The following is a 72089-nucleotide window of genomic DNA, read 5'->3' as shown; positions in this document are numbered from 1 at the left end:
GGAGCTGGAGAAGGAGGATCTGTGGGTACACTGAGCTCCAATACTGCTACAGGCTTAGTATCGCAATCAGCTTGTGGTCCAGGACCGAGTTTTGGAGGTGGGCCAGGATAAGAATCCGAATTTCCCTCAGGCTCCTTGTCTGGATTCTGGGCCACAGCTGGAGTCAGAGGACAGGACACCACATCTAAGTCTGCTGTTGCTGTCGGAATAGGACTGACATCACTTGGTGGTCTGGAAACTTGTTCTGGAGGGGACCCAGGATAACAATCGAGCTTCCCAGTAGTCTCTTCATCTGGTGTCTGGGCCAGAACTGGAGATGGAGGACCTGACACTACATGGAGCCCTGGTGCTGGTACAGAAGTAGGAACGACAACACTTGGTGTCCGAGGATCCGGTTCTGGAGGTGGTTCAGGAACAGAACCTGACTTTCCAGTGGGCTCTTCATCTAGCATCTGGACCGGAGCTGGCGATGAAGGACCTGTAGATACGCTGAGCTCTGGTATTGTTGCAGGTGCAGTACCACCATCAGCCTGTGGTCCACGACCAAATTCTGGAGGTGGCTCAGGAGAAGAAGCCAACTTCCCAGCAGGCTCTTCATCTGGAGCCAGAGCCAGACTCGGATCTAGAAAACCTTGTTCTACTTTGAACCTCTGTGTTGGTGCACAGTCAGGTGATCCTTGAGCCAATTTTCTAGATGGCCCAGGATAAGCACCCGACTTTCCAACAAGCTCTTCACCTAGTGGCTGGGCCAGAGTTGGAGACGGCAGACCTGTGGCTACACTGAGCCCCGGTGTTGGTGCAGGAGCAGGACCAACATCATTCAGTGGTCCGGGAGCCAGTTTTGGAGGTGGCCCAGGGTCAGGATCCAGCCCTCCATCATGATCTCCATTCACTGCCAGGGCTAGAACTGGTGATGGAAGAGATGGTGCTCTATGGCGCTCTGGTGTGGGTGCAGGAGCAGGAGCGACATCTGCAGGGGGTCCAGGAGCTGCTTCTGGAGGTGACCCAGGAAGACGATTCAGCCCTCCAGCAAGCTCTCCATCTGGTGTGGGAGGTGGTGGTGGAAGATCTGGTGTTCTATGCAGCTCCTGTGATCCTTCAGGAGTAGGATCTATCTCAGAAGATAGTTCTCGATTCTCTCCTAGAGGTGACCCAGGAAAACAACCCAGCTCTCCAGCACGTTCTCTGTCTGCTGACAGATCTGGTGATGGAGGACCTGATGTTCTGTCGAGCTCCAGTGTTGGTGTTGGAGGAGGAGGTCGCCCTAGAGTAGCTTCTGGACGTGGCCCTAGGTCCTGAGCTGCTTTTAGACCCAGTGCTGGCCCTGACGGGAGAGGTACAAGAGGAGAAACATTCAACAACATGGCTGCCTTTCCTCCTGCCGTTCCAATGACAGAAAACATCCCACAGCCTTGAAGAGAAGACCAGGGTCCAGATTTCCACCCCAGGAAGACTTCCCAGACTGAGGTCCACCAGAGGAGGGTCTGAGGCTAATCTAAGCACAAGCCCAACCCTACCTCTGTGGGTCCTCCCTGTGGGACCAGCCCCATGTCCCCTCACAAGCTCACATGCAGGCACACTCAGTTTTCCTCACCCTCTGGTTCTGCCTCACTGGACTCCAGAGGATCCAGCTGGGCACAGAGAAGATGGGCGTGGCGCTCCAGGACTGAGCCTGGCATGTTCACCTGCACGTACTCCACCAGGAGCTTCAGGCAGGAGAAGTGTGGGGGCTGGTCAAAGTCTTCGGGGTATTCATCCATCCAGGTTTTAAGGATGAAAGAGATGGCGCTGGGGATGGATGGTGAAGAACAGGTCAGAGGCCTCGCCTTTCCCACTACACTGCCGTCCCATGACACCCATGTAAGGGGCTGGCTTCCTCTGTCTGTCCCGGTCCTTCCAAACCCCAGCCCCAGCCTGCACCGTGCCCTCTGGCTATCCTGGCAGTGTCAGGCCTGGTCACTGAGCAGGGGAATAGTGTAGAGCCTTGGTCACAGAGACATCCCTATGAATGGTGTGACCAACTCTCTCTCCTCTGGAAGCCTGAATTATGTCCCTGTCCGTTCCCTGGCTCCCTCCCCAGTGGACAGTAAATCCCTGAGGGCAGGAAGGGGTGTGTCTGCATGTTCATCTCACAGCCTGGCACACACACAGGAATCTCTGAGCCTGAGGACACAGAGTCTGTCCCCTGTCCCAGCCTGTCTAGGTCCTGAGGCCCCTCCACGTGGAGAATGGGTACCAGCCTGCTGCCTGGGCCTCTGCATGCACATGAGGGTCTCCTCGACCACGTTTACTGCTCTCCCAGGGACAGACACCCCACATGCAACTGAGCCCCCATGACAAGGTTACAGCATTGGGGGGCCGTTTTTTCCCCCCTCCGTCTGATCGGGCTCAAAATTGTGAGGGAACAACCACAGCTGGAAGGGGATTATGGCAGGGGCGGGGAGAGGGTCTTCTCAAGGGGCACAGTGAGCCCCTTGCCTCATCTCTGCTTCCCAGTGTGCCCGGAGTGCACCCCCAGCTCTGTGGGACTGCTTTGCTCCTACAGGCGGTGCCCCTGAACTCATTTCTCCATACGGATCAAGGTGTGTGGGTCCCAGGGCATGGCCAGCCCCAGTCCTGACACAAGCCCTCTAAAATCCCCAGGCTTCCTTGGAGACACAAAACCCTCTTTCTCCACCCAGTGTCCACTCACTCTTTCTGCTGGTCCTGGGGTCCGCCGGCCCCGGCTGAATGGGGGCAGTTGTATTCATACCTAGAGAAGGCACGAGGGCATCACATCTAATGCACGGTGGACACTACCTGCTTCTCATGTCTTCCCATGTCTTCCCCTGTCTGACTCCTGACTGTGAGGGAGGCCCAGAAGGGCACGGCTCCCTGTCTGCTTTGTTCACTCAATGATGCTGAGTGTCTAGAACAGTGTCTGAAACAGTAGGGCCTTCATAGATAATTGTTGAGTGAATGAACTTTAGGAGCACCTTCCCCAATATCTGAGTATCCTGGGCCCCTCTGTCAGCCACCAGGGATTCTTGTTCAGGCTACACCAAAAACAAAGCACCACTAGATGGAATCTCAACTCCGCCTTTTCAAATGGGGAACAGGTTTGCTGAAGGGCCTGCATTCAGTGACGGATGAGGCAGACAGCTTCTTCTTGAAAGAGAAAAACAATAAATGTGAACATCCCAGCCCCTCCAGCAGCCTTAACCCTAGAGCTGGGCTCCAGGGGTTGGTCTCTAGTGGCACACTGTTTAAAGAGCTTGGCTGCTAACCAAAAGCACAACAGTTTGAATCCAGCTGCTCCTTGGAAACCCTATGGGGCAGATCTACTCTGTCTTCCAAGGTCGGTAAGAGTCAGAATTGACTCCATGGCAATAAGTTTGGCTTTGTTGGGTCTCTGGGTACATAGTTGCCATGGCTTGTCCCAGGTGATACTGACAGTAAGGTCAAGCAGGCTGATCCTCTACCAGCCCACTTTTCAGAAGAGCACTCTGAGGCACAGAGATGTGAGTGACTTTCCCCAGACTCATAGCTGGTAGGGGTTGACTTCCCACGGGTCTGTGGAGGGAGGGGTGCTCACCTTTGGAACAACAAATCCAGGACCTGCTGGGTGGTGGCGAAGGTTCTGTAATGTCCCAGAAAGAAGTTGATATAGGACAAGTCACCATCCTCAAAGGCGGGTACCAGGTGCTCCCCCAGCTTCTCCAGTGAGCCAGCCTTGACGATTCTCACCACGCGGGTCTCATCCAGGTCCTGGTCCGGCCCACAGGTACACTGGGGTGAGACAAAGATGCGACATAATGTCAGAGGCACCCCGTGAACCACCAGTAGGGTTGGAGTCCCAGACCTCTGTGGTCTGTGGCAGGAGGTGGGACACGAGTGTCCCCAACAGGAAACGGGAGATAAGGATTATTACACATATTAGAAAGCTCAAGTTATTTTCTTCATAACATTACCTCCCTCTAGTAAGAGTGGAGCCATGGTGGCACATTAGCTGTAGAGATCGTGGCTGCTAAGCAAAAGATTAGCAGTTTGACTCCACCAGCCACTCCTTGGAAACCCCATGGGGCAGGTCTAGTATCTCCTATAGGGTCCCTATGAGTCAGCATGGTCTCGATGACAAGTTTGGTTTGGTTGGGTTGGATATCAAGATTAGTATCCTGTGAGTCCTCACAAATCACCCTGTTGTAGAGGTAAGAAAACACAGCTTAGCCATGTCCAGTGTCTGTTCAAAGTCACGGATAGGAGCCCAGAACCTTCTGACGCTAAGGCTCCGAGATGTTCCCCATGTGCAGCATGAGGCCTGATCTACTCCTGACTCGGAGGGGAAGGTCTGGTGCGAGCTCACTCCGTCCCCAGCTGGAGACAGTGCCCAGAGCAGACACATCCATGAGACCCCCACTGAATGCAAAGAAAGACAGGGATTTTCCTTTCTGTACATAAAAGGGGGTTTTGAGGAGCTAAAGCTATGGTGGTCCTAGATCCAGCCAAAGGTGATTGCCTGGATATCTCTGGGGTGGGATTAAGGCCCCCATAGGAACATGGATCTGAACAGATGCCTTGGAGGGGGGGCAAATGCAAATGACCAGGAGAAGGCTAAGAGGTGGCTCAGCTTCTCAGGGCCAACAGCCCCTCAAAGTCACCGTGGGGTTCCAGTCTCCAATGTGACAGCAGATTGGCAAAAATGGAACAGGATGGATGCAGGGACACAGGCAGGGTCATAGACTGCTGGGCCACCTGACTGTCACAGTGGTTTTGGGAAGTCTGGCTCTAGGGATCTCGAGTGGAATGGGCATATCCTTGGCCCCAGCATACCACCCCGGGAGTCTGTCCTGGGCGGCTCAGTGTATGAGGACACACGTGAGGTTCCTGTAGCCCCGCTGTGGGTCAGTGTGTGAGGCCACACTTGAGGTTCCCACAGCCCTGTTGTGGGTCAGTGCGTGAGGACACTCCTGAGGTTCCCACTGCTCTTCTGTGGGTCAGTGTGTGAGGACACACATGAGGTTCCCGCAGCCCAGCGGTGGGTCAGTGTGTGAGGACACATGTGAGGTTCTTGCAGTCCTGCGGTGGGTCAGTGTATGAGGACACACGTAAGATTCCTGCAGCCCTGCTGAAAGGACAGCAGGAGGTATCAGTCAAGGACCAACAGCCATGAGAGGCTCAGTCACTGTGGGAATCGCCCTCCCTTCTAGAACGGTCTTCAGCCGAGTCAGCACACAGCTCCTAAGCTGGAAGGGTCGTGGTGATGTGTTCCCTGAGATTGCAGGTTGCAGAAAAATGTACATCACAGCCTGAGCCCTGTGCTTTTGGGTAAAAGTAGCCTGGCCACCTTGAGGATGTGTGAGGTTGGGAGAAGGTGTGGAAGGACAGTCCAGGCAACTACTGCCCGGCCCTGGGGCTGAGAGTGAAACACGGAAACAGGAACAACATGCAAAAAGATGCCTGGCCTGATGATGTGCAGTGAAAAGAGTAGAAAAGCCTCGTTTCTGACATTCCTGCAAATAGGGAAAGAGTGGCTGTACCTGGCCAAACTGGGCAGGGCAGTTGCGGGAGGAGGTATAAAAGGAGAATTTTGGCGGATTTCTTTGGGAGGGAGCCCTGGCCCTTGAGAAAGACAGCCCTGGGAGGGAGCTAGGGATCTCGAAGTAGTGGCTGGTCCCTGTGTTCTCTCTGGCCAGCTCAGGGCCCTGGGTGGGGACGCTGCCCCTGCACACACTCACCCAGAGCCTGCGCCAGCCCTTCCTGGGCCCTTTCTTGAGGTAGACGGGGTAGACCAGGCCGTCCTCCTTCTCCTCCTGGATCTCCTCTGGGGGCTTCTGCAGAGAAAGTGCCCGGCAGCGGCCCAGGAGGCATTAAGGGCTGTCCCAAGCCTCCTCCTTCTCTCTCTGCTCCTTCAGACCCTTCTACCCCTGGACCTCCGAGGAACCCGTAGTTCCTCGTCCACACCACATATAGGAAGGTCCAGCTAGAGGCTACACCATGCAGCCCCAGCCACGTCCACTGACCAGGGCCACCCTGTGCTCTGCAGCTCCTCTCCACCTCCCACCTTCCAGGGAGGAGCAGAGCTTGCAGGGGCAGGAGGGGGCTCAGGGCAGGGGTACAGATAGGGACCTCTGAGTAGTACACCAGGATCTAGGAAGAGCTGAGCCAGCACAAGGTCAGCAATGGGCAGTCAATGCCTACAGGTAGGACTGTGGGGTGACTGCCCCACACAGGGTGAGCTGGAGCTCAGAGAAGGCCCAAGTGAGTGTGCTGACTCAGACTGTGGCCCCCTGACCATCCCTTCCTAAAGCCCTGGTAGGAACTATGACCCCTGGGAGAGACATAGATCCCAACGTCCTATGTGATCAGGCTGTTGGGGACAGGGACATGAAGCAGGTCTCCACCTAAGCCGCCCTCAGCCCCCCGTCTCCAAGGCACCCAACCTGATGGACTATTCCCACCCACCACCCTATTCCCAGTCAGTGCGGGGCTCCGCAGTGGGATCACAGTGGTGGCCTGGACTGGATTGGCACCCTGGGCCACCCTGTGTTACCTTTGGCTTCTTTCTGGTAAATGGCCAGAGCCTTCGGGGATGGGGGATGAGACCATGTCTCAGCCTCCGTGAAAGGGTCGAACTCCTGGATTTCTCAAGGTTCGATACAAGGCAACATGAGTGACAACAAGAAAACATGTTTCTCATTTGAGTGTCTCCACTCAAGTGAGCTAGGGAGAGGCTGTCTCTAGAATGTGGGTCCCTGGTTACCAGGGTTCCAAGTTCTATGTAGTCCATCGCCAAGGAAGTGAGGTCATATCCTGGGTCCCCTGACCTGGGCCCAACCTCAGATAAGATCTCCCCAAAATTCCTTCTGGGTTGCTCAGTGCTCACCTCTCCCCATGCCATCTCCATAACTGTTCACAGAGACACCAACACAGCCCCCCACACAACCTAGGGTAGGCCTGGGTGCAGCCAGGGCCCCAGCTGTGAGCAGACACAGCTCGTCCCTCTTAACAAGTTTGTGACCCTGCACAAATCTTTCTGCTTCTCAAAGCCTCCTCAGTCTCCCCATCCCACAATGGGGATCATTCTAACATCTTCTTCCTAGGGAAGTCAGCAGGTGGATGTGAGATACCACCTATAAACCCGTGAGCTGGTGTCACGTGTAGCTAATGCACAAACTCAGAGACGGGAGAATTCCAAGCAGGGGTGGGAAGCGGCATGGTGTACGCCTCAAGACAGAGCTGGGTTCTGGTGGTGTGAGCCTGGGAAAGTCACTTCACCCCTTGGCCTGGTTTCCCTGTCTGCCCCAGCAGGGGTTGCAATTAAGCAAACATCAGATATTGCTACCCTGTGCATAAAAGCCTCCAATAACCTCCCTTATTTAGAATCTGACCCAGGACCTCATCATGGACTAGGGGGTGGGGAGCCTGCATAATGACCACCAACAATCCCTTTTCCAGGTCTCAACATCTTGTGCGACCCTCCTCCCTAGTGTGGGCTGGACTCAGGGACTCACGTCTCAACAATATAGTTGTGGTTGTAAGGTGCCTTGGAGTCAATTTCAACTCATATTGACCCCATTAGGGGCAACGCCTCCCGGATCTCTCTTCTGCTTGCTGTCTGCCATCTATCTCTTCTCTCTCTTTCTCGCTCTCGGTCATAGCCCACTCTTTCCCCTGGAAAGCAGCTGTGATGTATGGACTGCCCTATGATGCCCATGGGAAAATGACCCAAAGTGCCCTCATCAACAGAGAGGAACTGGGACCCCAGTCCTGCAGTTCACAAGAAAGACTCCTGTGCACAACACAGAGTGAGCACGGAGTGGATCCTCCCCAGTCCAGCCTCAGCTGAGACCACAGCCCCAGCCTCCTGAGAGAATGTGGGGCAGAGTGGCCAGCTAAGCCGCACTGCATTCCTGGTCCACAGAACCCATTAGATCATCAGATGGTTTTTGTGAGCTGCTATGTTTTGTGGTGATGTTGTCACAGAGGAGGAGACAGCTCCTCCAGCCCACCAGATCCTGGGACCTGGACCTGCCCTCTTTCTTCTTTCCTCTCCTCCCCAGCTCCCTCCAGCCACTATGGCAGCTTTCCAACCCCCTCTCTGGGCAAACTCACATCTGCCTCCCAGTCTCTGCACCAGCCGTGCCTTCTCCTTGGCACACTTTCCCCTGACTCCGGCAGGGCAGCCCCTCCTAACATTTTGCTCACACATAAATGTCACCTCAGTGAGGCCTCTGGACCCCCACCCAGTGGCCCAGCCCTCTCTCACTGGCTGTACCCTGCTTTATTTCCTCTATGGAATATGCTCTTTTCTCTCCATGTATCTGTCTTCATGCTCTTGTCCCTCTCCCCTCCACTGTGCGCTAGCACTGCAGCCCCAGGCAAGAAACCTCACATCCCCCACCTGTGTTCAGGTGTCCTGGAGGCAGTAGCTCTCCTGGGCCCCAGGAGGCACCACTGGCAGGCCCTGGTGGCCGACATCAGCACTGTATCCCCAAGCTGGTAACCTCATCACAGAACACCTTTGTTCAAGTGTCCTGGAGGCAGCAGCTCTCCTGTGTCCCAGGGGTGCAGGATCAGGACCTTCAGGTCCACAGGGAGTGTGGGGTAGCTCAGGAGACTCCCTACCCCCTCTTGGCCTCCACAGGCCCTGGGGTATCCAGCTCACTCAGGAGGCACCTTCCCCACATTCATGGCAAAGACCCCACTTCCTCAGGAGGACCCTGAGGTTCCACCAAGGACTGGACCTGGCCACATGGTCCATGGCTCTGCCTTGCCTTGCCCTGCCCTGCCCTGCCCTGCCCTGCCCTTCCCTTCCCTTCCCTGCCCTCCCCTGCCCTGCCCTGCCCCACTCCAGATTCCCAGTCCCTACACCCCAGTGCTCTTGCTGGGGGAATACTCAATTCCAGAAAGTAGAAAGCATTTTCTTAGGACCTCAGAGCACAGTGGGTCCAGCAGACACTTCTCTGAGCCTTGGAATCCTGGGGCTCACCCACTCTAAGCACCTGAATGTGCAGAGAAGGAAACTGAGACCTTCCGTCCTGTATCCCCCACCACTCAGGAAGGGGCTCATCCTAGGTAAGGTCCAGGGACCCAGAGAGTGACCGCAGGACCAGGCCTTGTCCACTCTGTGTTGCCGTGGGGATGGGTGGCCCTGGCAGACCCCGGGGAACCGTGGCATCCCTCCCCTTCATCCGGCGACTTCCAAGCCTATCTTGTAGGCCGTGGGCATGTTGCTAGGAGACTGGTGGCCCCTGTCCCAAGACACACCTGTCTCCACCCTCTCTCTTCTTTCCAGGGGGTCACCTCCTCGATGTCCTCTTCTCTTCTGACCCCACCTGCATGGCCCCACCTGTAAAGTCAGTGTGTGCCGCTGTGTGCCTGTATACTCTCACGCCTATGTGCACAATGGGAGGGCGTACCCAGGGTTCCCCACATTTGGCAGGTCTCCTTCTCAAAGCCAACCCCATGAGAGGGGCTGAGTCCTGACTAGGGGGACGGAACCTTCCTTATCCTGTGGACTCTGCCCACTTGTGTGTCCTGGGCCGTCCCTGCCTTTCTCTTGGACTCAGTTTCCCAATTGTGCACTGAGGGATTGGACGGAGAAGTGCTTCAGTGATCACTCAGGGAGGACGCCGGCCAGGACTCCAAGCTTGGGTGGACGTGGGTGGCAGCTTGGGTTGAGCACAGCACACAGCCTCCTTAGTGTGAGGGATGCATGTGGACACTGCCGAGGGCAGCCGGGCCGATGTGCAAGGCCCAGGGCTAATAGGGCCTGTGTGGCCTGTGGCAGCATGTATATGTGACCCTCCTCCCCTTCCTGCAGGTACGAGATGCTCTGTTCATTGGTGGGGGGGGTGCCACACAGTCCCACCCTCACCTCTACCCCCTTTCTGTCCCTCCCTCCCCCCGCCACATGGGAGCCTAGTGTCCTGGGATCATTGTACCCAGGAGTGTCACAGGACACTGGGCCAGGTGGATGTGGAGAGCGTGCGGACCTGTGAGACACCGAGTATCCCCACTGCCCAGGTCTGCTGTCTGGAGCAGCATCAGGAGCCCCGCCCCTGATATTCCCCACCTCCTGCCTGGGCCTCACCTCTCAGTCCCCCTGAGCCCCTCCCTGGACCAGAAATAGGCACAGAAGTGCTCCTGGGGCCATGCTGTCATTGTCAAAGGCCGACTGGAGCAGCTCAATCTCAGGATTACCTCTAGTCCTGGGCCACAGGGAGGACAGGGTGCTGAGAGCTTGGGTGGGGTGCTGGGAGGGTCAGGGTCCAGGAGCTGGGTCTGGGCTCCTATGGGAGGACCCCCACCACTCCCATATAGGGTCTGCCTGCTCTCAGAGCTGGGGGCAAACAGCCCCTCCTCCAGGAAGTTCTCCTGGATTCCACTCTCATCCCCACCTCCAGTGAGGCAGGTCTCCCCTTCTCCGTGCATCAACCCTCCCCAGGATTCTAAGAGGAAAGAAAGGTCCGTCCCTGGGATGGGGTCCTTTTCCCACCACACTCCCTCAAACAGCAGCAAAGCTGGGCACCTTCCTTCTCTTCTATAAGTTGATCATTCTCCCTGGAGGACCGGCCCCATGTCCCTCAGAGAAGGTCCCCTGGGCCATAACAGCCCCCACCCCTCTCATGCTGCAATACCACGGGGTCCCACGAGGGGGCAGCGCACATACACACCTGGACTTAAACAGAGGTGGCTGGCTGGGTGTCAGGACAAAGGGACCTGCTTCTTCACACGCTGCCGACATCTCTGAATTTAATAACCTCCTATGGGATCGGGCACAAAATGACTGTCCTACAAATCATAGGCAGCCTCCCAGGACCAGCTCCAGCTCCTCTTTCTACAGTGGCTTTCTCTGCTAAAGTCCTGTGTCACTGGTCCTTGGAGAAGAGTAACTTCACCTCTCATCCTGAGACAACTTCGTTTGTTTCTTTCTTTGTTTTGAATTACAAGGGTAGGAAATCTGGACCCGAGAATCTCTAAGGTTGCTTCCAGCTGTAAAATCCTGTATCTGTGGGATGAGGCACCTTTCAGAATGTCCTACCCTGATTTCTGCGGAACTAGCATAGAGGCTATAAGGAGCCCTGGTGGTGTAGTGGTTCAAGTGCTCGGCTGCTAACCAAAAGGTCAGAGGTTCAAACCCCCAGCCGCTCCGGGGCAGAAAGATGTGGAGGTCTGCTTCTTGGAAACCCTCTGGGGCACTTCTACTCTGTCCTATACGGTCACGTTGAGTCAGAATTGACACAGCAGCAATGGGCTATGGGTAGCATCGGCAACGGCCTCACTTCCAAAGGAAATGTTGCGCTGGTGGTCTCTCACTGCTTTTGGACGAGAACTCCCTCACCCTACGCTGTTCCCTGGTCCTTGGGGGGCACAATCTGCACTGACTTCTAACCAAAAGGTTGGCAGTTTGAACCCAACCAGTAACACCTCAGAAGAAACGGCTGGCAATCTCCTTCCGTCCAGATGGCAACCAAGAAAACCCCGTGGAGCACAGTTCTAATGTCCCCAAGTGTGAAGGAACGACCAGTATGGGGCTGTTGTTGTTTGCTGTTCGCTGCTGCTGACTCAGCCCCCGGCTCATGATGACCCCATGCACACTGGAACGAAACGCTGCCTGATCCTGGGCCACTCCCATGGACAGTTTCAGATTGGATTCTTTGATCCATAGGTTTTCATTGGCCGATTTTCAGAAGTAGGTCGCCAGGCCTTTCTTCCTAGTCTGGCTTAGTCTGGAAGCTCTGCTGAAAGCTGTTCAGCATCACAGCAACGTGAGTCGTGGCTCCATGTGAGGTGGATTGGCTGAAAATTGAACCCGAGTCTCCTCATGGAAGATGAGAAGTCTACTACTGAACAACCTCAACCCCCAAGATGGGGTAGTTATAAATGTAAGAAAATGCAAATATAGAGCCTTAACTAAAAACAAAAAAATGCCCAAAGCTTCCCAGAGCCAAATGGTGCCTACTTTTTGCTTGAAATTCAGGAATCTCTGAGAAAGCAACCAAGATTGCTTGTCACCATATGACCCAGAAATTCCACTCCTGGTTATAGACCCAGAGAACATGAAATCAGGGACTCAAACAGATATTTGTACATGAATGTTCACTGCAGTATTATTCACAAGAGTCCAGCGGTGGCAACAACCCACCGTTGGAAACCAACAAATGAATGGATAGACAAAATATAGTCTATCCAATCAATGGAATATTACTTATCTATAAAGAGAAAGGAATTCCTGATACATGCCACAATATGATGAACCTTGATACATGCTAAGCGAAATAAGTCAGATTCAAAAGGACAAATACTATATCATCCCACTTATATGACATGTCTGAACGAGGCAAATGCATTGTTGTTGTCACCAGACGCCTTCGAGTTGATTCCAACTCATTCTGACCCCATGTGACACAGTAGACCTGCCCCAGGTTTTTTAGGGTGTAATCTTTATGGGAGCATATCACCAGGTTGTTTCTGCAGCAGAACAGCTGGTGGGTTTGAAATGACAACCCCTGGGTGAACAGCCGAGCACTGAACCACTGTGCCACCAGAGCTCCCTAGGCAAATGCATAGAGATCAGAATGTATGACTGGTGGCCAGGGGCTGAGGGGAGGGAGAAATGAGGAGTAGTGCCTGAAGGGGCACTGGGTTCCATTTGCAGTGATAAAAAATTTCTAGAGATGGAGAGTGGTCATGGTCAGAAAGCATAGTGAATGTCATTAATGTCTCTGGATTGTACTAAAAATGTTAAATAAAGATAAGAATTCAAGAGGCAGGGTGAAGTGGCAAGTTAGTCACAATGTTCCACCGAACCCTCTTGCAACAGAGACCCAGAAAAACAAGCGAATCGATTATATATATGCCAGTCTACAAACCCTGAGCATCAAACGCAGATTAAGGAATCAGTATGAGCGAGGAGGGACAGTGAGACAGTGCAGAAGCAGTGACGAGCTGCCAAGTCCGCGCAGGGCCTCAGCTCCAATTCTTTGGCACCAAACTTGGGTGTGATGGTGGTGGGGCTGATTTTCATTTCCTGAGACAGGGCAGCATCAGTGAAAGAAGGCAAGCAAAGTGGCACGCCCCTAACTCTTGGCGTGTCTACAACCGGACTGGTCGCAGCGTTTAGGAAGTGGCTGCTTCAGTGAAAGAAGGCAAACAAAGTGCCGGTACCCTGACACCCTGGTGTGACAGCCACGGGACAGGCCGTGGAGTTCAGGACTAAGCCAATTCAGCAAAAGAAGGCAAGCAAGGGACAAACCCTAACACCCTGGGGCAATCTCTGTGGGGACCCAACCAGAGCCCACAGGCTACACATGCCTCTGGTATCTTAGATAAAACAGTACTCTCGACACAACATAAGTGATTTTGTCTCATTTACTACTTGGATCTAGTAGCTCCATCTTTACAAAGTACTCTCTCTTGTCTACCTGATCCCTCCCCTATCTGCTCCAGCCAGCTTCATTAACAGTTGATTTCTCTGGACCGGAAATAGAACCTGCTGCACTCTCTCTGAGCCATTCTCCTGTCCTGGGAGAAGAAAGAAATGAACAAATGGGGGAAAAATACTTTCCCAACTCCCCTAATCTGGAAGTTCAGAGCAGGAGTGGCTCCAGTCCAGGCATGAGCGATCCACTGACTTTGGCTTTCACCCCTACATGGAAGCAGGTGGCTATTATAATGCAAAGGCAAATGTGTTTGAGGTCTGACTGTAATTGTTTCATTTGTGTGGTCCAGAGGCAGGTTTTGAAGGTTTGATACCACTCTGCCTATTAAACAGGGCCCTCACCTGCCCACAGTAGGGACCTGAGGGCTCGAGGCTCCATCCACACCACATAGTCACACACGAAAGTGGTCTGAGATTAGTGGTGCCCATCAGTCTTCACAGGTATCAGCATTGGGTGCCTAAGGTACAGCTTCAGAGCCCACCCACCAGATTGCTCTAGACAACAGAGACACTTCTTCCTCACTGACACTGGGAGAAGGCTGTCAGCACGCTGCCTTCCACAGAGTGTGACTCCTGGCCGCTACCAGAATCCAGTGCATACAACCATCACCACTGCTCCTCTAAGATAGTAGGTGAGAGCCTATAACACACCCTCGGTGACTGACTATCAGAACACCTAAGCTGATTCCATTCAAGAATAGTGAATGGACTCCTAGGCTCATACACCTGGTAACAGCTCTAACCATCTGGTAAGAGGACATTAATGCTTCAAAGGCTCCAATAATCAAGTCAGCTCACTCTAGTAGCCTAAAATTCGAAACAAAACAAAGCAAGAAGCTAGGACTCAGTGAGAAAACATAAAATAAATTATTACAACAACTTATAGATGGCTAGGAGACAGCAGTTGATATCAAATCACATAGAGAAGCAGACCATGACTGCTTCAATGAACTCCCAAAACAGAGAAGCAAGGACTCTTCTGGATGAAGAAGCATTCCTGGAATTGCCAGGTGTAGAATACAAAAGACTAATACACAGAGCCCTTCACGACATCAGGAACGAGATCAGGCCATACACAGAAAAAGCCAAGGAACACACAGATAAAGCAGTTGATGAAATGAAAGATTATTCAAGAACATAATGAAGAATTTAGTAAGCTGCAAGAATCCAAAGAAAGACAGCATTCAGAAAAGCAGAAGATTAACAATAAAATTACAGAATAAGACAACTGAATAAAAAGTCAGAGGAACAGAATAAAGGAACTGAAATACACAATCAGGGAGATGGAGGATAAGACACTTGGCATCAATATATTTGAAGAAAAATCAGATAAAAGAATTTTAAAAAATGAAGAAAACTTAAGAATCATGTGGGACTCAACCAAAAACAATAACATGTGAGTGATTGGAATGCCAGAACAGGGAGGGATAACAGAAAATACAGAGAGAATTGTTGAAGCTTTGTTGCCAGAAAACTTCCCTGACATTGTGAAAGATGAAAGGATATCTATCTAAGATGCTCATTGAACCGCCTACAAGGTAGATCCCAAAAGAAAGTCACCAAGACATATTCTCATCAAACTTGCCAAAAAGTAAGAGAAAGACGACATTTTAAGAGCAACCAGGGATAAACAAAAAGTCACCTACAAAGCAGAATCAATAAGAATCACTTTGGATTCTAGTCGGAAGGAACCATGCAGGCAGGAAGACAACGGGATGGCATGTATAGAGCATTAAAGGAAAAAACTGCCAGCCAAGAACCAGATATACAACCAAACTGTCTCTCAAATATGAAGGGTAAATTAAGACATTTAGAGATAATCAGAAGCTTAGAGAATTTCCCAAAACCAAAACAAACCTACAAGAAATACTAAAGGGAATTCTCTGGTTAGGAAATCAATAATATCAGATGTCAACACAAAGCTAGAACACAGAACAGAGAAACCAGATATCAACTCAGAATGGGAAATGACAAAAATAAAAGAAAATTAAAAAAAATGCTCCAAACAGGAAGTCAATGATGTCATTATGTAAAAGATGACTATAATCAATGAAGATGGAAGGAATAAAGGAGGCATAGATCCTCCATATGGAGAGGAAATCAGGGCGAAATAGGGAGATACAAGCTAGGTTTAAACTTAGAAAAATAGGGGTAAATATTAAGGTAACAACAAAAAAAGACAAACAATCCCTCACTTCAAAATGAAAAACAACATAAAGACTCAGCAAAAACAAATTCAACTACAATGAAAAAGAGGAAGACACAATTTACAAAGAAAAACTCCTCCACACAAATATTAAGTGGAAAAATAAAACTGTCAACAACACACACAAAAAGGCATTCAAATGACAGCACTAAACTCATACCTAACTAGAATTGTGCTGTATATAAACGGACTCAATGCACCAGTAAAGAGACAGAGAGTTGCAGAATGGGTAAAAAAATGTGATCCGGGTATATGCTGCCTACAAGAGACACACTTTAGACCTAGAGACAAGAACAAACGGAAACTCAAAGGATGGGAAATATATATATATATCAAGCAAACAACAATCAAAAAAGAGCAGGAGTGGCAATTTTAATTTCTGACAAAATTGACTTTAAAGTTAAATCCACCATAAAGGATAAGGAAGGACACTACATAACGATTAAAGGAGCAATATACCAGGAGGTTATAACCATGTTAAATATTTATGCACACAATGACAGGGCTGCAAGATACATAAAACAAACTCTAACAACACTGAAAAGTGAGATAGACAGCTCCACAATTATAGTAGGAGACTTCAACACACCACTTTCGGTGAAGGACAGGGCATCCAGAAAGAAGCTCAATAAAGACACGGAAGATCTAAATGCCACAATCAATCAGCTTAACCTCAGAGACATATACAGAACACTTTACCCAACAAGCAAGTATCCTTTCTTTTCTAGTGCACATGGAACATTCTCTAGAATAGACCACATATTAGGTCATAAAGCAAGCCTTAACAGAAACCAAAACATCGTGATATTACAAAGCATCTTCTCTGACCATAAGGCCATAAAAGAAGAAATCAATAACAGGAAAAGAAATCAAACACTCGAAAACTGAACAATACACTACTCAAAAAACACTGGGTTATAGAAGACATTAAGGATGGAACAAACAAATTCATAGAATCCAATGACCATGAAAACACTTCCTATCGGAACCTTTAGGTCAGAGTGAAAGCAGTGCTTGGGGGTCAATTTATATCAATAAACACACACATACAATAAGAAGAAAGGGCCCAAATCAAAGAACTATCCCTACAACTTAAACAAATACAAAGAGAGCAACAAAAGAAACCTTCAGGCACAAGAAGAAAGCAAAGAATAAATATTAGAGTAGAATTAAATGAAATAGAGAAAACAAAAACAGTTGAAAGATAACAGACCGAAAGCTCATTCTGTGGTGAAAAAATTAACAGAATCGATGAACCATTGGCCAGAAAAAAGAAAAACAGGAGAGGAAGCAAATAACCCAAAGAAGAAAGGAGATGTGCAATATCACAACAGATCCAAATGAAATGAAAAGGATCATATCAGACTACTATGAAAAATTGTATTCTAACAAATTTGAAAAGTGAGAAGAAATGGATGAATTCCTAGAAACACACTACCTACCTAAAGTAACACAGACAGAGCCAGAACAACGAAACAGACCCATAACAAAAGAAGAGATTGAAAAGGTAGTCAAAAAACTCCCAACAAAAAAAGTCCTGGCCCTGACAGCTTCACTGCAGAGTTCTACCAAACTTTCAGAGAAGAGTTAACACCACTACTACTAAAGGTATTTCAGAGCGTAGAGAAGGACGGAATACTCCCAAACTCATTCTATGAAGCCACCATATTCCTGACACCGAAACCAGGTAAAGACATCACGACAAAAGAAAATTACAGACCTATATACCTCATGAACTTAGATGCAAAAATCCTTCACAAAATTCTAGCCAATAGAATTCAAAAAGTATCAAAAAAATAATTCACCATAACCAAGTGGTTTTCATACCAGGTATGCAGGGATGGTTCCATGTTAGAAAAACACTTAATGTAATCCATCAGGCAAGTAAAAGACAAGAATCACATGATTTTATCAATTGATACAGAAAAGGCATTTGATGAAGTTCTACACCCATTCATGATAAAAACTCTCAGCAAAATAGGAATAGAAGAAAAATTCCTCAACATAATAATGGGCATTTATACAAAGCCAACAGCCAACACCCAACACCATCCTAAATGGAGACAGTCTGAAAGCATTCCACTTCAGAACAGGAAGCAGACAAAGATTCCCTGTATTACCACTCTTATTGAGCATTGTGCTGGAGGCCCTAGCCAGAGCAATTATGTTAGATAAAGAAACAAGGGGCATCCAGATTGGTAAGGAAGAAGTAAAAGTATCTCTATTTTCAGATGACACGATCTATACACAGAAAACGCTGAAGAATCCTCGAGGAAGCTACTGAAATTAATAGAAGAATTCTTCAGAGTATAAGGATACAAGATAAACATACAAAAATCAGCCAGATTTCTCTATGCCAACAAAAAGGACATCGAGGAGGAAATCACCAAATCAATGCCATTTATAATAACCCTCAAAAAGATAAAATACCTAGAAATAAACCTTAGCAGAGACATAAAAGACCCATACAAAGAAAACTACGAGACTACTGCAAGAAACCAAAAAAGAGACCTACATAAGTGGGAAAATATACCTCGCTCATGGATAGGAAGACTTTACATTGTAAACACGTCTATTCTACCAATAGCCATGTATGGATACAATGCGATTCTGGTCCAAATTCTAACGACATTTTTTAATGAGATGGAGAAACAAATCACCAACTTCATATGGATGGCAATGAGGCCCCAGAGAAGTAAAGCATTACTGAAAAAGAAGAACAAAGTGCGATGCCTCACTCTACCTGATTTTAGATCCTATTATACCACCACAGTAGTCAAAACAGCCTGGTACTGGTACAACAACAGATATATAGACTGATGGAACAGATGCGAGAATCCAGGCATAAATCCATCCACATATGAGCAGCTGATATTTGACAAAGGCCCAAAATCACTACAATGGGGGAAAAGACAGTCTTTTTAACAAATGGTGCTGCCATAACTGGATATCCATCTGCAAAAAAATGAAAGAAGACCCATATCTCACACCATTCACAAAAACCAACTGAAAATGCATCTGAGACCTAAATATAAAATCTAAAACGATAACGATCATGAAAGAAAAAATAGGGACAACGCTAGGAGCCCTAATACATGTCATAAACAGTATACGAAACATTACTAACAATGCGGAAGGGAAAGTAGATAACTGGAAGACCCTAAAAATCAAACACCTATGCTCATCCAAGGACATCATCAAAGGGGTAAAAAGATTACATGCAGACTGGGAAAAGTTTTTAGCTATGACATTCCCGATCCGCACCTCATCTCTAAAATCTACATGATAGTGCAAAAACTCAACTACAAAAAGACAAATAATCCAGTTTTAAAATGGGTAGAAGATATGAACAGACACTTCACTAAAAAGGCATTCAGGTAGCTAACAGATGCATGAGGAAATGCTCATGATCATTAGCCATTAAAATGCAAATCAAAACTATAATGAGGTTCCCTCTCACTCCAACAAGGCTGGCTTTAATCCAAAAAACAGAAAGTAATAAACGTTGGTGAGGTTGTGGAGAGAATGGAACACTTATACACTGCTGGTGGGAATGTCAAATGGTACACCCACTTTGGAAATCCATTTGGTGTTTCCTATAAAAACTAGAAATAGAAGTACCATAAGATCTAGCAATCCCACTCCTTGGAATATATCCTAGAGAAATAAGAGCCTTCACACAAACAGATATATGCACACCCATGTTCATTGCAGCACTGTGTATAAGAGCAAAAAATAGAAGCAACCAAAGTGTCCATCAACAGATGAATGGATAAATGAATTATGGTATATTCACAGAATGGAATAATACACATCGGTAAAGAACAATGACGAATCTGTGAAACATTTCATAACATGGAGGTATCTGGAAGGCATTATGCTGAGTGAAATTAGTCAGTTGCAAAAGGACAAATATTCTATAAGACCACTATTATAAGAACTCAAGAAATAGTTTAAACAGAGAAGAAAATATTCTTTGATGATTACGAGAGAGGAGAGGGAGGGAGAGAGGGAGACAGAGGGGTTTTCACTAATTAGATAGTAGATAAGTATTATTTTAGGTGAAGGGAAAGACAACACACAATATAGGAGAGGTCAGCACAACTGGACTGAACCAAAAGCAAAGAAGTTTCCTGAATAAAATGAATGCTTCCAAGGCCAGCGTAAGAGGGACGGGGGTTTGGGGACCATGGTTTCAGGGGATATCTAAGTTAATTGGCATAATAAAACCTATAAAGAAAACATTTCACATCCCACTTTACAGAGTGGTGTCTGGGGTCTTAAACGCTAGGAAGCGGCCATCTAAGATGCATCAATGTGGTCTCAACCCACCTGGAGCGAATGAGAAAGAAGAACACCAAAGACACAAGGGTTATTACGAGCCTAACAGACAGAAAGGGCCACATAAACCAGAGACTACATCAGCCTGCCCCCACGTGTGTCAGTTCGGCATACTGTGGGGGCTTGTGTGTTGCTGAAAGCTATGTTACTGGTATTCAGATACCAGCAGGGTTACCCATGGAGGGCAGGTTTCAGCTGAGCTTCCAGACTAAGACAGATTAGGAAAAAGGACCTGGCAGTCCACTTCTGAAAAGCATTAGCCAGTAAAAACCTGTGAATAGGAGCAGAACATTGTCTGATATAGTGCTGGAAGATGAGCCCACCAGGTTGGGAGGCACTCAAAAGACAACTGGGGAAGAGCTGCCTCTTCAAAGTAGAGTCGACCTTAATGATGTGAATGGAGTAAAGCTTTCAGGACCTTCATCTGCTGACGTGGCACGACTCAAAATGAGAAGAAACAGCTGCAGACATCCATTAATAATCAGAACCTGGAATGTACGAATTATGAATCTAGGAAAATTCGAAATAGTCAAAAATGAAATGGAATGCATAAACATTGATATTCTAGGCATTAGTGAGCTGAAATGGACTGGTATTGGCCATTTTGAATGGGAAAATCATATAGTCTACTATGCTAGGAATGACAGCTCGAAGAGGAATGGTGTTGCAGCCATTGTCAAAAAGAACCTTTCAAGATCTATCCTGAAGTACAACGCTGTCAGTGATAGGATAATATTCATACGCCTACAAAGAAGACCAGTTAATACAACTATTATTCAAATTTACGCTCCAACCACTAGGGCCAAAGACGAAGAAATAGAAGTTTTTTATCAGCTGCTGCAGTCTGAAATTGATCAAATGTGCAATCAAGATGCATTGATAATTATTGGCGATTGGAATGCGAAAGTTGGAAACAGAAGAAGGATCAGTAGTTGGAAACTATGGCCCTGGTGATAGAAACAATGCCGGAAATGGAATGATAGAATTTTGCAAGACCAACGACTTCTTCATTGCAAATACTTTCTTTCACCAACATAAACGGCGACTATACCCGTGGACCTCACCAGATGGAACACGCAGAAATCAAATTGACTACATCTCTGGAAAGAGAAGATGGAAAAGCTCAATATCATCAGTCAGAACAAGGCCAGGGGCCGACTGTGGAACAGACCATCAATTGCTCCTATGCAAGCTCAAGCTGAAACTGAAGAAAATCAGAGCAAGTCCACGAGAGCCAAAATATGACCTTGAATATATCCCACATGAATTTAGACACCATCTCAAGAATAGATTTGACGCATTGAACACTAGTGATCGAAGACCAGACGAGTTGTGGAATGACATCAAGGACATCAACCATGAAGAAAGCAAGAGGTCACTGAAAAAACAGGAAAGAAAGAAAAGACTATGGTGGATGTCAGAGGAGACTCTGAAACTTGCTCTTGAGCGTCGAGCAGCTAAAGCAAAAGGAAGAATCCATGAAGTAAAAGAACTGAACAGAAGATTTCAAAGGGCCTCTCGAGAAGACAAAGTAAAGTATTATAATGACATGTGCAGAGAGCTGGCAATGAAAAACCAAAAGGGAAGAACACGCTCGGCGTTTCTCAAGCTGAAAGAACTGAAGAAAAACTTCAAGCATCAAGTTGCAATAGTGAAGGATTCCATGGGGAAAATACTAAACAACGCAGGAAGCATCAAAAATAGGTGGAAGAGGTCGGCGGAGCCAAGATGGCGGACTAGGCAGACGCTACCTCGGATCCCTCTCACAACAAAGACACGGAAAAACAAGTGAATCGATCACATACATAACAATCTACGAACCCTGAACAACAAATACAGATTTAGAGACGGAGAACGAACTAATATGGGGAAGCAGCGATTGTTTCCAGAGCCTGGAGCCAGCGTACCAGTCAGGTACGGCACAAGCACAGAGAGCTGCTCCACCCCCCTGAACTAACCCCGGGAGGGGGTCCAGCTGGTTCCACGGGCGGCGTGGGACGCAGCCGGTAGGAGAAGTCCCCGGGAGGCAGTGACTGGTCTTGGAGCAGAAAGAGCAACGTCCGAGCCAGGGAACCATCCGGCAGGGATTTGGACTGGACGCAAAAAAAAAAAAAAAAAAAAAAAAACACGCAGGTACGGCATAAACACGGAGAGTTGCTCCACCCCCCTGAACTAACCCCGGGAAGGGGCCCAGCCGGGTCGCGCGGGCGGCGTGGGACGCAGCCGGTAGGAGAAGTCCCTGGGAGGCAGCGACTGGTATTGGAGCGGGGAGAACAGCGTCCCAGCCGGGACACTTGGTCACGGCACAAGCACGGGGAGCTGCTCCACCCATCTGAACTAACCCCGGGAGGAGGCCCAACTAGTTCTCGGGGGCAGCACGGCCACGCGGCTAGAGGGACGAGAAGTCCCCAGGAGGCAGCGACTGATTTTGGAGTTGAGAGTGCACCATCCCAGTAGGGGAGCCTTGACGCTGGGCGTGGGGCTGGAAGCGGAGGATCTGACCGTGACTCCAGCGGGCCAGACCCCCCGGGGGCAATCTCCACACAGCCAGCACACATAGGCGACGCGCCCCGCGGGAATCTCAGATATAATAGTCATTCCAAGCAAGACAAGCAACTCTGGCTATATTCTGAGGTGCCACTCTCCTATCTCTCTGTTCCCTCCCCCACCCTCCCCAGGCGGCTTCATTAACATCTGAATAGCCTGAGCCAGAGGGAGAACTCTGATAAGGATCTGACTGCATTTTTTTTTTAGCGGATTTTCTGGAAAAACTAGTTTCCCAGTGATGGCTCGGAGACAGCAGTCCATATCAAACCACTTAAAGAAGCAGACCATGACAGCTTCTCCAACCCCCCAAACAAAAGAATCAAAATCTTTCCCAAATGAAGATACAATCTTGGAATTATCAGATAGAGAATATAAAAAACTAATTTACAGAATGCTTAATGATATCACAAATGAAATTAGGATAACTGCAGAAAAAGCCAAGGAACACACTGATAAAACTGTTGAAGAACTCAAAAAGATTATTCAAGAACATACTGGAAAAATTAATAAGTTGCAAGAATCCATAGAGAGACAACATGTAGAAATCCAAAAGATTAACAATAAAATAACAGAATTAGACAACGCAATAGGAAGTCAGAGGAGCAGACTCGAGCAATTAGAATGCAGACTGGGACATCTGGAGGACCAGGGAATCAACACCAACATAGCTGAAAAAAAATCAGATAAAAGAATTTAAAAAAATGAAGAAACCCTAAGAATTATGTGGGACTCTATCAAGAAGGATAACCTGCGGGTGATTGGAGTCCCAGAACAGGGAGGGGGGACAGAAAACACAGAGAAAATAGTTGAAGAACTCCTGACAGAAAACTTCCCTGACATCATGAAAGACGAAAGGATATCTATCCAAGATGCTCATCGAACCCCATTTAAGATTGATCCAAAAAGAAAAACACCAAGACATATTATCATCAAACTCGCCAAAACCAAAGATAAACAGAAAATTTTAAAAGCAGCCAGGGAGAAAAGAAAGGTTCCCTTCAAGGGAGAAAAGAAAGTTTTCCTTCAAGGGAGAATCAATAAGAATATGTTCTGACTACTCAGCAGAAACCATGCAGGCAAGAAGGGAATGGGACGACATATACAGAGCACTGAAGGAGAAAAACTGCCAGCCAAGGATCATATATCCAGCAAAACTCTCTCTGAAATATGAAGGCGAAATTAAGATATTTACAGACAAACACAAGTTTAGAGAATTTGCAAAAACCAAACCAAAGCTACAAGAAATACTAAAGGATATTGTTTGGTCAGAGAACCAATAATATCAGTTATCAGCACAACACAAAGTCACAAAACAGAACGTCCTGATATCAACTCAAATAGGGAAATCACAAAAACAAACAAATTAAGATTAATTAAAAAAAAATACACATAACAGGGAATCATGGAAGTCAATAGGTAAAAGATCACAATAATCAAAAAGAGGGACTAAATACAGGAGGCATTGAACTGCCATATGGAGAGTGATACAAGGCGATATAGAGCAATACAAGTTAGGTTTTTACTTAGAAAAATAGGGGTAAATAATAAGGTAACCACAAAAAGGTATAACAACTCTATAACTCAAGATAAAAACCAAGAAAAACGTAACGACTCAACTAACATAAAGTCAAGCACTATGAAAATGAGGATCTCACAATTTACTACGAAAAACGCCTCAGCACAAAAAAGTATGTGGAAAAATGAAATTGTCAACAACACACATAAAAAGGCATCAAAATGACAGCACTAAAAACTTATTTATCTATAATTACCCTGAATGTAAATGGACTAAATGCACCAATAAAGAGACAGAGAGTCACAGACTGGATAAAGAAACACGATCCATCTATATGCTGCCTACAAGAGACACACCTTAGACTTAGAGACACAAACAAACTAAAGCTCAAAGGATGGAAAAAAGTATATCAAGCAAACAATAAGCAAAAGAGAAGAGGAGTAGCAATATTAATTTCTGATAAAATAGACTTTAGACTTAAATCCACCACAAAGGATAAAGAAGGACACTATATAATGATAAAAGGGACAATTGATCAGGAAGACATAACCATATTAAATATTTATGCACCCAATGACAGGGCTGCAAGATACATAAATCAAATTTTAACAGAATTGAAAAGCGAGATAGACACCTCCACAATTATAGTAGGAGACTTCAACACACCACTTTCGGAGAAGGACAGGACATCCAGTAAGAAGCTCAACAGAGACACGGAAGATCTAATTACGACAATCAACCAACTTGACCTCATTGACTTATACAGAACTCTCCACCCAACTGCTGCAAAATATACTTTTTTTTCTAGCGCACATGGAACATTCTCTAGAATAGACCACGTATTAGGTCATAAAACAAACCTTTGCAGAGTCCAAAACATCGAAATATTACAAAGCATCTTCTCAGACCACAAGGCAATAAAACTAGAGGTCAATAACAGAAAAACTAGGGAAAAAAAATCAAATACTTGGAAAATGAACAATACCCTCCTGAAAAAAGACTGGGTTATAGAAGACATCAAGGAGGGAATAAGGAAATTCATAGAAAGCAACAAGAATGAAAATACTTCCTATCAAAACCTCTGGGACACAGCAAAAGCAGTGCTCAGAGGCCAATTTATATCAATAAATGCACACATACAAAAAGAAGAAAGAGCCAAAATCAGAGAACTGTCCCGACAACTTGAACAAATAGAAAGTGAGCAACAAAAGAATCCATCAGGCACCAGAAGAAAACAAATAATAAAAATTAGAGCTGAACTAAATGAATTAGAGAACAGAAAAACAATCGAAAGAATTAACAAAGCCAAAAGCTGGTTCTTTGAAAAAATTAACAAAATTGATAAACCATTGGCTAGACTGACTAAAGAAATACAGGAAAGGAAACAAATAACCCGAATAAGAAATGAGAAGGACCACATCACAACAGAACCAAATGAAATTAAAAGAATCATTTCAGATTATTATGAAAAATTGTACTCTAACAAATTTGCAAACCTAGAAGAAATGGATGAATTCCTGGAAAAACACTACCTACCTAAACTAACACATTCAGAAGTAGAACAACTAAATAGACCCATAACAAAAAAAGAGATTGAAACGGTAATCAAAAAACTCCCAACAAAAAAAAGCCCTGGCCCGGACGGCTTCACTGCAGAGTTCTACCAAACTTTCAGAGAAGAGTTAACACCACTACTACTAAAGGTATTCCAAAGCATAGAAAATGACGGAATACTACCCAACTCATTCTATGAAGCCACCATCTCCCTGATACCAAAACCAGGTAAAGACATTACAAAAAAAGAAAATTATAGACCTATATCCCTCATGAACATTGATGCAAAAATCCTCAACAAAATTCTAGCCAATAGAATCCAACAACACATCAAAAAAATAATTCACCCTGATCAAGTGGGATTTATACCAGGTATGCAAGGCTGGTTTAATATCAGAAAAACCATTAATGTAATCCATCACATAAATAAAACAAAAGACAAAAACCACATGATCTTATCAATTGATGCAGAAAAGGCATTTGACAAAGTCCAACACCCATTCATGATAAAAACTCTTACCAAAATAGGAATTGAAGGAAAATTCCTCAACATAATAAAGGGCATCTATGCAAAGCCAACAGCCAATATCACTCTAAATGGAGAGAACCTGAAAGCATTTCCCTTGAGAACGGGAACCAGACAAGGATGCCCTTTATCACCGCTCTTATTCAACATCGTGTTGGAAGTCTTAGCCAGGGCAATTAGGCTAGACAAAGAAATAAAAGGTATCCGGATTGGCAAGGAAGAAGTAAAGTTATCACTATTTGCAGATGACATAATTATATACACAGAAAACCCTAAGGAATCCTCCAGAAAACTACTGAAACTAATAGAAGAGTTTGGCAGAGTCTCAGGTTATAAAATAAACATACAAAAATCACTTGGATTCCTCTACATCAACAAAAAGAACACCGAAGAGGAAATAACCAAATCAATACCATTCACAGTAGCCCCCAAGAAGATAAGATACTTAGGAATAAATCTTGCCAAGGATGTAAAAGACCTATACAAACAAAACTACAAAGCTCTACTACAAGAAATTCAAAAGGACATACTTAAGTGGAAAAACATACCCTGCTCATGGATAGGAAGACTTAACATAGTAAAAATGTCTATTCTACCAAAAGCCATCTATACATTTAACGCACTTCCGATCCAAATTCCAATGTCATATTTTAAGGGGATAGAGAAACAAATCACCAGTTTCATATGGAAGGGAAAGAAGCCCTGGATAAGCAAAGCACTACTGAAAAAGAAGAAGAAAGTGGGAGGCCTCACTTTACCTGATTTCAGAACCTATTATACAGCCACAGTTGTCAAAACAGCCTGGTACTGGTACAACAACAGGCACATAGACCAATGGAACAGAATTGAGAACCCGGACATAGATCCATCCACGTACGAGCAGCTGATATTTGACAAAGGACCAGTGTCAATTAATTGGGGAAAAGAAAGCCTTTTTAACAAATGGTGCTGGCATAACTGGATATTCATTTGCAAAAAAATGAAACAGGACCCATACCTTACACCATGCACAAAAACTAACTCCAAGTGGATCAAAGACCTAAACATAAAGACTAAAATGATAAAGATCATGGAAGAAAAAATTGGGACAACCCTAGGAGCCCTAATACAAGGCATAAACAGAATACAAAACATTACCAAAAATGATGAAGAGAAACCCGATAACTGGGAGCTCCTAAAAATCAAACACCTATGCTCATCTAAAGACTTCACCAAAAGAGTAAAAAGACCACCTACAGATTGGGAAAGAATTTTCAGCTATGACATCTCCGACCAGCGCCTGATCTCTAAAATCTACATAATTCTGTCAAAACTCAACCACAAAAAGACAAACAACCCAATCAAAAAGTGGGCAAAGGATATGAACACACATTTCACTAAAGAAGATATTCAGGCAGCCAACAGATACATGAGAAAATGCTCCCGATCATTAGCCATTAGAGAAATGCAAATTAAAACTACGATGAGATTCCATCTCACACCAACAAGGCTGGCATTAATCCAAAAAACACAAAATAATAAATGTTGGAGAGGCTGCAGAGAGATTGGAACTCTTATACACTGCTGGTGGGAATGTAAAATGATACAACCACTTTGGAAATCCATCTGGCGTTATCTTAAACAGTTAGAAATAGAACTACCATACAACCCAGAAATCCCACTCCTAGGAATATACCCTAGAGATACAAGAGCCTTCATACAAACAGATATATGCACACCCATGTTTATTGCAGCTCTGTTTACAATAGCAAAAAGTTGGAAGCAACCAAGGTGTTCATCAATGGATGAATGGGTAAATAAATTGTGGTATATTCACACAATGGAATACTACGCATCGATAAAGAACAGTGACGAATCTCTGAAACATTTCATAACATGGAGGAACCTGGAAGGCATTATGCGGAGCGAAATTAGTCAGAGGCAAAAGGACAAATATTGTATAAGACCACTATTATAAGATCTTGAGTAATAGTAAACCTGAGAAGAACACATACTTTTGTGGTTACGAGGGGGGGAGGGAGGGAGGGTGGGAGAGGGGTTTTTATTGATTAATCAGTAGATAAGAAATGCTTTAGGTGAAGGGAAAGACAACACTCAGTACGTGGAAGGTCAGCTCAATTGGACTGGACCAAAAGCAAAGAAGTTTCCGGGATAAAATGAATGCTTCAAAGGTCAGCGGAGCAAGGGCGGGGGTCTGGGGAACATGGTTTGCGGGGACTTCTAAGTCAATTGGCAAAAGAATTCTATTATGAAATCATTCTGCATCCCACTTTGAAATGTGGCGTCTGGGGCCTTAAATGCTAACAAGCGGCCATCTAAGATGCATCAATTGGTCTCAACCCACCTGGAACAAAGGAAAATGAAGAACACCAAGGCCACATGACAACTAAGAGCCCAAGAGACAGAAAGGGCCACATGAACCAGAGACCTACATCATCCTGAGACCAGAAGAACTAGTTGGTGCCCGGCCACAATCGACGACTGCCCTGACAGGGAGCACAGCAGAGGACCCCTGAGGGAGCAGGAGATCAGTGGGATACAGACCCCAAATTCTCATAAAAAGACCAAACTTAATGGTCTGACTGAGACTAGAGGAATCCTGGCGGCCATGCTCCCCAGACCTTCTGTCGGCACAGGACAGGAACCATCCCCGAAGACAACTCATCAGACATGAAAGGGACTGGTCAGCTGGTGGGAGAGAGACGCTGATGAAGAGTGAGCTAATTATATCAGGTGGACACTTGAGATTGTGTTGGCAACTCTTGTCTGGAGGGGGGATGGGAGGATAGAGAGAGAGAGAAGCCGGCAAAATTGTCACGAAAGGAGAGACTGAAAGGGCTGACTCAAGAAGGGGAGAGCAAGTGGGAGTAGGGAGTGAGATGTATGTAAACTTATATGTGACAGACTGATTGGATTTGTAAACGTTCACTTGAAGCTTAATAAAAGTTAATAAAAAAAAATTAAATGAGATAACAGTGACTGTCACAAAATAATAATAGCTTACTTTGAGCTAGGTGCTGTTCTAAATGCTTTACATGCAATAACTCATTTACAACCTCACAACAACCCTGTAATGTAAGTACTATTATTATCTCTATTTTAAGGATGAGGAAACTAAGACACAGAGGAGTAATTTACCTTAGACTTAGACAGCTATTAAATGGTGGAGCTGAGATCTGGGGTGGGAGTGGGAGGGAAGCAGCTTAGCTCTGGTTTTTAACTATTACTCTAAATTGCTCATAGTCTTATTAAGCATATAGTAGGTTCTTAATATTCAGTTGAAACTTATGAAATTGTCATTTTTGTAGGGCAAAAAACCAAACATATCAGCAATTTCATACAGCTCTACCCTGCTGGTGTAGTGGTTAAGAGTTTAGCTGCTAACAAAAAGGTCGGAAGTTTGAATCCACCAACTGCTCCTTGGAAACCCTGTGGGGCAGTTCTACTCTGTTCTGTAGGGTTGGTGTGAGTTGGAAATGACTTGATGGTAACGGGGTTTTTTTTTTTAATAAATAGCAAATAAAAACAAATACAGTTGAAAAAAAAATCAGTTGGATACCTCTATGCCAACAAAAAGGACATCGAGGAGGAAATCACCAATCAATACCATTTACAGTAGCCCTCAAAAAGATAAAATACGTAGAAATAAACCTTAGCAGAGACATAAAAGACCTATATAAGGAAAACTACAAGAGACTACTGCAAGAAACTAAAAAAGAGACCTACACAAGTGGGAAAATGTACCTTGCTCATGGATGCGAAGACTTTACATTGTAAACACGTCTATTCTACCAATAGCGATGTATGGATACAATGCAATTCTGATCCAAATTCTAACGACGTTTTTTAATGAGATGGAGAAACAAATCACCAACTTCATATGGATAGGAATGAGGCCCCAGAGAAGTAAAGCATTACTGAAAAGAAGAACAAAGTGGGAGGCCTCACTCCACCTGATTTTAGATCCTATTATACCACCACAGTAGTCAAAACAGCCTGGTACTGGTACAACAACACCTACATAGAACAATGGAACAGAATTGAGAATCCAGACATAAATCCATCCACATATGAGCAGCTGATATTTGACAAAGGCCCAAAATCACTACAATGGGGAAAAGACAGTCTTTTTAACAAATGGTGCTGCCATAACTGGATATCCATCTGCAAAAAAATGAAACAAGACCCATATCTCACACCATTCACAACAACCAACTGAAAATGCATCCAAGACCTAAATATAAAATCTAAAGTGATAAAGATCATGAAAGAAAAAATAGGGACAATGCTAGGAGCCCTAATACAAGGCATAAACAGTATACGAAACATTACTAACAGTGCGGAAGGAAAGTAGATAATTGGGAGACCCTAAAAATCAAACACCTATGCTCATCCAAGGACATCATCAAAGGGGTAAAAAGATTACATGCAGACTGGGAAAAGTTTTTAGCTATGACATTCCCGATCCACACCTGATCTCTAAAATCTACATGATAGTGCAAAAACTCAACTACAAAAAGACAAATAACCCAATTAAGAAATGGGCAAAAGATATGAACAGACACTTCACTGAAGAAGACGTTCAGGTAGCTAACAGAAACATGAGGAAATCCTCATGATCATTAGACATTAGAGAAATGTAAATCAAAACTACACTGAGATTCCACCTCACTCCAATAAGTCTGGCTTTAATCCAAAAAACAGAAACTAACAAATGTTGGAGGGGTTGTGGAGAGAATGGAAAACTTATACACTGCTGGTGGGAATGTCAAATGGTACAACCACTTTGGAAATCCATTTGGTGTTTCCTATAAAAACTAGAAATACAAGTACCATAAGATCCAGCAATCCCACTCCTTGGAATATATCCTAGAGAAATAAGAGCCTTCACACGAACAGATATACGCACAACCATGTTCATTGCAGCACTGTGTATAAGAGCAAAAAATAGCAGCAACCGAAGTGTCCATCAACAGATGAATGGATAAATGAATTGTGGTATATTCACTCACTGGAATACTACACATCGATAAAGAACAGTGATGAATCTGTGAAACATTTCAGAACATGGAGGTATCTGGAAGGCATTATGCTGAGTGAAATTAGTCAGTTGCAAGAGGACAAATATTGTATAAGACCACTGTTATAAGAACTTAAGAAATAGTTTAAACAGAGAAGAAAATATTCTTTGATGGTTACGACAGAGGAGGGAGGGAGACAGGGGTTTTCACTAATTAGATAATTAGATAAGTATTATTTTAGGTGAAGGGAAAGACAACACACAATATAGGAGAGGTCAGCACAACTGGACTGAACCAAAAGCAAAGAAGTTTCCTGAATAAAATGAATGCTTCCAAGGCCCGCGTAGGAGGGGTGGGGGTTTGGCGACCATGGTTTCAGGGGATATCTAAGTCAATTGGCATAATAAAATCTATAAAGAAAACATTCTGCATCCCACTTTACGGAGTGGTGTCTGGGGTCTTATATGCTAGGACACGGCCATCTAAGATGCATCAAAGTGGTCTCAGCCCACCTGGAGCGAATGAGAAAGAAGAACACCAAAGACACAAGGGTAATTATGAGCCCAAGAGACAGAAAGGGCCACATAAACCAGAGACTACATCAGCCTGTCCTGACGTCTGTGTCAGTTTGTCATACTGTGGAGGCTTGTGTGTTGCTGGAAGCTAAGGTACCGATATTCAGATACCAGCAGGGTCCTCCTGACTAGGACAGAGGCCCAGGAGGGCACGGCTCCCTGTCTGCTTTGTTCACTGAATGATGCTGAGTGTCTAGAACAGTGTCTGCAACAGTAGGGCTTCATAGATAATTGTTGAGTGAATGAACCTAAGCAGCACCTTCCCCAATATCTGATTGTCCTTGGGCCCCTCTGTCAGCCACCAGGGATTCTTGTTCAGGCTACACCAAAAACAAAGCACCACTAGATGGAATCTCAATTCCCCCTTTTCAAATGGGAAACAGGTTTGCTGAAGGGCCTGCACTCAGTGAGGGGTGAGGCAGACAGCTTCTTCTTGAAGGAGAGGAAAACAATAAATGTGAACATCCCAGCCCCTCCAGCAGCCTTTTCCCTAGAGCTGGTCTCCTGGTGTTGGGCTGTAGTGGCACACTTATTAAACAGCACAGCTGGTAACCAAAAGCTCAACAGTTCAAATCCAGCTGCTCCTTGGAAACTCTATGGGGCGCATATACTTTGTTTTCTAAGGTCGGTATGAGTCAGAATTGACTCTATGGCAATAAGGTTGGCTTTGGTGGGGCTCTGGGTACATAGCTGCCATGGCTTGTCCCATGTGGTTCTGACAGTAAGATCAAGCAGGCTGATCCTCTACCAGCCCACTTTTCAGAGGAGCACTCTGAGGCACAGAGATGTGAGTGACTTTCCCGAGACTCATAGCTAATAGGTGTTGAGTTCCTATGGGGCTGGGGAGGGTGGGGTACTAACCTTTGGAAAAACAGATCCAGGACCTGCTGGGTGGTGGCGAAGGTTCTATAATTTCCCAGAAAGAAGTTGATATAGGACAAGTCAACCTCCATGAACGCCGGTACCAGATGCTCCCCCAGGTTCTCCAGCAAGCCAGCCATGACGATTCTCACCATGAGGGTCTCAATCAGGTCCTGGTCTGACCAATAGGTACGCTAGGGTGAGACAGACGAGGAATATAATGTCAGAGGAACCCCGTGAACCACCAGTTGGTTTGGAGTTCCAGACCTCTGTGGCCTGTGGCAGGAGGTGGGACACGAGTGTCCCCAACAGGAAACAGGAGGTAGGGATTATTACACATATTAGAAACCTCAAGTAATTTTCTTCATAACATTACCTCCCTCTAGTAAGAGTGTGGAGCCCTGGTGGCACATTGGCTCTTAATAGCTTGGCTGCTAACCAAAAGATTAGCACTTTGACTCCACGAGCCACTCCTCGGAAACCCCATGGGGCCGTTTTAGTATGTCCTATAGGGTCCCTATGAGTCAGCATGTACTTGATGGCAACAGGTTTGGTTTGGTTTGGTGTCAAGAGCAGTATGCTTGTGAGTCCTCACTAAACACCCTGTTGTAGAGGTGAGAAAACACAGCTTAGCCATGTCCAGTATCTGTTCAAAGTTACGGATAAGAGCCCAGAACCTTCCGATGCTAAGGCCCCATGATGTTCCCCATGTGCTGCATGGGGCCTGCTGTGCTCCTGACTCAGAGGGGAAGGTCTAGTGCAAGCTCACTCCCTCCCCAGCTAGAGACAGTGCCCAGACCAGGCACATCCATGAGACCCCCACTGAATGCAAAGCAAGACAGGGATTTTCCTTTCTGTACATTAAAGGGGGTTTTGAGGAGCTAAAGCTATGGTGGTCCCAGATCCAGCCAAAGGTGAATGCCTGGAGATCTCTGGGGTGGGATTAAGGCCCCACAGGACCAAGGATCTGAACAGATGCCTCAGGGAGGGCAAATGAGAATGACCAGGAAAGGGCAGCAGAGGGCATCAGTCCAGGGCCACCAGCCGTGAGAGGCTCAGTCACTGTGGGGACCAGCCTCCCTTCTGGAACATTCTGCAACTGAGTCAGGACACAGCTCCTGACCTGGCATGGTGATATATTCCCTGAGGTTGCAGGTTGCACAAAAATGTGCATCACAGCCTGAGCCCCATGCTTTTGGGTAAAAGAAGCCTGCTAACCATGAGGATGTGTGAGGTTGGGAGAAGGTGTGGAAGGACAGTCCAGCTGACTACTGCCCGGCCCTAGGGCTGAGAGTGAAACCCTGAAACAGGAAAAACATGCAAAAAGATGCCTGGGCTGATGTGCAGTGAATACAGTAGAAAAGCCTCGTTTCTGACATTCCTACAAAGAGGAAAAGAGTGACTGTACCTGGCCAGACAGTGCAGGGCAGTTGGGGGCAGGGTGGTTGGATAAGGGAAGGATTTTGGCAGATTCCTTTGGGAGGAAATGGTGGCCCTTGAGAGAGACAGCCCTGGGAGGGAGCTAGGGATCTCGAAGTAGTGTCTGGTCCCTGTGTCCTCTCTGGCCTCTCGGGCCACTGGGTGGGGACCCCGCCCCCCCCACACACTCACCCAGAGCCTGCGCCAGCCCTCCCTGCTCCCTTTCTTTAGGTAGACGGAGTAGACTAGGCCGTCCTCCTTCTCCTCCCGGATCTCCTGTGGGGGCTTCTGCAGAGACAGTGCCCAGGAGTGGTCCAGCATGCATTCATGGCCTCTCCAAGCCTCCTCCTTCTCTCTCTGCTCCTTCAGGCCCTTCTAAGCCCTGGACCTTCAAAGAGCCCCTAGTTCCCTGTCCACACCACATACAGGAAGGTCCAGCCGGAGGTTACACCATGCAGCCCCAGCCACTTCCACTGACCAGGGCCGCTCCATGCTCTGGAGCTACTCTCCACCTCCCACCTTCCAGGGAGGAGAAGAGATTGCAGGGGGAGGAGGGGGCTCAGGGCAGGGGTACAGATAGGGACCTCTGAGTAGTACACCAGAATCTGGGAAGAGCTGAGCCAGCATAAGGTCAGCAATGGGCTGTCAGTGCCTGCAGGTAGGACCGTGCGGTGACTGCCCCACATTGGGTGAGATGGAGCTCAGAGAAGGCCCTGGGCTTGTCCATTCTGTGTTTCCTTGAGGATGGGTGGCCCTGGCAGACCCCTGGGAACCTTGGGGTCCCTCTCCCTTTATCCGGCAACTGCCCCCGCCCATCTTGTGGACCTTGGGCATGTGGCTAGGAGACTGGAGGACCCTGTCCCAAGGCAGAGCTGCCTCCGCCCTCTCTCTTCTTTCCAGTGTGTCACTTACTTTGTGTCCTCTTCTCTTCTGACCCTACCCAGATGGCCCCTCACATGAAGTCAGTGTGTGCCGCTGTGTGTGTGTGTGTATGCTCGTGCCTATGTGCACAATGGGAGGGCGTATGCAGAGTTCCCCACATCTTGGCAGCTCTCAGTCTCAAAGCCAACCCCATGAGAGGGGCTGAGCCCTGCCTAGGGGGACGGAATCTTCTTCATCCTTTGGACTGTGCCCACTTGTGTGTCCTGGGCTATCCCTGTCTTTCTCTTGGACTCAGTTTCCCAATTGTGCTCTGAGCTTTTGGATGGGGAAGTGCTTCAGTGCTCACTCAGAAAGGACGCTGGCAAGGACCCCACATTGGGGTGGATGTGGGCGGCAGCTTGGGGTGAGCACAGCACGCAGCCTCCTTAGTGTGAGGGATGCAGGTGGACAGTGCCCAGGGCAGCCAGGCTGATGTACAAGGCCCAGTGCTAATGGGGCCTCTGAGTCCAGATATTCTTCTACCCAGGAGGGACCACAGGAAACTGTGCCAGGTGGCCATGGAGAGCCTGTGGACTCGGGAGACCCCGAGTATCCCCACCACCCAGATCTGCTCTCTGGACCAGCATCAGGAGCCCTGCCCCGGATATTCCCCACCTCCTGCCTGGGCCTCACCTCTCAGTCCCCCTGAGCCTCTCCCTGGACCAGATCTAGGCCCCAAAGTGCTCCTGAGGCCACGCTGTCATTGTCACAGTCTGACTGGAGCCGCTGAAACTCAGGATCATGTCTAGTCCTGGGCCACAGGGAGGGAAGGGTGCTGAGAGCCAGAGTGGGGTGCTGGGTGAGTCAGGGTCCAGGAGCTGGGTCTGGGCTCCTGTGGGAGACACTCCCCCTACTCTCAGGCAGTCACTGCATGTCCTCAGAGCTGGGAGCAAACAGTCCCTCCTCAAGGAAGTTCTCCAGGATTCCACTCTCATCACCACCTCCAGTGAGGTCGTTCTCCCCCTCTCTGTGCATCAACCTTCCCCAGGAATCCAAGAGGACGGGTCTTTCCCTGGGAGGGGGTCCCTTTCCCTCCCCACTCACTTAAACAGCTCCAAAGCTGGGCTCCTTTCTTCCCTTCTGGAAGTTGATCATTCTCCCTGGGGGGCCCACACCATGTTCCTCAGAGAAGGTCCCCTGGGCCATCACAGCCCCCACTCCTCTCAGGCTGCACTAACATGGGGCCCCACCATGGAACAGAGCATGTGTGCAAACCTGGACTTGAACAGAGGTGGGGGTCTGGGTGTCAGGACAGGGGGACCTGCTTCTTCACATGCTGCCGACACCTCCGAATTTAATTACATCCTGCGGGATTAGGCACAAAATGACTGTCCTCCTCCGAATCGGAGGCAGCCTCCCAGGACCAGCTCCAGCTCCTCCTTCTGCAGTGCCTCTCTTTGTTAAAGTCCTGAGTCACTGGTCATTGGGGAAGACTAATTTCACCTCTCATCCTGAGACAAGTTTCTTCCGTTCTTTGTTTGTTTTAAACTACGAGGATAGGAAATCTGGACCCGAGAATCTCTGAGGTTGGTCCCGGATGTAAAATCCCATATCTGGGTAATTAGGTACCTTTCAGACTGTCCTGCCCTGATTTCAGTGAAACTAGCATAGAGGTTATAAGGAGCCCTGGTGGTGCAGTGGTTAAAACTCTCGGCTGCTAACCAAAACTTCAGAAGTTCAAACCCACCAGCCGCTCTGCAGGACAAAGATGTGGCAGCCTGCTTCTTGGAAACCCTCTGGGGCACTTCTACTCTGTGCTATACGGTCACGTTGAGTCAGAATTGACACAGCAGCAATGGGTTGTGGGTAGCACTGGCAACGGCTTCAGTTGCAAAGGAAATGTTGAGCTTGTGGCCTCTCACTGCTTTTGGACGAGAACTCCCTCACCCTACACTGCCCCTGGTCCTTGGGTGGCACAAACAATCTGCACTGACTACTAACAAAGTTTTGCAGTTTGAACACATCCAGCAGCACCTCAGAGGAAGGCCTGGCGATCTACTTCCGTCCAGATGACAACCAAGAAAACCCCGTGGAGCACAGTTCTTCTCTGTCCACATGCACTTCCCATGAGTCTGAATCGATTCCATGGCAACAGGTTTGGGTTTTTTGTTTTTATTTCTATACACCAGTGCCTGAGCCTTGTGAAGTAACACTCAATATGGGGTTGTTGTTGTTTGCTGTTCGCTGCTGCTGAGTCAGCCCCTGGCTCATGATGACCCCATGCACACTGGAACGAAACGCTGCCTGATCCTGAGCCACTCCCATGAACAGTTCCAGATTGGATTGCTTGATCCATAGGTTTTCATTGGCCGATTTTCAGAAGCAGGTCACCAGGCCTTTCTTCCTAGTCTGGCTTAGTCTGGAAGCTCTGCTGAAAGTTGTTCAGCATCACAGCAACATGAGTCGTGGCTCCATGTGAGGTGGATTGGCTGAAAATTGAACCCGAGTCTCCTCATGGAAGACGAGAAGTCTACCACTGAATAACCTCAACCCCCAAGATAGGGTAGTTATAAATATAAGAAAATGCAAATATAGAGCCTTAATTAAAAACAAAAAAATGCTCAAAGCTTCCCAGAGCCAAATGGTGCCTACTTTTTATCTTGAAATTCAGGAAACTCTGAGAAAGCAACCAAGATTGCTGGTCACCATATGACCCAGAAATTCCACTCCTGGCTATAGACCCAGAGGACATGAAATCAGGGACTCAAACAGATATCTGTACATGAATGTTCACTACAATATTATTCACAAGAGTCAAACGGTGGCAACAACCTGCCTTTGGAAACCAACAAATGAATGGATAGACAAAATATAGTCTATCAAGACAATGGAATATTACTTATCTATAAAGAGAAATGAATTCCTGATACATGCCAGAATATGATGAACCTTGAAAACATGCTAAGTGAAATAAGTCAGATTCAAAAGGACAAATACTATATCATCCCACTTATATGGCATGTCTGAACGAGGGAAATGCATTGTTGTTGTCACTAGATGCCTTCAAGTTGATTCCAATTCATTCTGACCCCATGTGACACAGTAGACCTGCCCCAGGTTTTCCAGGGAGTAATCTTATGGGAGCACATCCCCAGGCCATTTCTCCAGCAGAACAGCTGGTGGGTTTGAAATGACAACCCTTCGGTGATCAGCCGAGCACTTAACCACTGTGCCACCAGGGCTCCTTAGGGAAATCCAAAGAGATCAGAATGTATGAGTGGTGGCCAGGGGCTGAGGGGAGGGAGAAATGAGGAGTGGTGCCTGAAGGGGCACTGGGTTCCATTTGCGGTGATAAAAATTTTCTGGAGATGGAGAGTGGTCATGGTCACACAGCATAGTGAATGTCATTAATGTCTCTGGATTGTACTAAAAATGTTAACTAAAGATAAGGACTAAAGAGGCAGGGCCCAGGGGGCAAGCTAGTCACAATGTTCCTCTGAATTCTCTTGCAACAGAGACCCAGAAAAACAAGTGAACGAATTATATACGTGACAATCTACAAACCCTGAGCATCAAACGCAGATTAAGGAATGGGTATGAGCAATGTTTACCATTGCAGAATGTAAAAGTAATAACAAGAACCAAAGCATATGATCTTAATATACTCCTTAGTTTAAAAAAAAAAAGTGGAGGTGACCTGAGCTTAGGATTGGGGAAGTTAGAAAAGCAACCTCTGGCATCTGGATGTCCAGTCCATGGCTCTGAAAAGGGGGCCTTGGCTCGCTGGGTTGGGAAGCCCACCTTGGTTTGGCTCCCATTCAGGCGCCCCCTGGGGGTTATCCAGCCTCCACAAAGTGCCCTGGGGCCTCAGGAAAGGCTTCTTGGTTCATTGGCAGACTGCTTTGGGTTCGCTATTTTCCTCTGAGTGTTTTAAGTCATTTTAAGATTTGGACCATATGTTGATGGAATTGTCACAGGTTTAGTTAGCTGGCTCAGACTTTAAATGTTCACCATGTTAGGTGAAGTGTTTGCTGGGTGTATTTTTACAGCCAGACCTTGGGATGTACTATTTGGAAATGACCATGCTGAAGTTGGTCTGATTGGCTCCCGGCCTGGTATCCCAGGGCTCACCAGCCCCTGTGCACTTGGAGAGCGTGAGTGTGTCTCAGCCAGCGCTGCTTCCCTCCGAGTCCTAGCCCAGTGCTGAGAGGTAGGAGGGACTTGATAGGCATCAGTGTAATTACCATGCAGTGGTTCCATGTTAGAAGAGTCCCTGCTGGTGCAAATGGTTAAACCAAGACTACTAACAGGAAGATTGGTGGCTCAAACCCACCCAGAGGCACCTCGGAAGACAGGCCTGGCGACCTGCTTCTGAAAGATCACAGCCTTGAAAACCCCAAGAATCGCGGTTCTGCTCTGCACATGGGGACCCCAGGACATGGAATTGACTTGATGGCAACTGGTAAGTAGATCCACCTGAAAGTCATTGCAGAAGAATCCTCAGCCTAATTAACCCTACTTCTACCTGCACTTTCCCAAGACACCGGTTATGGAGAGAAATCGTGAGCTCATGTTCTACTTATGGGGCAGAGTTCTAAGTCGATGCCAAAACCCAGTCTCACCATTGCGTTTTATCTTTGTCTTCTTCACCAGGAAGTGAACATGGTGACCACCTAAGCAGATAGTGTGGGAGAGAAGTGTCTCCACTCCAGAAACCCCACAGGAACTTGGCCCAGGGCACCACCCACAGGGTCCTACTCCGCTGGAGTGACAAGTCTGTGAGACGTCAGGGGTTCCATGGCCCAGGGAATGGTCAGCAGATGGGACATGTAAAGACCACACAGCTTGCTGTTGCCTGCTGACCGTGAAGAACTGCATGGACTGTACCTAAGCTGCTTTCCATACCATTGCCAAGTACGTGTTTTTCAACGTGGAAGTAGTATCTTCTTATCGACTCTTGCATTATTTCATTTTGCATGTAGCCAGTGATTATATAGAAGCACCATAGAGAAACTGCTTATTTATGGAAAAAATCCATGCGTGTAAAATGGTGAATAAAGTGTAGATTCTGCTCACTTTCTACAGAATACAGTCATCACCCATGCCATTGCAAGTTTCCATTGGTTTCCTATAAAGATCAGTGTCATGGCTCTGCATATATTTTATAGGAAGCTAGCTTCTATAAAGATATTTTCAGGGTTTTCTAGGGAAATGAGCAAAGTAAGCTTGTTTACAAAGGCCTTATGTCGTCTATATATATTGTCTTTAAAATATTTGCGATTTAGTTTATTACCTATAAAAGAGAAATTCTATAATTTACTCAGTAAATACTACTGTAAACGATAGTTTTACTGAGAAAAATCAAATATTTTGTTCTCAATTGTGGTATCATATTGATTCCAACGGTTTCTGGTCTTTTTTTTTAAGTTTTTTTTTCGGGTATTTGGTGAAGGTTTATACATCAGTTTAGATTCCCGTTCAACAATTTCTACACAAATGTTCAGTGACGTTGGTTACATTCTTCACAATGCAGGAACATTCTCGTTATTTCTGTTCTGGTTCTGTTTCCATTAACCTAGTTTCCCTGCCCCCTTATGTTCTTATCTTTTTGGCTCTTGTACTTCATCATTTCTTCCTTTCACTTTAGCTACTCTACATTCAAGAGAATTTTCAGAGTCTCTTCTAACATGCATTTTAGTCTTTTCAATGACCTCTTCCTTTATTCATGGAAGATGTCCTTGACGTGATTCCACAGCTCTCTGGTCTTTGATCATTAGTGTTTGATGCATGAAATCTATTCCTGGGATTGTCTCTAACTTCAGGTGGGATATACTCAAGGTCCTATTTTGGCTCTCGTGGATTTTTTCTACTTTTCTTCAGCTTCAGCTTCAGCTTGCATATAAGCAATTCGTGGTCTGTTCCGCAGCCTGCCCTTGGCCTTCTTCTGATTGATAATATTGAGCTTTTCTATTGTCTTTTTCCACTGATGTAGTTGATTTGATTCCTGCGTATTCCACCTGGTGAGGTCCATGTGTATAATTGCCGTTTATGTTGTTGAAAAGAGGTATTTGCAATGAAGAAGTCGTTGGCCTTTCAAAATTCTATCATGAGATCGACAGCATTGTTTCTGCGACCAAGGCCACATATTCCAATTAATGTTCCTTCCTTTTTGATTCCATTTTTCACTTTCGAATCACCAGTAATTATTGATGCCTCTCGATTGCATGTCTGATCCATTTCAGATTGCAAAAGTTGGTCAAACCCTTCAATTTCTTCATCTTTGGCTTTAGTGGTTGGTGCGTAGATTTGAGTAACAGTCGTATTAACTGCTCTTCCTTGTAGCCGTATGGATATCGTTCTACCACTGACAGCGTGGTACTTCAGGGTGGATCTTGAACTGTTCTTTTTGAGGATGAATGCATCGTCACTCCTCTTCAATTTGTCATTCCCGGCATAGTAGACCATATGATTGTCCCATTCAAAATGGCTAATACCAGTCCATCTCAGCTCACTAATGCCTAGGATATCTATGTTTATGCATTCCACTTCTTTTTTTTAACAATTTCCAATTTTCCTAGATTTGTACTTTGCACATTCCACATAGTGATGATTAACGGATGTCTGCAGCTTGAAGCTTGACTCCATCCATGTCATTTAGGTTAACTCTACTTTGAGGAGGCAGCTCTTACTCAGTGTTCTTTGGAGTGCCTTCCAACCTGAGGCACTATATCAACCAATGCTCCATTGCTATTCATAAGGTTGTCACTGGCTGCTTTTTCACAACTAAACTGTCAAGTCCTTCTTCCTAGTCTGTCTTAGTCTGGAAGCTCCACTGAAACCTGTCCACCATGAATGACCCTGTCGGCATATGAAGTGCTGGTGGCTCAGGTCCCTGTATCACAGCCACACACAATCCACCACAGTATGACAAACTGACAGAATCGTGGGGGAGCCGCCTGGACTACAACCCAGCACTACTTCCCCTCTTGGCCTCGTATCGTGGTTGGCACCAGGAAGGCCTTGGAATTAAATCAACATCAGATATCACTACCCTCTGCATAAAAGCCTCCAATAACTTCCATTATATTTAGAAGCCAACCCAGGGCCTCATCGCAGACTAGGGGTGCACAGCCTGTACAATGGCCCCCAACAATCCTGCCTCCTGGCCCCCACACCCTGTGTGATCCTCTCACTGAGTGTGGACTGGGCTCAGGAACCAGCTTCTAAAGAACCAGAGAGGACAATTAGCTCTCTGTTTCTTGCTCTCTTTCCTCCATCTCTCTGTCATGTCTCTCCCCCTGGGAAGCACCTGCCATGTATGACTTGTCCTATGAGTCCCAAATGACAAAGACCCGAGTTAGGGCCGTGATCAACAGACAGAGAAGGGCTAGGCTCCCAGTCCAACAGCTCACAAGGTCCTGCTCATAACACAGAGATAGCAGGGAGTGGATCCTCCCCAGTCCAGCCTCACTTGAGACCACAGCCCCAGGCTCCTGAGAGAACTTGAGGCAGAGTCACCAGCTAAGCTGTGCCACCTTCCTGCCCCACAGAGACTGTGAGGTTATCAGTGCGTCCTGTTGTGAGATGTCAGTTTTGGGGTGATGTTGTCACAGAGGAGGAGACAGCTCCTCCAGCACACCAGGTCCTGAGACCTGGACCTGCCCCCCTACTCTCTCCCTCCTCTCCTTCCAAGCTCCCTCCACCCACACTGGTAGCTTTCCGACCTCTCTCTGGGCAAACTCACACCTGCCTCCCAGTCTCTGCACCAGCTGTGCCTTCTCCCTCGGACACTGCACCCAGACTCGTGCAGGGCTGGCCCCACCTGTCATTTTGGCCACGAATAAATGTTACCTCCATGAGGCTTCTGGACTCCCACTCAGTGGCCCCAGCCCTCTCTCGCTGGCTGCACCCTACTTTATTTTCTCTATGGAATATGATCTTTTCTTTCCCATGTATTTGTCTTCAAGCCCTTGTCCCTCTCCCCTCTACTGTGAGATCCTGGGGCAAGGACCATGTGGGTCCGTTTCAGGTCCCACCCAGGACCTAACGCAGACCAGGCCCAGGGCAAGAGCTTGAGGCACCATTGCTGAATGAATAAATGAGAGGATCTGATTCACTTCCTGCCTCTGACCAGCTCTGACTGTGGGCATGGATGGTAATACTAGGAGGTGCACCTCCTAGACAGGGTGACACCTTGAGTGACCTTGGGGTGAATGTCTCCTAGACCAGCTGCTCCAGCCAAGCCCAGGGGCCACCACTGACACGGTGTCTGCTGCTCTCTGGTGGCCAGCGCTAGCACTGCAACTCCAGGCAAGAAACCTCCTATCCCACACCTGCATTAAGGTGTCCTCAAGTCAGCACCTCACCTGAGCCCCGAGATTGATGGATCAGGGCCTGCAGGTCCCCGGGCAGTGTGGGGGACCTCAGGAGACTCCCGTGCCCCCTCTTTGCCTCCACAGGGCCTAGGTGCCCAGCTCACTCACCAGGCGTCCTCCCCACACTCGGCAAAGCCCTCACTTCTTCAGGGGGACCCCCAGACACCACCACCTACTGGTCCTGACCCTGGGCCTGGTCTCGTGATCCATAGCTCTGACTTGCCCTTCCCGACCCCAAGTTCCCAGTACCCGCACTCCAATGCTCTTGCTCTTGGAATATTCTATTCCTAGAAGGGGAAATCATTTTCCCAGGACCTCAGAGCACAGCAGGTCATTGACACAGAACCAAGGCCAGCGATACTTCTCTGAGCCTTGGAACACTGAGGGTCACCCGCTCCAAACACCCAAATGGGTAGAGGAGGAAACTGAGGCTGGGTGGGGCAGGGCGAAAAGCTGTGTCTGGGCTCCTGTGGGGCGCCCTCCCCCTACTCCCATAGGCTCTTGCCTGCTCTCCGAGCTGGGGAGCAACAGCCCCTCCTCCAGGGAGTTGTCCTGGATTGCACTCCCATCCCCACATCCACTGAGGCAGGTCTCCCCTTCTCTGGGCATCAACTCTCCCTAGGATTCTAGGAGGAGGGGTCCTACCCAGGGGAGGTTCCGATTCCTCCCCACCCCCTCGAACAGCACCAAAGCTGAGCACCTTCCTTCTCTTGTAGAACTTGATCACCCTCCTTGGGGGGCTGGCCCCACGTTCCTCAGAAAAGGTCCCCTGGGCCATGACTAGGCCCCACCCCTCCCATGCTGCACTACTGCAAGGTCCCACCGGGCCGTAGAGCACAAGTACACAACTGGACTTGAACAGAGGTCGGAATCTGGGTGCCAGGACAGGGGGATCTAGGACAGAGACTCAGGAATCTTGTAGACCAACCCTCCCTGCCGTCCCAGGAAGGGACTGAGGCCTCAGGAAGGAAGGCCCTGAAGGCCACTCATGTGGTCCCTGACATTTACTCCTCACTAGACAAACATGTCCAAACAGTACACATGGTGTTCTCTCTCTCTCTGTTTCTCTGTGTCTCCCTGTCTCATTCTCTCTCTTTCCCTCTACTTCTCTCTCTCTCGTCTGACTAAACACAAATGCAAACACACACACACTTCTCCATCCATCGTCCACCTTCCAAGCCCAAACCACTGCATCATCCTTAACGTCTCCTTTTCCCTCGTCCCTAATGCTCACAGCAGTATCCATCTTGGCTTTGCCTCTACAGTGGATCCCAGACCGATCCCTTCTCCCCATCTCCACTCTCCACTCTTCTCCTGGTCACCATCTACCACCTGGACCACGGAGCACAGCAGTCTCTGGGTTGTTCCTCGTAATTGTTCTCTACAAAAAAAGAAAAACAAAGCCTATTGCTGTGGAGTTGATTCCGACGCATAGCGATCGTATAGGAAAGAGGAGAACTGCCCCATAGAGTTTCCAAGGAACGTCTAGCTGGCTCGAACTGCCGACCTTTTAGTTAGCACCCGTAGCTCTTAATCACTACTAGGGCTCTGATGCTGGGCTCTGGACTATTCCACCTTTAACCCTGTGTAATCCATTCTTCAAACAGTAGTTGGAATCAGCTTTTTAAACTGAAATCATATCAAGACACGCTTCCATCTAAAACAGTTCAGCGGCATCAGTTGTATCCTGACTACAGTCATCAGAGAGAAGTTCCTCTCTAACCTACAGCTAGGTCTCTGAGCGTCCCAGGAAAGTCCTTCTGTTCTCTGGGTCTTGTTTTATCTTCTGTGAAATGAAGGCTGTTGTGTGGGAGTGGGATGAGGTCAAGTATCTTCCACCCACTTCACCTGCTTTTCCTGGATGCACAGATTGAAGCCGCATCCAAGAATCCGAGACTTCTTTTGTGGTGTCCTGCCTGTGAAGAAGGCAGTGAATACATATCTCTACGGGGTTCCCTCTGCAGCTTCACCCTGGAATCCTTTTTCTTTTTTAACTCTAGACCAAGGAGCCACTCCATCAGTGGTGATTAGTTAGTGTCCTGAAATCGTGTGTGTGTGTGTGTGCAAGAATCCTTGAATCCTTAAGAGAGGCTTCTAAAATCATATTTAAAGGTAGAAAAACTGTTAAAACCTGGATGGAGAGAGTGTGAACATGAACACATCTTTGAAAACAGAGAGATTTGTGAACACGTTCTGGTCACTAATGGTGATGGTTCCGTCTCCTAGGCTAACATAACATCCAAGGTAAAACAACTTTTGCCAGAACGTGGATGATGAATAACACTGGATACAAATCCATATTTCAAAAGTCTTCTGTTAGCAGGCTTCTCGTACATTTCGGCCAGGACTCCTCAGGGATCTGCTCTTTTACTTTGTCACCTGTGGGCCAAAAGCCCAAGGAAGGACCAGGAGCAGCCTAGCCCTGCCATTTTCTTTGTGTTCATTGCAGCCGGGATGGTCTGGAGTGTCTGCCCTGTGTGGTTTCCCGCAAGAATGTTTCACCCTTCTTTCTAGGTGAACTAGAGAGAGGGATCTGTCCGTCTGCAGAGCTAGGCCCCCAGGAACCACCCAGCAAGCAGTGCCCAGGGTGGACTCCACAGGCTTGGGGAGGAGTCCCTGCTGACCCTTTTGAGAGGAGGGCCCCCCTTGCCCTCTGGGCTCCTCAGTAGCACCACACGTGACACGTGATCATCAAATATGACTGAGGGAGGAATCACATTGACACATTTTACAGATGTTCTAAGACTTTCTTCCTTCACCTCAGTGGACTGTCTTGGCGTCCAGGCACAGACCCCACTATGGAGACCCCTCATCCACCTCCAACCAGGGTACAGCTGCTTTTCCTTCCTCCTGCCCATGGGAAGCTCCTCTCCTAAGTTTGCCTCCCTCCCTGCCCGAGCCACACAGGGCCTCTCCTTGCCCTTCTCCAGGGAACTATCATCTACCTCCCTGAGTGGGAGATGGGATGGACTGACTAGGAAAAGACACATCCCTTAGTCTGCAGAGGGCCTGAAGGAATGTGTGTTAATGGTCTTGTCCCTCTCATCGAAGGCCCCCTATCTTGGTTGGATTACCAGTTTCCAAGCCAGTCAATCGACAACCTCTTACTGTGGACACTATGGTCCACTCATTCTCCAGGTCCCACAAAGACCTGGAATAGCTTTTCCCCTTTCACATGGGAGAGCAGAATGGGCTTTAAGGAAGAAGACCACATAAATTCACCTGGGGCCTCATCATACCCATGCACCTGGTAGCAACACTCTCCTGGTTCTACCTAGGAGCGCTACAAGCCCAAGTCCCAGAACCAGCTCCTTACCCATCAGCTGTCTGACCTTGGCACCTCACTGAAGCTCCCCATCTCAGCCTCTTTATCTGCAAAATGGGAATGAAAACCTATACTGGGGTTGTCTGGACTGTTGTGCAGGGTTTTTCAGAAGCACCTGGTAAAGGGCTACTTGTCAAATTGAAGAGGGTCCCACATATTTATTCCCAGGGTTGTTCGGGTAAATGAGAGAGGTGTTGTTAAGTGCCATCCAGTGGGTCCGACTCATACAGAACCCACATAGAGCAGAACAGAACTCTACTCAGTCCTCAGTGTCCTCACAATCCTTGTTATGCTTCAGCCCATTGTTGCAGCCACTGTGACAATGCATCTCGCTGAGAGTTTTCTTCTTTTTCGCTGACCCTCTATCAAGCATGACATCCTCCTCCAGGAACTAGTTCCTCTACACAACGTGTCCAAAGTGTGTTGGACAAAGTTTTGACACCCTGAACTTCTTTACCAGATCATCTACAGTGAAAACAAATTTTTTTTTTTTTTTTTTTTTTTTACCGTGTCGAAGACTCAGCTTCTAGGTATGGCTCACATCTGTCTCTCTATCAGCTCCACAGCATCGTCCTACAGAATCAAAGCCTCTTTTCAAATATACAATCCCTGAGAAAAGTAGACGACCTTGTAACGAGCTAAGAACAGCCTCACTTGTGCTTACTTACTAATCTATACTGAACAATCCCACAAGGGAAATTGTTCACTACAGATGACCTGGTAAGCAAGGTAAGCATTGTGCTTACCTTGTCTACGGGATAATCCGCCCCTCGTTAGAGCTCTTGGCCTCATATTACACCTCTTTTAGGAGGTTCCCGCTGCAGGAACCCTGAGCCCAAACCACTGTACTGCAGGCTCTTCTTGGTCCTGAGCTTCCCTCCTCCCCTCCTAAGCTTCTGTGAGGTTGTCCACTGATATAACCAATCTCTCTCATTTTCAAGACATGGCCCTCCGAGCAGTAAAGTCAATCACCCGATTTTGCCGGTGAGCTGAAATTGGCTGAATCATGTTCGATGGTTTACTCACCACCTTTCCAATTACTGAGCTGCCCAAATCCCAAAAGGTAAGTAAAGTGCACTCATCCTAGAGTAGGCTTTAGCCCAACCCATCCCTTCTGGGCAGAATTACAAACTCAGGGTCAGAAAGGCCATATATAAGAGGAAACCCACTGGGCTGCCCCAGTCATCAGTAGATGAGCATTTGGGTGTTTGCACTATTTGGCTGTCATGAGTAATGCTACTCTGAACAAGACAAGCCCACGTTTTGGCATAAAGACATCATGTGTTTTATCATGTTACTCCCATGTGTACCTAGGGACATTGAGCATGAACTCATTATTTGTATGAGCCTTAAAAACCTGTCCCCCAAAATTAAAATCAGTTTAAAATAAGCTTACAGACTAAATTTATTATTGAATTCAACATGCACTCATTGACACTGACGCTGTGGCCAATGTCCTGGGGACGGCGTGGACAAGACACAAACAGGCTCTGCCCTCTCCAGGCTGCATGGGGAGGGAGGGAGAGTGGGCAGCTGTGCCCACAGTGGCCCAGTCACAGGGCACGTGAGCTCCCAAAAAGGGAAGGCCTGAGCCAGAGACCTGATACCCCAGTCCAGTTCCTGGGCCACCAAGGACCCTCCACATGACACCTGCCCAAAGGTACGATTCTGCAGGAGCCCCGATTCAATCCCAGAGCTCTTGTTCACAAAGCAGCTGACTCCACAGTCCCTGACCTCACACCTGGCTGTCAGAGGGTCAGCCCACCTGCCGCCCTGCCATCTACATGGACTGACAGGAGAGCCAGACAGACTGTCTAGAACCCAGGCAGTCTCCCCATCATGCACCAGTGAGGACAGGGCCCCCAGTGCTGTGTCAGGGAGACTATCATACCGTCGGGTCCCTGTACCCACCAGCCCTCATTCCTTGCTCCTATTTCCGTCCTGTCCCCTCAGGCCTATAGCCTGCTATAGATGAATGCTAGGCTGCGATGTCTGCCCCTGCTCATCCTCTGCCTCTTTTTTCTGCTTTCTAAAGCCCAGTTCCTGGACCTCAGTCTTCCTTTTCTGTAGGATGTGGATGTCCCCCGCCGTGCCCAACTCAGAAAATGGTGCAGGAAGATGAGACAGGGTTATAGACCAGCTTCTAGGGCCCTGGGGCCATTCCTGACTGTCTGGGCTAGTGGCTGGGAGGGTGGTCAGCTCACCAAGGTGAAACAAAAGTGGTGATGATGTTTGTAGATCGTCTTTATGGCACACACAGCACACGCACCTACATGAGTGTGTGCCTGCCCTGTCTGTGTGTGTCTGTGTGTGTCTGTGTGTGTCTGTGTGTGTCTGTGTGTGTGTACTGAGCCACTGATATTTTCTCTCCACTGTGGGGCTGAGGACACAGGAACGTGGTTCTGAATCTGTGCTCATTCTTGATTCATTCCCTCTCCCGGTGTCCAGAGTACATCAGGGCTGGCTCCCACGGCCACCAAGGGATCCAGGACATGTTCTGGTTCTGGAATTCTGGGCCCACAGGCCCCAATGAGTGTGATGTCTCAGGCCCGGCAGTCCTGCCTTCTAGAGAGACGTGACTCCCGTCTTAGCATGAACCCCCTCACCCCCGGATTACCTTGCCCCGGAGAAAAGCTCGCCGTCTTGACCCCTCGGTGATGCTCCCTCTAAGCCTGGTGCCCACTCCAAGTCCATCTCGGAGAGGGCACACATGGGAGGGCAGTGGCCTCTGAGGGGCAGTGGGGAAATGTGGTCTCCAGGGGTGCCAGGCAGGTTGGGGTACACAGGGCTTCCCCCATCCTTGGGCACGTGTTCAGGGCCTGAGGATCTCAGGCCAGGGCTGGGGGCGTGCTGCAGACGTTCATCCCCCACCATGGCCCCCTGACTGCTCCCCTGGCCCTCTGTCACCTCCAGCCCCTGAGGTCACCTCTTCTACCCTGTCCCTGTCCTGGCCTTGCAGAACCCTAGCCTCAAGGGTCACCTGGGTGAGTGGTGGAGGGCAGGGACCAGGGGTCCCACCCACCTCCTCACTCTCCACACCTGGCCATCTCCTGGCTGCTTCCAACTTTTACTCCACCCCTGGGCTTGCTTGGGTCCCAGCATCTCCTGCCAGGCTGACTCTTCACCAGGTCTTCAGATCCCTTTATTCTGCTTAAACCTCTGCTGAGAAGTTTTAGTTCCACCCCAGATACACTGAATCAGAATCTACCAATTAACAAGACCCCCAGGTGATTCTCACGTAGAATAAATTTTGAGACCCACTGCTCTACCAGTGCTTCTCAGAATTGGTCCCTAACCAGCAGCATTAGGGTCACCTGGGAACTTGTTAGAAATGCAAATTCTCAGCAGGGGTTCTAACCAGAACAAACCAGGCAGAAGCTCTGCTCCTAACCCCTCTAATGTCCTAATCACCCATATCTGGGGGTTCTTCTGCTGGTCCCCCTCCTCACTTCCCACAAAGGCCTGTTTCCACCGTTTCACCTGCCGTGTACCCACACCTGGGCTGCCTCCTGACACCTTGGACCTCCTCATTCTCCATACCTGGGCTACCTCCTGGGCCTTCCCATGTGTTCTTGGCCTCACCTGGGCCTTCTCCTGAGCCCTCCTACCTCATTCACACTGAGGCTCTGTCTTCACGTGACCCGTCTCACCTCCTCTCTCTAACACAGGTGGGGACCCTCGTGACCCTGCCACACTCCTCAGCACCCACACCTGGGCTCTCCTGGCCACTACCTTCTCAGCCCGCCCACCTCCTCATTCCAGAGCCTTGGGCATCCTCCAGGCCACTCCCATGTCCTCCCCATACATGGGCTGAAACCTGGCCCCTCCCACATGCTCAGTTCCCCTTCTTGAGCAGTATCTTAACCCTTCAGACTTTCTCTCTTCACATACATGGGCTTCTGACTCCCTCCACATCCTCATTTACCCAAACTGGGCTGCTTCCTAAGCCCTCCCACCCCTCATTACCCACACTTTTGTGATATCCTGGCCCCACCCACAGGCTTAGTCTTCACAACTGTGCCTTCTCCTCACCCAGCCCAACTCCTTACCTGACCCTCCTTCTTCTTCAGTTCCTAACATTGGCCATTCCATGGCCCCTCAAGGCTCACATTTGCCCAATTCTAGTCCTTCTCCAACACTGCCCACGATCTCACAGCCCACTCAGGAAAAACCTTCCCACGTCCTCACTTCCCAAGTGCCATCGCCTTCTGATGCCTCCCACCTTCTCACTCCCAACATCTTGGCCACCTGTTGACCCCTCCAACCTCTTCGTTCCCCACACCTGGGCTACTACTACACCCTCCAGCCTCTTTACTTCTTGTACCTGGGCTGCCTCCTGACACCAACCATCTCCTCTATCCAAAACCTGGGAGTCCTCCTTGTCACCATACCTGCTTCCTTGTCAACTCTGCCCAATCTTCTGCCCATTTTCTCATTCCCCACTCTGGGCTTCCTCCTTTTCCCTTCTTCTGCCTCATTACCCTCACCTGGGCAAACACATGCACCCTCCCACCTCATTATGCCCCGCACCTGTGCCTTTTGAGCCCCCCTTCCTACACACTCCCCACACCTGAGCCTCTTCCTGGGCTCTCCCACTTACCTCACACACCCTCCTCACTTCCCAGGACTGAGTACCTCCTCACCCACCCACCTTATTACTCTAAGCTGGGTGTGTTTCTTGTCCACCTCACTCTTCACAACTGTGCGTCCACCTAACACCTGTGCCTCCCACCTCCTCATTTCTCACCCCTGAGGTTTATCATGGCGTCTCCATATTTCCATACCTGGGCTGCATGCTAGTCCTACCCACCTCCTCACTGGCCACACCTGGGCTGCCTCCTGGCCCCTCACACCTCCTCACTCCATACACCTGGGCATCTCCGGGCCTGTCACACCTTCTCATTCCCCACACCTGTTCTTCCTCCTGGCACCTCACACCTTCTCAGTCCTCACACCTGGGCTGCCTTCAGACCCCTCACACCCCCTCAGTCTGACACCTGGGATGCTTCCTGGCCCCTCATACCTCCCCGCTCCCCAAACCTGTGCTTCCTCCTAGCCCCTCACACCTCCTCTTTCCTCACACCTGTGCTGTCTCCTGGCCCTCACACCTCCTAAGTCCCCACACCTGGGCTGCCTCATGGGCCTTCCCACTTCCTACCTGGCCACACCTGTGACTTCTACTGGCACTTTCTGCCTCCTTCCTCTGCAGACTTTTGCTGCCTCCTCAATGCTTCCAGCTCAGCAACCACACCTGGTCTTCAACTCACCCTTCCCACCTCCTCACTCCCTACACCTGTGCCTTCTACTGACCCACTTCCCACCTTAGTTCTGACACTCCAGCTTCTTCCACATTGACACGCCTGTGCACTCACTGACCCCTCACGCCCCGTCATTACCACACCTGTGTCTTTTGTGGGCCATCCCTCCTCCTCCTCCACCCTCCTCACCCACCATTACTTTACCACCTCCTGACCCCTCACACCTCATTACCACACCTGCTGCTCATCTACTGGCCCCTCCCATTCTCTCACATCCCGTACCGGGTCTGACCCCTCCCACCTTCTCACTCACCACACCAGTGCTGATCTGGACCACTCCTGACTCCTTGGTAGCCACATCTGGGAGTTCTCCAGACTTCTTCCAGCTCCTCAGCCCCCACAGCTTGTCTGCCTCTTCATCCCTCCCACCTCTCACCCCCCACAACTGGACTGTGTCCTCACCCTTCCCACCTCCTCTTTTTCCACCCCAGGGGTTTCTTCTGTAGACAGGCACTCACACAAATGTCTGTCCATGAAGGCCCATAGCAGCTCTACTGCTCCCATCAGTCCATAATGGACCCAACCCATATGTCCATCAACAGAGGATTGGTGAACAAAGCGTGGACCATCCACACAATGGAATACCACTGAGCCTTAGAGAGAATGAGAAACTGACACGTGCTACAATGGGAATGGACCTCAAACACATGAAGCTAAGAAGCAAGGTACAAAAGGTCACATGTTTCCATTTAGATAAGAAATTCAGGGCAGGGAAGTCCATAGGCACTGAGAGCCAGTCACTGATTGTCATGGGCACAGGGGAGGGTAAAGGGAAGACTGCTTAACAGGTCCAGGGTTTCTGTTTCTGGTGATGACAGTGCTCTGAAGTAGGTACTGCCGATGGTTGAATAGGATTGTGGGGTACATTAAGCCACTATATCACACCCATTAAAACTAGAAAAACAAAACTTTATTTCATGAGAAATCTACCAGTTAAAATAGTAAAAACTATAACGTATAATGTGAGCTGTAACAACACAACAAATAAACCACACAAACACCCACGCAGCTGAAGGAAAGAAAGGATCTCCTTGTGAAGCTGAAGCTCCCTGGCTGGGGCTGAGGAGCTGTTGAGGACCAGGTGTGGCGACTTGCTCGAACTCTGGTACCGGGGCCAGCGCAGGAGAAGGAGGACACAGGGCTACGCTGAGCCCCAGTGTGGCTGCCGGCGCAGGATCAATACGTGGAGGAGGTCGTGCAGCTGGTTCTGGGGGAGGCCCAGGATAAAGATTCCACTTTCCAGCAGACTCTTCCTCAGGAGCCTGAGCTAGAAGTAGACATGGACGACCTAGAGCTATATCAACGTCTGCTGTTTCTGAAGGAACAGAATCGACATCCGCCGGTGGTCCGGGATTCAGTTCCGGAGGTGGCCCAGAAGAAGAATTCAGCTTTCCAATAGGCTCTTCCTCTGGTGCCTGGGCCAGAGCTGTACACGGAGGACCTGGGGCTACACGAGGCCCAGGTGCTGATGTAGGAGTAGGACCCACAACACCTGGTTGCCTGGGATCCAGGTGTACAGGTGGTTCAGGGTTAGAATGTGGTTTTCCAATAGGGTCTTCATCCAGAGCCTGGACCGGAGCTGGAGAAGGAGGATCTGTGGGTACACTGAGCTCCAATACTGCTACAAGCTTAGTATCACAATCAGCTTGTGGTCCAGGACCGAGTTTTGGAGGTGGGCCAGGATAAGAATCCGAATTTCCCTCAGGCTCTTTGTCTGGATTCTGGGCCACAGCTGGAGTCAGAGGACAGGACACCACATCTAAGTCTGCTGTTGCTGTCGGAATAGGACTGACATCACTTGGTGGTCTGGAAACTTGTTCTGGAGGGGACCCAGGATAACAATCGAGCTTCCCAGTAGTCTCTTCATCTGGTGTCTGGGCCAGAACTGGAGATGGAGGACCTGACACTACATGGAGCCCTGGTGCTGGTACAGAAGTAGGACCGACAACACTTGGTGTCCGAGGATCCGGTTCTGGAGGTGGTTCAGGAACAGAACCTGACTTTCCAGTGGGCTCTTCATCTAGCATCTGGACCGGAGCTGGCGATGGAGGACCTGTAGATACGCTGAGCTCTGGTATTGTTGCAGGTGCAGTACCACCATCAGCCTGTGGTCCACGACCAAATTCTGGAGGTGGCTCAGGAGAAGAAGCCAACTTCCCAGCAGGCTCTTCATCTGGAGCCAGAGCCAGACTCGGATCTAGAAAACCTTGTTCTACTTTGAACCTCTGTGTTGGTGCACAGTCAGGTGATCCTTGAGCCAATTTTCTAGATGGCCCAGGATAAGCACCCGACTTTCCAACAAGCTCTTCACCTAGTGGCTGGGCCAGAGTTGGAGACGGCAGACCTGTGGCTACACTGAGCCCCGGTGTTGGTGCAGGAGCAGGACCAACATCATTCAGTGGTCCGGGAGCCAGTTTTGGAGGTGGCCCAGGGTCAGGATCCAGCCCTCCATCATGATCTCCATTCACTGCCAGGGCTAGAACTGGTGATGGAAGAGATGGTGCTCTATGGCGCTCCGGTGTGGGTGCAGGAGCAGGAGCGACATCTGCAGGGGGTCCAGGAGCTGCTTCTGGAGGTGACCCAGGCAGACGATTCAGCCCTCCAGCAAGCTCTCCATCTGGTGTGGGAGGTGGTGGTGGAAGATCTGGTGTTCTATGCAGCTCCTGTGATGCTTCAGGAGTAGGATCTATCTCAGAAGATAGTTCTCGATTCTCTCCTAGAGGTGACCCAGGAAAACAACCCAGCCCTCCAGCACGTTCTCTGTCTGCTGACAGATCTGGTGATGGAGGACCTGATGTTCTGTCGAGCTCCAGTGTTGGTGTTGGAGGAGGAGGTCGCCCTAGAGTAGCTTCTGGACGTGGCCCTAGGTCCTGAGCTGCTTTTAGACCCAGTGCTGGCCCTGACGGGAGAGGTACAAGAGGAGAAACATTCAACAACATGGCTGCCTTTCCTCCTGCCGTTCCAATGACAGAAAACATCCCACAGCCTTGAAGAGAAGACCAGGGTCCAGATTTCCACCCCAGGAAGACTTCCCAGACTGAGGTCCACCAGAGGAGGGTCTGAGGCTAATCTAAGCACAAGCCCAGCCCTACCTCTGTGGGTCCTCCCTGTGGGACCAGCCCCATGTCCCCTCACAAGCTCACATGCAGGCACACTCAGTTTTCCTCACCCTCTGGTTCTGCCTCACTGGACTCCAGAGGATCCAGCTGGGCACAGAGAAGATGGGCGTGGCGCTCCAGGACTGAGCCTGGCATGTTCACCTGCACGTACTCCACCAGGAGCTTCAGGCAGGAGAAGTGTGGGGGCTGGTCAAAGTCTTCGGGGTATTCATCCATCCAGGTTTTAAGGATGAAAGAGATGGCGCTGGGGATGGATGGTGAAGAACAGGTCAGGGGCCTGGCCTTTCCCACTACACTGCCGTCCCATGGCACCCATGTAAGGGGCTGGCTTCCTCTGTCTGTCCCGGTCCTTCCAAACCCCAGCCCCAGCCTGCACCGTGCCCTCTGGCTATCCTGGCAGTGTCAGGCCTGGTCACTGAGCAGGGGAATAGTGCAGAGCCTTGGTCACAGAGACATCCCTATGAATGGTGTGACCAACTCTCCTCTGGAAGCCTGAATTATGTCCCTGTCTGTTCCCTGGCTCCCTTCCCAATGGACAGTAAATCCCTGAGGGCAGGAAGGGGTGTGTCTGCATGTTCATCTCACAGCCTGGCACACACACAGGAATCTCTGAGCCTGAGGACACAGAGTCTGTCCCCTGTCCCAGCCTGCCTAGGTCCTGAGGCCTCTCCACGTGGAGAATGGGTACCAGCCTGCTGCCTGGGCCTCTGCATGCACATGAGGGTCTCCTCGCCCACGTTTACTGTTCTCCCAGGGACAGACACCCCACATGCAACTGAGCCCCCATGACAAGGTTACAGCATTGGGGGGCCGTTTTTTCCCCCTCCGTCTGATCGGGCTCAAAATTGTGAGGGAACAACCACAGCTGGAAGGGGATTATGGCAGGGGTGGGGAGAGGGTCTTCTCAAGGGCCACAGTGAGCCCCTTGCCTCATCTCTGCTTCCCAGTGTGCCTGGAGTGCACCCCAGCTGTGTGGGACTGCTTTGCTCCTACAGGCGGTGCCCCTGAACTCATTTCTCCATACGGATCAAGGTGTGTGGGTCCCAGGGCATGGCCAGCCCCAGTCCTGACACAAGCCCTCTAAAATCCCCAGGCTTCCTTGGAGACACAAAACCCTCTTTCTCCACCCAGTGTCCACTCACTCTTTCTGCTGGTCCTGGGGTCCGCCGGCCCCGGCTGAATGGGGGCAGTTGTATTCATACCTAGAGAAGGCACGAGGGCATCACATCTAATGCACGGTGGACACTACCTGCTTCTCATGTCTTCCCATGTCTTCCCCTGTCTGACTCCTGACTGTGAGGGAGGCCCAGAAGGGCAAGGCTCCCTGTCTGCTTTGTTCACTCAATGATGCTGAGTGTCTAGAACAGTGTCTGAAACAGTAGGGCCTTCATAGATAATTGTTGAGTGAATGAACTTTAGGAGCACCTTCCCCAATATCTGAGTATCCTGGGCCCCTCTGTCAGCCACCAGGGATTCTTGTTCTGGCTACACCAAAAACAAAGCACCACTAGATGGAATCTCAACTCCCCCTTTTCAAATGGGGAACAGGTTTGCTGAAGGGCCTGCATTCAGTGACGGATGAGGCAGACAGCTTCTTCTTGAAAGAGAAAAACAATAAATGTGAACATCCCAGCCCCTCCAGCAGCCTTAACCCTAGAGCTGGGCTCCAGGGGTTGGTCTCTAGTGGCACACTGTTTAAAGAGCTTGGCTGCTAACCAAAAGCACAACAGTTTGAATCCAGCTGCTCCTTGGAAACCCTATGGGGCAGATCTACTCTGTCTTCCAAGGTCGGTAAGAGTCAGAATTGACTCCATGGCAATAAGTTTGGCTTTGTTGGGTCTCTGGGTACATAGTTGCCATGGCTTGTCCCAGGTGATACTGACAGTAAGGTCAAGCAGGCTGATCCTCTACCAGCCCACTTTTCAGAGGAGCACTCTGAGGCACAGAGATGTGAGTGACTTTCCCCAGACTCATAGCTGGTAGGGGTTGACTTCCCACGGGTCTGTGGAGGGAGGGGTGCTCACCTTTGGAACAACAAATCCAGGACCTGCTGGGTGGTGGCGAAGGTTCTGTAATGTCCCAGAAAGAAGTTGATATAGGACAAGTCACCATCCACAAAGGCGGGTACCAGGTGCTCCCCCAGCTTCTCCAGTGAGCCAGCCTTGACGATTCTCACCACGCGGGTCTCATCCAGGTCCTGGTCCGGCCCACAGGTACACTGGGGTGAGACAAAGATGCGACATAATGTCAGAGGCACCCCGTGAACCACCAGTAGGGTTGGAGTCCCAGACCTCTGTGGTCTGTGGCAGGAGGTGGGACACGAGTGTCCCCAACAGGAAACGGGAGATAAGGATTATTACACATATTAGAAAGCTCAAGTTATTTTCTTCATAACATTACCTCCCTCTAGTAAGAGTGGAGCCATGGTGGCACATTAGCTGTAGAGATCGTGGCTGCTAAGCAAAAGATTAGCAGTTTGACTCCACCAGCCACTCCTTGGAAACCCCATGGGGCAGGTCCAGTATGTCCTATAGGGTCCCTATGAGTCAGCATGGTCTCGATGACAAGTTTGGTTTGGTTGGGTTGGATATCAAGATTAGTATCCTGTGAGTCCTCACAAATCACCCTGTTGTAGAGGTAAGAAAACACAGCTTAGCCATGTCCAGTGTCTGTTCAAAGTCACGGATAGAAGCCCAGAACCTTCTGACGCTAAGGCTCCGTGATGTTCCCCATGTGCAGCATGAGGCCTGATCTACTCCTGACTCGGAGGGGAAGGTCTGGTGCGAGCTCACTCCGTCCCCAGCTGGAGACAGTGCCCAGAGCAGACACATCCATGAGACCCCCACTGAATGCAAAGAAAGACAGGGATTTTCCTTTCTGTACATAAAAGGGGGTTTTGAGGAGCTAAAGCTATGGTGGTCCTAGATCCAGCCAAAGGTGATTGCCTGGATATCTCTGGGGTGGGATTAAGGCCCCCATAGGAACATGGATCTGAACAGATGCCTTGGAGGGGGGGCAAATGCAAATGACCAGGAGAAGGCTAAGAGGTGGCTCAGCTTCTCAGGGCCAACAGCCCCTCAAAGTCACCCTGGGGTTCCAGTCGCCAATGTGACAGCAGATTGGCAAAAATGGAACAGGATGGATGCAGGGACACAGGCAGGGTCATAGACTGCTGGGCCACCGGACTGTCACAGTGGTTTTGGGAAGTCTGGCTCTAGGGATCTCAAGTGGAATGGGCACATCCTTGGCCCCAGCATACCACCCCGGGAGTCTGTCCTGGGCGGCTCAGTGTATGAGGACACACGTGAGGTTCCTGTAGCCCCGCTGTGGGTCAGTGTGTGAGGCCACACTTGAGGTTCCCACAGCCCTGTTGTGGGTCAGTGCGTGAGGACACTCCTGAGGTTCCCACTGCTCTTCTGTGGGTCAGTGTGTGAGGACACACTTGAGGTTCCCACAGCCCTGTTGTGGGTCAGTGCGTGAGGACACTCCTGAGGTTCCCACTGCTCTTCTGTGGGTCAGTGTGTGAGGACACACATGAGGTTCCCGCAGCCCAGCGGTGGGTCAGTGTGTGAGGACACATGTGAGGTTCTTGCAGCCCTGCGGTGGGTCAGTGTATGAGGACACACGTGAGATTCCTGCAGCCCTGCTGAAAGGACAGCAGGAGGTATCAGTCAAGGACCAACAGCCATGAAAGGCTCAGTCACTGTGGGAATCGCCCTCCCTTCTAGAACGGTCTTCAGCCGAGTCAGCACACAGCTCCTAAGCTGGAAGGGTCATGGTGATGTGTTCCCTGAGGTTGCAGGTTGCAGAAAAATGTGCATCATAGCCTGAGCCCTGTGCTTTTGGGTAAAAGTAGCCTGGCCACCATGAGGATGTGTGAGGTTGGGAGAAGGTGTGGAAGGACAGTCCAAGCAACTACTGCCCGGCCCTGGGGCTGAGAGTGAAACACGGAAACAGGAACAACATGCAAAAAGATGCCTGGCCTGATGATGTGCAGTGAAAAGAGTAGAAAAGCCTCGTTTCTGACATCCCTGCAAATAGGGAAAGAGTGGCTGTACCTGGCCAAACTGGGCAGGGCAGTTGGGGGAGGAGGTATAAAAGGAGAATTTTGGCGGATTTCTTTGGGAGGGAGCCCTGGCCCTTGAGAGAGACAGCCCTGGGAGGGAGCTAGGGATCTCGAAGTAGTGTCTGGTCCCTGTGTTCTCTCTGGCCAGCTCAGGGCCCTGGGTGGGGACGCTGCCCCTGCACACACTCACCCAGAGCCTGCGCCAGCCCTTCCTGGCCCCTTTCTTGAGGTAGACGGGGTAGACCAGGCCGTCCTCCTTCTCCTCCCGGATCTCCTCTGGGGGCTTCTGCAGAGACAGTGCCCGGCAGCGGCCCAGAAGGCATTAAGGGCTGTTCCAAGCCTCCTCCTTCTCTCTCTGCTCCTTCAGACCCTTCTACCCCTGGACCTCCGAGGAACCCGTAGTTCCTCGTCCACACCACATATAGGAAGGTCCAGCTAGAGGCTACACCTTGCAGCCCCAGCCACGTCCACTGACCAGGGCCACCCTGTGCTCTGCAGCTCCTCTCCACCTCCCACCTTCCAGGGAGGAGCAGAGCTTGCAGGGGCAGGAGGGGGCTCAGGGCAGGGGTACAGATAGGGACCTCTGAGTAGTACAGAAGGATCTAGGAAGAGCTGAGCCAGCACAAGGTCAGCAATGGGCAGTCAATGCCTACAGGTAGGACTGTGAGGTGACTGCCCCACACAGGGTGAGCTGGAGCTCAGAGAAGGCCCAGGTGAGTGTGCTGACTCAGACTGTGGCCCCCTGACCATCCCTTCCTAAAGCCCTGGTGGGAACTATGACCCCTGGGAGAGACATAGATCCCAACGTCGTATGTGATCAGGCTGTTGGGGACAGGGACATGAAGCAGGTCCCCACCTAAGCCGCCCTCAGCCCCCCGTCTCCAAGGCACCCAACCTGATGGACTATTCCCACCCACCACCCTATTCCCGGTCAGTGCAGGGCTCCGCAGTGGGATCACAGTGGTGGCCTGGCCTGGATTGGCACCCTGGGCCACCCTGTGTTACCTTTGGCTTCTTTCTGGTAAATGGCCAGAGCCTTCGGGGATGGGGGATGAGACCATGTCTCAGCCTCCATGAAAGGGTCGAACTCCTGGATTTCTCAAGGTTCGATACAAGGCAACATGAGCGACAACAAGAAAACATGTTTCTCATTTGAGTGTCTCCACTCAAGTGAGCTAGGGAGGGGCTGTCTCTAGAATGTGGGTCCCTGGTTACCAGGGTTCCAAGTTCTATGTAGTCCATCACCAAGGAAGTGAGGTCATATCCTGGGTCCCCTGACCTGGGCCCAACCTCAGATAAGATCTCCCCAAAATTCCTTCTGGGTTGCTCAGTGCTCACCTCTCCCCATGCCATCTCCATAACTGTTCACAGAGACACCAACACAGCCCCCCACAGAACCTAGGGTAGGCCTGGGTGCAGCCAGGGCTCCAGCTGTGAGCAGACACAGCTCGTCCCTCTTAACAAGTTTGTGACCCTGCACAAATCTTTCTGCTTCTCAAAGCCTCCTCAGTCTCCCCATCCCACAATGGGGATCATTCTAGCATCTTCTTCCTAGGGAAGTCAGCAGGTGGATGTGAGATACCACCTATAAACCCGTGAGCTGGTGTCACGTGTAGCTAATGCACAAACTCAGAGACGGGAGAATTCCAAGCAGGGGTGGGAAGCGGCATGGTGTACGCCTCAAGACAGAGCTGGGTTCTGGTGGTGTGAGCCTGGGAAAGTCACTTCACCCCTTGGCCTGGTTTCCCTGTCTGCCCCAGCAGGGGTTGCAATTAAGCAAACATCAGATATTGCTACCCTGTGCATAAAAGCCTCCAATAACCTCCCTTATTTAGAATCTGACCCAGGACCTCATCATGGACTAGGGGGTGGGGAGCCTGCATAATGACCACCAACAATCCCTCTTCCAGGTCTCAACATCTTGTGCGACCCGCCTCCCTAGTGTGGGCTGGACTCAGGGACTCACGTCTCAACAATATAGTTGTGGTTGTAAGGTGCCTTGGAGTCAATTTCAACTCATATTGACCCCATTAGGGGCAACACCTCCCGGATCTCTCTTCTGCTTGCTGTCTGCCATCTATCTCTTCTCTCTCTTTCTCGCTCTCGGTCATAGCCCACTCTTTCCCCTGGAAAGCAGCTGTGATGTATGGACTGCCCTATGATGCCCCTGGGAAAATGACCCAAAGTGCCCTCATCAACAGAGAGGAACTGGGACCCCAGTCCTGCAGCTCACAAGAAAGACTCCTGCCCACAACACAGAGTGAGCACGGAGTGGATCCTCCCCAGTCCAGCCTCAGCTGAGACCACAGCCCCAGCCTCCTGAGAGAATGTGGGGCAGAGTGGCCAGCTAAGCCGCACTGCATTCCTGGTCCACGGAACCCATTAGATCATCAGATGGTTTTTGTGAGCTGCTATGTTTTGTGGTGATGTTGTCATAGAGGAGGAGACAGCTCCTCCAGCCTACCAGATCCTGGGACCTGGACCTGCCCTCTTTCTTCTTTCCTCTCCTCCCCAGCTCCCTCCAGCCACTATGGCAGCTTTCCAACCCCCTCTCTGGGCAAACTCAATCTGCCTCCCAGTCTCTGCACCAGCCGTGCCTTCTCCTTGGCACACTTTCCCCTGACTCCGGCAGGGCAGCCCCTCCTAACATTTGGCTTACACATAAATGTCACTTCAGTGAGGCCTCTGGACCCCCACCCAGTGGCCCAGCCCTCTCTCACTGGCTGTACCCTGCTTTATTTCCTCTATGGAATATGCTCTTTTCTCTCCATGTATCTGTCTTCATGCTCTTGTCCCTCTCCCCTCCACTGTGCGCTAGCACTGCAGCCCCAGGCAAGAAACCTCACATCCCCCACCTGTGTTCAGGTGTCCTGGAGGCAGTAGCTCTCCTGGGCCCCAAGAGGCACCACTGGCAGGCCCTGGTGGCCGACATCAGCACTGTATCCCCAAGCTGGTAACCTCATCACAGAACACCTTTGTTCAAGTGTCCTGGAGGCAGCAGCTCTTCTGTGTCCCAGGGGTGCAGGATCAGGACCTTCAGGTCCACAGGGAGTGTGGGGTAGCTCAGGAGACTCCCTACCCCCTCTTGGCCTCCACAGGCCCTGGGGTATCCAGCTCACTCAGGAGGCACCTTCCCCACATTCATGGCAAAGACCCCACTTCCTCAGGAGGACCCTGAGGTTCCACCAAGGACTGGACCTGGCCCCATGGTCCATGGCTCTGCCTTGCCCTGCCCTGCCCTGCCCTGCCCTGCCCTTCCCTTCCCTTCCCTTCCCTTCCCTTCCCTTCCCTGCCCTCCCCTGCCCTGCCCTGCCCCACTCCAGATTCCCAGTCCCTACACCCCAGTGCTCTTGCTGGGGGAATACTCAATTCCAGGAAGTAGAAAGCATTTTCCTAGGACCTCAGAGCACAGTGGGTCCAGCAGACACTTCTCTGAGCCTTGGAATCCTGGGGCTCACCCACTCTAAGCACCTGAATGTGCAGAGAAGGAAACTGAGACCTTCCGTCCTGTAGCCCCCACCACTCAGGAAGGGGCTCATCCTAGGTAAGGTCCAGGGACCCAGAGAGTGACCGCAGGACCAGGCCTTGTCCACTCTGTGTTGCCGTGGGGATGGGTGGCCCTGGCAGACCCCGGGGAACCGTGGCATCCCTCCCCTTCATCCGGCGACTTCCAAGCCTATCTTGTAGGCCGTGGGCGTGTTGCTAGGAGACTGGTGGCCCCTGTCCCAAGACACACCTGTCTCCACCCTCTCTCTTCTTTCCAGGGGGTCACCTCCTTGATGTCCTCTTCTCTTCTGACCCCACCTGCATGGCCCCACCTGTAAAGTCAGTGTGTGCCGCTGTGTGCCTGTATACTCTCACGCCTATGTGCACAATGGGAGGGCGTACCCAGGGTTCCCCACATTTGGCAGGTCTCCTTCTCAAAGCCAACCCCATGAGAGGGGCTGAGTCCTGACTAGGGGGACGGAACCTTCCTTATCCTGTGGACTCTGCCCACTTGTGTGTCCTGGGCCGTCCCTGCCTTTCTCTTGGACTCAGTTTCCCAATTGTGCACTGAGGGATTGGACGGAGAAGTGCTTCGGTGATCACTCAGGGAGGACGCCGGCCAGGACTCCAAGCTTGGGTGGACGTGGGTGGCAGCTTGGGTTGAGCACAGCACACAGCCTCCTTAGTGTGAGGGATGCCTGTGGACACTGCCCAGGGCAGCCAGGCCGATGTGCAAGGCCCAGGGCTAATAGGGCCTGTGTGGCCTGTGGCAGCATGTATATGTGACCCTCCTCCCCTTCCTGCAGGTACGAGATGCTCTGTTCATTGGTGGGGGGGGGTGCCACACAGTCCCACCCTCACCTCTACCCCCTTTCTGTCCCTCCCTCCCCCCGCCACATGGGAGCCTAGTGTCCTGGGATCGTTGTACCCAGGAGTGTCACAGGACACTGGGCCAGGTGGATGTGGAGAGCGTGCGGACCTGTGAGACACCGAGTATCCCCACTGCCCAGGTCTGCTCTCTGGAGCAGCATCAGGAGCCCCGCCCCTGATATTCCCCACCTCCTGCCTGGGCCTCACCTCTCAGTCCCCCTGAGCCCCTCCCTGGACCAGAAATAGGCACCGAAGTGCTCCTGGGGCCACGCTGTCATTGTCAAAGGCCGACTGGAGCAGCTCAATCTCAGGATTACCTCTAGTCCTGGGCCACAGGGAGGACAGGGTGCTGAGAGCTTGGGTGGGGTGCTGGGTGAGTCAGGGTCCAGGAGCTGGGTCTGGGCTCCTATGGGAGGACCCCCACCACTCCCATATAGGGCCTGCCTGCTCTCAGAGCTGGGGGCAAATAGCCCCTCCTCCAGGAAGTTCTCCTGGATTCCACTCTCATCCCCACCTCCGGTGAGGCAGGTCTCCCCTTCTCCTTGCATCAACCCTCCCCAGGATTCTAAGAGGAAAGAAAGGTCCGTCCCTGGGATGGGGTCCTTTTCCCACCACACTCCCTCAAACAGCAGCAAAGCTGGGCACCTTCCTTCTCTTCTACAAGTTGATCATTCTCCCTGGAGGACCGGCCCCATGTCCCTCAGAGAAGGTCCCCTGGGCCATAACAGCCCCCACCCCTCTCATGCTGCAATACCACGGGGTCCCACGAGGGGGCAGCGCACATACACACCTGGACTTAAACAGAGGTGGCTGGCTGGGTGTCAGGACAAAGGGACCTGCTTCTTCACACGCTGCCGACATCTCTGAATTTAATAACCTCCTATGGGATCGGGCACAAAATGACTGTCCTACAAATCATAGGCAGCCTCCCAGGACCAGCTCCAGCTCCTCTTTCTACAGTGGCTTTCTCTGCTAAAGTCCTGTGTCACTGGTCCTTGGAGAAGAGTAAGTTCACCTCTCATGGTGAGACAACTTCGTTTGCTTCTTTCTTTGTTTTGAATTACAAGGGTAGGAAATCTGGACCCGAGAATCTCTAAGGTTGCTTGCAGCTGTAAAATCCTGTATCTGTGGGATGAGGCACCTTTCAGAATGTCCTACCCTGATTTCTGCGGAACTAGCATAGAGGCTATAAGGAGACCTGGTGGTGTAGTGGTTCAAGTGCTCGGCTGCTAACCGAAAGGTCAGAGGTTCAAACCCCCAGCCGCTCCGGGGCAGAAAGATGTGGAGGTCTGCTTCTTGGAAACCCTCTGGGGCACTTCTACTCTGTCCTATACGGTCACGTTGAGTCAGAATTGACACAGCAGCAATGGGCTATGGGTAGCATCGGCAACGGCCTCACTTCCAAAGGAAATGTTGCGCTGGTGGTCTCTCACTGCTTTTGGACGAGAACTCCCTCACCCCACGCTGTTCCCTGGTCCTTGGGTGGCACAATCTGCACTGACTTCTAACCAAAAGGTTGGCAGTTTGAACCCAACCAGTAACACCTCAGAAGAAAGGGCTGGCGATCTCCTTCCGTCCAGATGGCAACCAAGAAAACCCCGTGGAGCACAGTTCTAATGTCCCCAAGTGTGAAGGAACGACCAGTATGGAGCTGTTGTTGTTTGCTGTTGGCTGCTGCTGAGTCAGCCCCCGGCTCATGATGACCCCATGCACACTGGAACGAAATGCTGCCTGATCCTGGGCCACTCCCATGGACAGTTTCAGATTGGATTCTTTGATCCATAGGTTTTCATTGGCCGATTTTCAGAAGTAGGTCGCCAGGCCTTTCTTCCTAGTCTGGCTTAGTCTGGAAGCTCTGCTGAAAGTTGTTCAGCATCACAGCAACGTGAGTCGTGGCTCCATGTGAGGTGGATTGGCTGAAAATTGAACCCGAGTCTCCTCATGGAAGATGAGAAGTCTACCACTGAACAACCTCAACCCCCAAGATGGGGTAGTTATAAATATAAGAAAATGCAAATATAGAGCCTTAACTAAAAACAAAAAAATGCCCAAAGCTTCCCAGAGCCAAATGGTGCCTACTTTTTGCTTGAAATTCAGGAATCTCTGAGAAAGCAACCAAGATTGCTTGTCACCATATGACCCAGAAATTCCACTCCTGGCTATAGACCCAGAGAACATGAAATCAGGGACTCAAACAGATATTTGTACATGAATGTTCACTGCAGTGTTATTCACAAGAGTCAAACGGTGGCAACAACCCACCGTTGGAAACCAACAAATGAATGGATAGACAAAATATAGTCTATGCAATCAATGGAATATTACTTATCTATAAAGAGAAATGAATTCCTGATACATGCCACAATATGATGAACCTTGATACATGCTAAGCGAAATAAGTCAGATTCAAAACGACAAATAATATATCATCCCACTTATATGACATGTCTGAACGAGGCAAATGCATTGTTGTTCTCACCAGATGCCTTCGAGTTGATTCCAACTCATTCTGACCCCATGAGACACAGTAGACCTGCCCCAGGTTTTTTAGGGTGTAATCTTTATGGGAGCATATCACCAGGTTGTTTCTCCAGCAGAACAGCTGGTGGGTTTGAAATGACAACCCCTGGGTGAGCAGCCGAGCACTGAACCACTGTGGCAACAGAGCTCCCTAGGCAAATGCATAGAGATCAGAATGTATGACTGGTGGCCAGGGACTGAGGGGAGGGAGAAATGAGGAGTGGTGCCTGAAGGGGCACTGGGTTCCATTTGCAGTGATAAAAAATTTCTAGAGATGGAGAGTGGTCATGGTCACAAAGCATAGTGAATGTCATTAATGTCTCTGGATTGTACTAAAAATGTTAAATAAAGATAAGAACTCAAGAGGCAGGGTGAAGTAGGCAAGTTAGTCACAATGTTCCACTGAACCCTCTTGCAACAGAGACCCAGAAAAACAAGCGAATCGATTATATATATGCCAATCTACAAACCCTGAGCATCAAACGCAGATTAAGGAATCAGTATGAGCGAGGAGGGACAGTGAGACAGTGCAGAAGCAGTGACGAGCTGCCGAGTCCGCGCAGGGCCTCAGCTCCAATGCTTTGGCACCAAACTTGGGTGTGATGGTGGTGGGGCTGATTTTCGTTTCCTGAGACAGGGCAGCATCAGTGAAAGAAGGCAAGCAAAGTGGCACACCCCTAACTCTTGGCGTGTCTACAACCGGACAGGTCGCAGGTTTAGGAAGTGGCTGCTTCAGTGAAAGAAGGCAAACAAAGTGCCGGTACCCTGACACCCTGGTGTGACAGCCACGGGACAGGCCCTGGAGTTCAGGACTAAGCCAATTCAGGAAAAGAAGGCAAGCAAGGGACAAACCCTAACACTCTGGGGCAATCTCTGTGGGGACCCAACCAGAACCCACAGGCTACACATACTATCTTAGATAAAACAGTACTCTTGACACAACATAAGTGATTTTGTCTCATTTACTACTTGGATCTAGTAGCTCCATCTTTACAAAGTACTCTCTCTTGTCTACCTGATCCCTCCCCTATCTGCTCCACCCAGCTTCATTAACAGTTGATTTCTCTGGACCAGAAATAGAACCTGCTGCACTCTCTCTGAGCCATTCTCCTGGTCTGGGATCAGAAAGAAATGAACAAATGGTGGAAAAATACTTTCCCAACTCCCCTAATCTGGAAGTTCAGAGCAGGAGTGGCTCCAGTCCAGGCATGAGCGATCCACTGATTTTGGCTTTCACACCCTACATGGAAGCAGGTGGCTATTATAATGCAAAGGCAAATCTGTTTGAGGTCTGAGTGTAATTGTTTCATTTGTGTGGTCCAGAGGCAGGTTTTGAAGGTTTGATACCACTCTGCTTATTAAACAGGGCCCTCCCCTGCCCACAGTAGGGACCTGAGGGCTCGAGGCTCCATCCACACCACATAGTCAAACACGAAAGTGGTCTGAGATTAGTGGTGCCCATCAGTCTTTACAGGTATCAGCATTGGGTGCCTAAGGTACAGCTGCAGAGCCCACCCACCAGATCGCTCTAGACAACAGAGACACTTCTTCCTCACTGACACTGGGAGAAGGCTGTCAGCACCCTGCCTTCCAGAGAGTGTGACTTCCTGCCTGCTACCAGAAACCAGTGCATACAACCATCACCACTGCTCCTCTAAGATAGTAGGTGAGAGCCTATAACACACCTTCAGTGACTGACTATCAGAACACCTAAGCTGATTCCATTCAAGAATAGTGAATGGACTCCTAAGCTCATACACCTGGTAACAGCTCTAACCATCTGGTAAGAGGACATTAATGCTTCAAAGGCTCCAATAATCAAGTTAGTTCACTCTAGTAGCCTAAAATTTGAAACAAAACAAAGCAAGAAGCTAGGACTCAGTGAGCAAACAGAAAATAAATTATTACAACAACTTATAGATGGCTAGGAGACAGCAGTTGATATCAAATCACATAGAGAAGCAGACCATGACTGCTTCAATGAACTCCCAAAACAGAGAAGCAAGGACTCTTCTGGATGAAGAAGCATTCCTGGAATTGCCAGGTGTTGAACACAGAAGACTAATACAGAGAACCCTTCACAACATCAGGAACGAGATCAGGCCATACACAGAAAAAGCCAAGGAACACATAGATAAAGCAGTTGATGAAATGAAAGATTATTCAAGAACATAATGAAGAATCTAGTAAGCTGCAAGAATCCAAAGAAAGACAGCATTCAGAAATACAGAAGATTAACAATAAAATTACAGAATAAGACAACTGAATAAAAAGTCAGAGGAACAGAATAAAGGAACTGAAATACACAATCAGGGAGATGGAGGATAAGACACTTGGCATCAATATATTTGAAGAAAAATCAGATAAAAGAATTTTAAAAAATGAAGAAAACTTAAGAATCATGTGGGACTCAACCAAAAACAATAACGTGTGAGTGATTGGAATGCCAGAACAGGGAGGGATAACAGAAAATACAGAGAGAATTGTTGAAGCTTTGTTGCCAGAAAACTTCCCTGACATTGTGAAAGATGAAAGGATGTCTATCTAAGATGCTCATTGAACCCCCTACAAGGTAGATCCCAAAAGAAAGTCACCAAGACATATTCTCATCAAACTTGCCAAAATGTAAGAGAAAGACAACACTTTAAGAGCAACCAGGGATAAACAAAAAGTCACCTCCAAAGCAGAATCAATAAGAATCACTTTGGATTCTAGTCGGAAGGAACCATGCAGGCAGGAAGACAACGGGATGGCATGTATAGAGCATTAAAGGAAAAAACTGCCAGCCAAGAACCAGATATACAGCCAAACTGTCTCTCAAATATGGAGGGTAAATTAAGACATTTAGACATAAACAGAAGCTTAGAGAATTTCCCAAAACCAAAACAAACCTACAAGAAATACTAAAGGGAATTCTCTGGTTAGGAAATCAATAATATCAGATGTCAACACAAAGCTAGAACACAGAACAGAGAAACCAGATATCAACTCAGATTGGGAAATCCCAAAAATAAAAGAAAAAAAAAATGCTCCAAACAAGAAATCGATGTCATTATGTAAAAGATGACTATAATCAATGAAGAGGGAAGGAATAAAGGAGGCATAGATCCTCCATATGGAGAGGAAATCAGGGCGAAATAGGGAGATACAAGCTAGGTTTAAACTTAGAAAAATAGGGGTAAATATTAAGGTAAAAACAAAAAAAGACAAACAATCCCTCACTTCAAAATGAAAAACAACATAAAGACTCAGCAAAAACAAATTCAACTACAATGAAAAAGAGGAAGACACAATTTACAAAGAAAAACTCCTCCGCACAAATATTAAGTGGAAAAATAAAACTGTCAACAACACACACAAAAAGGCATTCAAATGACAGCACTAAACTCATACCTAACTAGAATCGTGCTGTATATAAACGGACTCAATGCACCAGTAAAGAGACAGAGAGTTGCAGAATGGGTAAAAAAATGTGATCCGGGTATATGCTGCCTACAAGAGACACACTTTAGACCTAGAGACAAGAACAAACGGAAACTCAAAGGATGGGAAATATATATATATATCAAGCAAACAACAATCAAAAAAGAACAGGAGTGGCAATTTTAATTTCTGACAAAATTGACTTTAAAGTTAAATCCACCACAAAGGATAAGGAAGGACACTACATAACGATTAAAGGAGCAATATACCAGGAGGTTATAACCATGTTAAATATTTATGCACACAATGACAGGGCTGCAAGATACATAAAACAAACTCTAACAAAAATAAAAAGTGAGATAGACAGCTCCACAATTATAGTAGGAGACTTCAACACACCACTTTCGGTGAAGGACAGGGCATCCAGAAAGAAGCTCAATAAAGACACGGAAGATCTAAATGCCACAATCAATCAGCTTAACCTCAGAGACATATACAGAACACTTTACCCAACAAGCAAGTATACTTTCTTTTCTAGTGCACATGGAACATTCTCTAGAATAGACCACATATTAGGTCATAAAGCAAGCCTTAACAGAAACCAAAACATCGTGATATTACAAAGCATCTTCTCTGACCATAAGGCCATAAAAGAAGAAATCAATAACAGAAAAAGCAGGGAAAAGAAACCAAACACTGGAAAACTGAACAATACACTACTCAAAAAACACTGGGTTATAGAAGACATTAAGGATGGAACAAACAAATTCATAGAATCCAATGACAATGAAAACACTTCCTATCCGAACCTTTAGGTCAGAGTGAAAGCAGTGCTTGGGGGTCAATTTATATCAATAAACACACACATACAATAAGAAGGGGCCCAAATCAAAGAACTATCCCTGCAACTTAAACAAATACAAAGAGAGCAACAAAAGAAACCTTCAGGCACAAGAAGAAAGCAAAGAATAAATATTAGAGTAGAATTAAATGAAATAGAGAAAACAAAAACAATTGAAAGATAACAGACCGAAAGCTCATTCTGTGGTGAAAAAATTAACAGAATCGATGAACCATTGGCCATAAAAAAGAAAAACAGGAGAGGAAGCAAATAACCCAAAGAAGAAAGGAGATGTGCAATATCACAACAGATCCAAATGAAATGAAAAGAATCATATCAGACTACTATGAAAAATTGTATTCTAACAAATTTGAAAAGTGAGAAGAAATGGATGAATTCCTAGAAACACACTACCTACCTAAAGTAACACAGACAGAGCCAGAACAACTAAACAGACCCATAACAAAAGAAGAGATTGAAAAGGTAGTCAAAAAACTCCCAACAAAAAAAGTCCTGGCCCTGACAGCTTCACTGCAGAGTTCTACCAAACTTTCAGAGAAGAGTTAACACCACTACTACTAAAGGTATTTCAGAGAGTAGAGAAGGACGGAATACTCCCAAACTCATTCTATGAAGCCACCATATTCCTGACACCGAAACCAGGTAAAGACATCACGACAAAAGAAAATTACAGACCTATATACCTCATGAACTTAGATGCAAAAATACTTCACAAAATTCTAGCCAATAGAATTCAAAAAGATATCAAAAAAATAATTCACCATAACCAAGTGGTTTTCATACCAGGTATGCAGGGATGGTTCCATGTTAGAAAAACACTTAATGTAATCCATCAGACAAGTAAAAGACAAGAATCACATGATTTTATCAATTGATACAGAAAAGGCATTTGATGAAGTTCTACACCCATTCATGATAAAAACTCTCAGCAAAATAGGAATAGAAGAAAAATTCCTCAACATAATAATGGGCATTTATACAAAGCCAACAGCCGACACCATCCTAAATGGAGACAGTCTGAAAGCATTCCACTTCAGAACAGGAAGCAGACAAGGATGCCCTGTATTACCACTCTTATGCAGCATTGTGCTGGAGGCCCTAGCCACAGCAACTATGTTAGATAAAGAAACAAGGGGCATCCAGATTGGTAAGGAAGAAGTAAAAGTATCTCTATTTTCAGATGACATGATCTATACACAGAAAACGCTGAAGAATCCTCAAGGAAGCTACTGAAATTAATAGAAGAATTCTGCAGAGTATAAGGATACAAGATAAACATACAAAAATCAGCCGGATTTCTCTACGCCAACAAAAAGGACATCGAGGAGGAAATCACCAAATCAATGCCATTTATAATAACCCTGAAAAAGATAAAATACCTAGAAATAAACCTTAGCAGAGACATAAAAGACCTATACGAAGAGACTACTGCAAGAAACCAAAAAAGAGACCTACATAAGTGGGAAAATATACCTTGCTCATGGATAGGAAGACCTTACATTGTAAACACGTCTATTCTACCAATAGCCATGTATGGATACAATGCGATTCTGATCCAAATTCTAACGACATTTTTTAATGAGACGGAGAAACAAATCACCAACTTCACATGGATAGGAATGAGGCCCCAGAGAAGTAAAGCATTACTGAAAAAGAAGAACAAAGTGGGATGCCTCACTCTACCTGATTTTAGATCCTATTATACCACCACAGTAGTCTAAACAGCCTGGTACTGGTACAACAACAGATATATAGACTGATGGAACAGATGTGAGAATCCAGGCATAAATCCATCCACATATGAGCAGCTGATATTTGACAAAGGCCCAAAATGAGTACAATGGGGAAAAGACAGTCTTTTTAACAAATGGTGCT

Source organism: Elephas maximus, chromosome 3 (assembly GCF_024166365.1).
Source record: "Elephas maximus indicus isolate mEleMax1 chromosome 3, mEleMax1 primary haplotype, whole genome shotgun sequence".
Classification (NCBI taxonomy): Eukaryota; Metazoa; Chordata; class Mammalia; order Proboscidea; family Elephantidae; genus Elephas; species Elephas maximus.
This window is presented reverse-complemented; position numbering follows the sequence as displayed.